We start from the raw sequence: 72,089 nt of genomic DNA, 5'->3' as shown, positions 1-72,089 counted from the left end.
AAATAATAATACACCTGTGCAAGACATTCATACTAATTCAAAATTAATAGCTATGAAAAATCCTTATAAACATAATTACAATTCTCTGACAATCTAAAACATACATACCAAAGTACTTACAAACTACTAACATCAAACCCATAAATACATTACCAAATCCTATGTCAAAATATTTTCAAAAATACAAAACCAAATATTTTGATGCTAAACATTTAATCCATCAATCATTTACCAAAATCTTATGTCAAAATATTTCAAAAAACACAAAAATCAAATCTTCTGATGCAGCGCGAACTTTTTTCCACCATTGCCAATCTGTCACATGAAAAAAGAAAAAATAATATTAGATTGACAAAAGAAAAAAATATCTCGATATGAATTTCACAATTTTGATTTTAATTTTGTAACGGGAAGTCCAATCGGGTGCTGTTTGCTCATACAAGTTTGCTCATACAAGTTTATTTAGGCTTGAACAAGTTGCCCGTGCCAAGTTTCGGTGGTTTCAGTGGTCATTTTGCAATTTCGGCCCCCGAACGGGCTTTTTAAGTCTTGTGTTTTACATTTTTTCTTGTAATTTTCTAACCGGAAATCCAATCGACATCTCGTTTGTTCCTACAAGTCTATTTAGGTTTGAATAAGCTGGTCATGCCAAGTTTTGGTGGTTTCGGTGGTCATTTCACAATTTCGGCCCCTGAACAGGCCTTTTAAGTCTTGTGTTTTACAATTTTCCTTCTAATTTTCTAACCGGAGATCCAATAGAGGTCTCGTTTGTTCCTACAAGTCTATTTAGGCTTGAAAAGGCTGTCCGTGCCAAGTTCGGTGGTTTCGGTGGTCATTTCAAAATTTCGGTCCCCGAACGAGCCTTTTAAGTCTTGTGTTTTACATTTTTCCTTCTAATTTTTTAACGGAAATCCAATCGAGGTCCCGTTTGTTCCGACAAGTTTATTTAGGCTTGAACAAGCTGTCTGTGCCAAGTTTCGGTGGTTTTGGTGGTCATTTCGCAATTTCGGCCCCCGAACAGGCCTTTTAAGTCTTGTGTTTTACAATTTTCCTTCTGATTTTCTAACTGGAGATCCAATCGAGGTCCTGTTTGTTCCTACAAGTCTATTTAGGCTTGAATAAGCTATCCGTGCCAAGTTTCGGTGGTTTCAGTGGTCATTTCGCACTTTCGGCCCCCGAACAGGGAAAATTTTGACAGTCCAAGGCCATACAAAGAGAACTCAATCAACAAAGTAATTTATAGATAATGGCATTATTAGAGTGCAAATGCCAAAATGCTTTGTATACACAACGCCACGATATCACCACATAATCTACATGAAAGCATATTGAAAAGTATCCTAATCCCCCAACAAGAAGTCAAGAACATAACTAGGCAATGATAGATCAATAAAAACAAGTTCCGTCAGTCAGCTTACTTGTTCAACTATGCATAAAAGTATAAACACTCACTGGATCCTAATTTCCCAGCAAGAACACAATTAGACATTGATGGATCAATCAATATACATAACTTCAGTCAACATACTTGTTTAACTATGCATATCAATTTTGAGTCCCGTCTTTTCCTACAAGCCATTTATGCCTAGTTAGTCGTATGTGTTAAGTTTTGTTGACATCCAATGCCATTTGAACAATTTAGAATGTCAACTGATTTGGAAATTTTTTTTTCTAAAGGACAAGTTTTCACAAATAGAAATTAGGCTTTAGATTCAAAATTGGGAATCAATTTTGAGTCCTGCCATTTCCTACACGTCATTTGTGCCTAGTCAGTCGTGTGTGTCAAGTTTCGTTGACATTCGATGCTGTTTAACCATTTTAGGGTGCCAACCGGTTCAGAAAACAGAAGTTAAAAGTACTTCAGCTATTTTAATAACTTCTTCTAGGGTGATCATTACCTGCTTTAGTAGTGCATCTTCAAGTGCAACAGCATCACACTTGAAACAAGAATTAAATTAACTTGTACAGGATCAACCACCAAAAGGAAGGTATCAAACCATGAAAATGTCAATGATCTAGTCTCATGTTAGAAGTTCTGCTATCATTTGAAGATGAAATTTTGATTTGTCATCTTTCAGAATAGATGGATCAATTTCTATTCCTTTGGCAAATTCAATGTTACCTAGATGAAGAATTGCAGCCACAACTTTGAAAATTGCATCCTGAGATAAACAAAGAAGTTATTCCCAATTTTATTCTATTGAGCTAAAATGGATGCAGCAGAAATATTTTTGGATTCAAGGCAATACATGTTCTTGCTGACTGACTCCAACAATATCCATGGCTCTCCTAGTGGCGAGATAATCATGAGCATCACTTACACCAATAAGTTCATAGCAATTTGATTTGATTCAAATAGCGAAACATTTTAGGACTTCCTAACTTAAATTTCTTAAGTTCCTGATGAGATCCTCCTGATAAGATTTGGAAACTATTAAAATGATGTATTGACTATAAATTTAAGAGACCTTCATCAAGGAATCTGAAATATGAAAGAACATCAGGCAAAAAACCTACCTCTAGTGGTATTGCACAAAGAAGGTAAAAGCAATGATAGTTGTGTTCTGTGTTTGAAATTTGGCAAACACGAGATCTCTCAAGAAGGTAAGTTCTAATGGTTGCTCCTGAAATTTTTCCATGCTTATCAAATTGAAGCTCAACAAATTTACCAAAGCGGCTGTACCAATAATTAAAATCAAGTTAGCATCATTAAGAACAACATTTTGAAAAATGCACCATTTTTCTATGTATGTGAAAGAGTGTAGGTTCATATAATGACTAAGAGATTTCACCTAGAATTGTTATTTCAAACAGTTTTTGCATTGCCAAATGCTTCAAGAACTGGATTTGACTGCATTTGATAGACGAGTATATCAATTACAAATCCACAAAAGATATCCATAAAGAAACCATAAATTTTCTGCAAATCACATCATGCATATGAATATTAAGAAGTTAAAGACGATTTTAGAAACACAAAATCTCAAGTTGGCAGGTTTGCATCCTGCATCATCTGCTTTCAGAATTATTTCCAGAAAGAAATCCGAGTACATTAAAAGATTCCACGCAATGCATGTCTGATGTTGAGGAAACAAACTAATTCCATCCAACATCCTCCACCTAATAAGCAAGATTCTGAATTTGCCAATTCTCTCCTTATGTATTACCCCTTTCATACTATGAGGAAATTTCTATTAAGAAGAATAGCAGATAGAGGATTGCAAAAAGTAAAGGAAATGCATCATGAAAGTTCATTAGTCGTTGGCTTTGTGGGGTACAGAATTTCCAATGTCATATTTTCTTGAAAAGGGCCTCTCAAAGCCACATAACAGTCCAGACTGAAATGTGACAAATTCCTCATATAATCTAAGCGAGGGCAATGTGAAGACCAGATCAGTTCCTGAAATAATACTTATTTTAGAAGTGTTCATTTATTTATCTCTTGTAGAGCTTGGATCTCATTATTTTGCTATAGGCTTAGGCTATGATGTTGATTGACCCTCTAGCTCACACGGATGGCATTATGGCAATATGGCTCCTTGTACATATGTTTTCTCCTTTTACTAATGTAAGTCCATCTATCAAAAATGCTAATTGAAATGTGGACAAAAACAAAATGAATAATACAACTCTAAATTCTATTAATTTGACGTTAATTTTGAAGTAAGAAATGTATGTAAGCCATGATAATCACAAGTGCACCTCCAACGGAAGCATGATGTCAATACAAAGGACATTGATAATATTTTGTGTTGCATTTGGTGTCCACATTCAGAGTACCATCACACCTATTTTGAAGATGGCCATAACATGGCATCAATTCTATGTATCTGTCTTGGATATATAGCCCCTGTTGCAGAATTCGCACTTCAAACGGTAGCCTCAAGGACTTTACATGATCCTTACCAGCACTAGCCCAATTGACGAGTTAAACAATAATAAAGCATGAAACTAGAGTTAGATCATGCATCTTACTTCTAGAACTTGTTGCTAGAGTTAAATCATCCCTCATGTGATCATCATACATATGAGGAAGTCTTTGGAATGGATTAATGGCGATAAGAATAATTCCAGAATAAGTCTGTGATAATGTCAGATTAGGAGATAATATTATGACAGAGCCGCCCATAGCTGCATTAATTCATTGCTTTCTCTCACCAACATGAACATTAAATAACTAATGATATAAACTAATGATAATATCAGATTAGGACATAAAAATCCTCTTCGCACCTGAATTACACCTTCTAATATGAAGAAACATTTTCCACTGGTAACAAAAATAAAGCAACATACATGATTTGATTACATATGTTATGGAGGAGCATTGAATTCAAGCAAAGCTGCAGGACCACCAGTTAGTTTAGACTTGTTTTCTCAAATTTCCAATCAAAACAGAAATTCCCAAACTTAAAAAAAAAATTGATAAAATTAAAGTCTAAAATTTGATCAGCAAAAAATTTTTTGGAACTAGGTTATGGAGGCAGAACTATGAACTTCAGTTTCCAAAAATGCATCACTTGATGCAATAACTAATGTCCAGTTGATGTAATATTTTTGCCGTCTTCTCATTATGGGTATGGATCTCAACTTCCTATCCGTTAATATTTGACACTTGTCCATCAACCCAAGCTTCATCTGGATCTTCAACCCAAACATGAGAACCTACAATGATATTCACTGGAGTGCCCTACATGTGAAATTCAAAAGATTATCAAAGCTTAAGAGCTCAAATTTGTACGGAGGGAAAATAAAATTCTAATAGCAAAAAAAACATAGAAGATTCTGTATATGCAACCAAGTTCCATTTGGTATACTTTTAATCATTGATTCCAATCAGGGCTTGCATTTCAGTGCTAACCTAGTTGGGATGGATTTGCTTTGATAGGATGCTTATTCATCCATAAAACTTCTTTTTTGCTGATAATATATATATATATATATCAATGATTTGCTTAAATGTAATTAATATGGGATTGCATTTACCACTATCCAAGAGGCCAACAATGACTTCTTTGCCATATCTGGCTTTGAACCAGAAGTCATCTTTCTTCAATTTGTTTGACTTCTCTCCCTCTTCTAAACCTACAAATTCCCATGATCTTATAGTCTGCAAAGAGTACTTTCCTGGCTTACTTCAAAACACAGACACCATTTCCTCCTATTCTGTCAAAAACCCATTCTTAACGATGAGAAAACATTCCTCACAGATAAAGAGTTTCAAAAAGAACCCATTAATTTATTAGATTTGTAACTATTGTTTACCAGATAGTTTTGATGCTTCATGGCGAGTGAGCACTGCTGTGAAGCCATTGATACTGTTCTTGTAATTGTAAAGAAGAGAAGACTTAGTTTCTTCCTCGGATTCTTTCATAAAGAACAGATAAGAATGGTGAGTTTCTTCAATCTCATTAAATGTTTTCTTTCCTCTGTGTTCTTCAAAGTACACTCTATAGACCTGTTTATAACCATACAAGTTACAACTTTTTGTTCTGTATCATACTTTTAATTTTACACTATATAGACCTGTTCCTCTTTCCTCCGTATCATACTTTTAATTTTATTTTTGTTCTTTCTGTATTCAATTGTTATATACATAGTTTCTAACTTAAACAACATCCATCCCCTATATATATATATATATATAAATTAATTCAATTACATCACAAATTAACCATAAATCCTTAATATTTATTCTTAACTTCAAACTTTTTTAACTTAATTTTCATTTAATTATATTTTACAGATACATACATACATACATACATACATACATACATACATACATACATACACTGTAAAAAAAACACAATCTGAAATGGAGGTAAGGAGACAAAGCAATCGAACATTATAATGTGTAAACACACCTACAATAACCAAGGAATCAAACACATTTTACGGTATTGAATTAACGAAGAAGTCAAACACGTTTACAACAATAAAGCGAGCAATCGAGGGAGACGGAGCAGTCCAACAATGAAGCAATCGAGCAAAAGAGAGACGGTGACAATGGAAAGAAAATGGGCGACAGTTGCAAAATCAGTCCCATAAATTCAAAATATCAAAGAGAGAGAATGTCGTTGGTTGCGATCGGCGCTGTGAGAAAGGCAGACAAAGAAGAAGAAGAGGAGGAGGAGGAGGCACCGTTTGAGGAAATGCCGTCGGCGGCGCGATAAAGCGAGAGGAAGAGAGACAAAGAAGAAAAAGAAGAGGAGGAGGCGATGTGAGAGAGTGAGAGGGAGATGGAGAGGGAGAGAGAGACATACCTCTGTGTTTTCTGTGCGCCGCTTGAGGGAGAGAATGAGATGAACAAAAATTATGTTGGGTGTTGCTTAGGTCTTATTTGTTTATTCACCAAAAGGGTCGGTCATGTCTTAAAAAAAAAAAAAGGGAAAAAATGCAAAACGACGTAGTTTCGACTTCTAATTTATTGGCGACGAAAATCTTTCGGTCGCCATAAGTATCATTCACCTCTTCCGCAACTATTTTATTTCTGTCACCAAAAATTACAAATCGACGACCAAACTTTTCGTCGCTATATATTAATTTGGTCGCGAAAATATTTTTGGCGCTCCCGCGCAGAAATTTAAGTTGGCGCCAAACCTTTTGGCGACAAAAAATCTCAACTCGTCACCAATAGTTTATTTTTTGGCGACCAACAAGTATATTGTTGCCGATTATATACAATTGGTGACTAATTTCAGTTTGGTTGCTAAAAAACGTTACCAAAATTGTTTTTTGTTGTAGTGAATGGGTGTTTTGGTAGTTCAGTGGAAGGCTGTTCTGCTACTCATTTTGGTGGTCTTTTTGTTGTGTTATTGTTTAATGTGGTGCTTTACTGTTTGTGTTGTGTTCTTTTTCCATTTGGTTGGTTTCTTACCAACTTTTGATGGTGTGCTAGCAAGTAATCGTGCATGCATCTCGGTGCCGATCTAGTTGGGATCGTTTTGTTTCGTTATGGCGCTCTTTGCACTCATCGTCCCTTTATTGATGTAATATTTTGATATTTATCAATAAAGGTTTCTTTCTTTTGCCAATAAAAAATAAATAAAAATAAATAAAAAAAGAAGAAACTATTGAATCATGACAATCTCCAGATAATGCTGGAACCAAGGAGAGCCAATTCCGTAAAGATACAAGCTCCTCTTTTTTCCCAAGGTCGTAGAGTTCTTCTAAAAACTCCATTGCCTTCAATGTCAGCAGCCCACCTACCCAAGAAAGAGTTAACTGATTCCATTATGTTAGAGGTGAGTTTGAACAATAGAGGGAAATCCTCTTTAACCTTATATCTTTCATGGATGCACCTATATTGATCTACCTACTAATGTTGCCACTTCAATATGATAAAATTTTCTACAAACCTTAAATGGTCTTGCATGTGAAGGAAAATAAATTTAGAAGAAATTGCTGGAGCAATGGGAAAAAAATTGTACTACAAATGAAATTTTTTGTTGGTGCAACTCTGACACAGTAAGAGTTGTACCAAGCACATGAATGTATTTGCACCATGTATACAGCAGAGTTACACCTCTTGAAAATGCAATTTTTTCCTCGCTGCTCCACTGAAATGCAATTTCCCCATAAATATACACGATATTTGCTTATGTTATGATTAACACTTCCAGCACTGATATAAATTTTCTTAATAAGTGCTATTAATAAGTTTAAAATTATGAAGTATACATGATTAGACTAGAGGAAGAAGGAAGGTGTTGATAAGGATGGACCGATGGAGGGGCAATGGTGGTTGGATTCCGGTAGTGAGGCATCGGAATGGAGGTGGATCAAAACGCAGTGAGTCAAGCTTTGGACTCTTTTCGATTTTTGTGGACAACCTACCTCAATCAATGGATGTTAGATCCCTGTTCAAACTCTTCACTAAGTTTGGTATCGTGAAGGATGCTTATATACCTTTCAAAAGAAGGGTAGCGACAAACTCAAGATTTGGGTTTGTGAGGTACGGTTGCTCTGTTGCAGCTGACATTGCTATCCAAAAAGCTAATGGGCTGTTGGTAGATGATAGAGAGCTAGAAGTTAAAAAAGCCACTCATGAAAGGGGTTCACGGGCGGAACACAGTAAAAGGAGATCGCAACCCATGAGCAGATTTTCAGGCACAGGCAATATCAGGGGCCATCCGTCAGGTGCAGGGCAAAAATCATACGCAGAGGCTCTAAAAGGAAAAAATCCTGTGGTAGCTGGAACTGTAAGCACGACCATAAAAGTTGATGAAGTTGGTCATGGTTGGCTTTATGAGAGTGCAATAATCAGGCTCAAGAATGAATATTCCTTGCGTGACATTAGGACAGTTTTGAAGGAGAAAGGGCTGGATCAGGTGCTAGTCAGAAAGGGAGGCGGGCGTGATGTAATTTTAACCTTCAATTCCCAAGTGGAGTTGAACTCTAAAATCTGCAACATCAAGGAATGGTTCAAGGACTATAGCCAGTCGGTAGGGGTATGGAAGCCAGATTTTCACTATGAACCAGAGAGGTGCCTGTGGTTGAGGTGTTATGGTGTGCCACTAAATTTTTGGAACCGAAACACTTTCAACAACATTGGAAATTTGTGGGGTACTGTCCTCAGTTTGGATGGAGACACTACTCATCAAAGGTCCTTCTCTTATGCCAAAATCAGATTGGCTACACCATATATGGAGCCTATTAACAAAACTATTTTCTTAGAGTGCAAGGGTCAACTCTACCCCATCCTTGTGTGCGAAGACCATATTGCAGACATCAATATCTTGAAGCATAATGGCGAAGTTTGCAGCTCCATTGAGAGCTACAGTAGTAAAGAGGAAGAAAACATCTATGAGAAGAATAGCAGGGAGAAAAACGAAGATGATGAGGTGGCAGCACAGTGTGGCAAGCCTATAGCTGAGCTGGCATGTGACAATATGGCAGATGAAGTTGTGGTAGCACCATGTGGCAAGCCTATAGCTGAGCTGGCATGTGACCATATGGGAGCACTGGCGCATGAGCCTTCAGCTTGTCACAACAGAGAAAAAGGAAGCACAGTAGTTGAGGAGACACAGAGGGATGGTAGCTGCTGCAGAGAGGAAGGAGCGTGTGTAGAGGTAATGATGCAAGAGAAGTCAGAGCTAAGGCCAAATCGCAATGATGACAATCAGAGGTGTGTAGAGCAAGTTTCTACATCTGGTTTCAACAATAGTCTAAATGGATCTAAAGAGGGCTCCCAGATTGGCATTAATCTTGAGGTGGATCTGTCACAATTGATTTGTAATAACGTAATTCCTGGTTCTTCACTTAGGCCCATTGATCAGCCCAATGAACATTGTGTTTTAAGGCCTGGTAACATTGGGATCATGGCCTCTCATAAGGTTTCTCCTGGGCCTTTAATTAATGTTGGCCCAAATAGCAAGGACATTTTGAGCCACATTCACACCGATCATTTTAGGCCTTCAGCTAACAGCTCTATTTCTCTGCGGAATGCGAAGAATAGAAGGAAAAAAAAAAAGGCACAGTTCGAAGGGTATTCCAAGTTTTCTAGACTCTATGGTCACAAAGTGGTTCACAAACCTAGCTCCAAATCTGTCATATACAGACCAGCAGCTGCTGCACTTGCTCATTCAGACTTGTCTGAGGTTGAATCAAGCCAAGATTATCTTCTCCGAGAAGCCACAGCCACTATCCAATTGGGGAAAACTCTTGATATCAATTTTAATGGGCAAGAAGATGTTGCACTTGCCAAGATTATTGAATTAGAGTTAAAAGATAAGGAGAGACTTATCAAAGATGGGAAAACAAAACAATAAGTTGTTGTGGAAGGGGGATTCTGAGTGTTTTATTTGTTTCATCATGAAGCTCTTATCTTGGAATATTAGGGGGTTAGGAAAGTCTGTGAAGAGAAGTAGAATCAAGAAGCTTTTAAAGGACAGAGCTATTGATATTGCTTTCTTTCAAGAAACAAAGACAGCTGTGGTCTCAGATCTTGTGGTTAGAGGGCTTTGGGGGAGCAAGAAAATGGAGTATATGCTGGTGGACTCCTTTGCATATGGGATCCAGATGTTTTTCAACTTGCTGATTGTTGCTGCACTAGGAGGTACATTTTGCTCTCTGGTCTTCTATATAACTCCTTTGATTGTGTTTTGGTAAATGTCTACGCTCCAAATGATGCTACCAACAGGTTCAAACTGTGGGAAAACCTGTCTAATCTCAAGGCTTCCTTCACAAAACCTTGGTGCTTGGGAGGAGACTTCAATGAAATCAGCCATATGGGAGAGAGGGTGGGATGTTCTAGAAGAGATAAAGGAATGAATGATTTTAATGAGTTTATTGGAACATGTGAGTTCAATGATCTACCTCTTTTGGGAAGGAAATATACTTGGTGCAATGCCCAGGAATCAGAGAAGTGGAGCCGGATTGATAGAGTGCTGCTCAGTCCTGAATGGTTGATTAATTTCAAATTGAAGCTTTGGGGGCTACCCAGGTTAGTTTCAGACCACTGCCCATTGTTGCTGATGGAGGATGAAAGAGATTGGGGCCCAAGGCCTTTCAGGTTCATTAATGCTTGGACCTTGCACCCCTCTTTCTCTAAGCTCCTTGCTAATTTCTGGAGCAATACCACTATTTCGGGCTGGGCTGGGTTCATAATTGTACAAAAACTGAAACTTCTAAAGCTAGTGCTAAAAAAGTGGAATAATGAGGTGTTTGGTAATATCAACACAAAGCTTAAGGAATCTGAAGAAGAATTGCATGCAATTGACGTAGTAGCTGAGGCTAGACCATTACTAGACACAGAAAAAGAAAGAAGAAGAGTGATTAGATGTGAAGTGTGGAAGCTTTTTAGAATGGTGGATTGGTTATGGTTACAAAAATCCAGATTAAATTGGACTTTGAATGGTGACAGAAACACAAGGTTTTTCCATGTCTCAGCTACCACTAGGCAGAGTAGAAACCTTCTCAACTCTATCTCAGTTGATGGGGTATCTTATGAGGATCCTAACAGGGTTAAGCTGGAGGTACTGCTCCACTTCAAGGGTCATTTTGCTGAATCTTGGGTATATAGGCCAGTGTTGGGGGGGGAGTTCAATTCTATTGAGCCAGGTCTTATTTCCCAGCATCTTGTTTCAGATTTCAAGGAGAATGAGGTTAAGGCGGCTATAATGGAATGCAATAACAATAAAGCTCCAGGCCCTGATGGGTTCAACCTGTTGTGTTATCAAAAATATTGGAAGATCATGAAGGAGGATATCATGCAATTCTTTAAAGATTTTCACTCCCATAGCAAGCTTGCGTATGGCATCAATAGTTCCTTCATTACTCTCATCCCCAAGCTGGAGAATCCTAATGGTATAACTGACTATAGACCTATTAGTCTTGTGGGCTCTCTATACAAAATATTGGCTAAAGTTCTAACGGGTAGACTGAAGGTAGTAATGCCCTCTATTATTGGTGAAACTCAGACTGCTTTTCTTGGAGGGCGAAATATATTAGATGGAGTATTCATTGCTAATGAAGTGGTAGACAGCTGGAAGAAGTCCAAGAAGTCGGGGCTAATTTTAAAGTTGGATTTTGAGAAAGCATTTGATTCGGTTAACTGGGAATTTTTATTTTCCATGCTTTCTAGTTTTGGATTTGGGTCTAAATGGATCTCTTGGATGAAAGTTTGTGTCTCTTCACCTCGGTTATCCATTCTTGTAAATGGATCACCAACTAAGGAGTTTTCACCCCAAAAAGGTCTTAGGCAGGGTGACCCACTCTCACCATTCCTCTTCAATATAGCAGCGGAAGGGCTCAACATTCTTCTCAACAGAGCACTGAATCTCGGCACTCTCAAAGGAGTGAAGCTTGGGACTAATGAGGTTCTCTTATCCCATCTCCAATTTGCAGATGATTCAATTCTTTTTTGTGAAGCAGAGAGGGATCAGTTGGTAGTTATCAAACGAATTCTTAGATGTTTTGAAACTCTATCGGGCCTTAGAATCAACTATCATAAAAGCGTTGTGTGCGGGATTGGTGTGTCGGATGACCTTTTGCTGTCTTTTGCAAATCTCCTTAATTGTAAGGTGCATAAACTCCCAATGAAATTTTTGGGACTACCATTAGGAGCCAATCCAGGTAGGAAATCAATGTGGAAACCTGTTCTTCACAAAATCAAAGTCAAGCTTGCAGGGTGGAAGAGGAAATTACTATCTTTCGCAGGTAGACTAACCTTGATAAAGTCTGTTCTATCCAGCCTCCCTACGTACTACCTCTCTCTATTTAAGATGCCTGGGGGAGTTGCGAAAGAAATTGAGAAGATTCAAGCTATGTTCCTGTGGGGTGGCAATGATCTAAAGAGGAAAGTTCATCTAGTGAAATGGGTGGATATAACAAAGCCTGTCAATCAAGGGGGTCTAGGTATAAGAAGGATTCGAGATGTGAATACCTGTTTACTTCTCAAATGGTGGTGGAAGTTTGGGAATCAAGTCAATGCGCTATGGAGAAGGGCTATCTGTAGCAAATATAAAATCAATGAAAACTGTTGGTATCCTCCTCACGAACCCCATTATAAACACTCTAGATTGTGGACCGATATCATTTCCATTGGGGCCTCTAGCAGGAATATCTTCAACTTCTATTTGGCTAATTGTCTAATTAAAGTGGGGAATGGGTCTAGAATCTTATTTTGGCATGACAAATGGTGTGGAGGGCTCTGTTTTAAATCTGAATTCCCTCTTCTTTACAACCTTACTACTGAAAAGGAAGGATCCCTTCATTATTTCTACCACAGAAAATCCAGCTCAGATAATTGGAATTTTCAGTACAGAAGAGAGCTTTATGATTGGGAATTACTTGAAGAAATTCGACTTGTTATTGTCTTATCCTCTTCTCCCCCTCTGTGTTTAGACATGGTGGATTGTCTTGTTTGGGCCAATGGTTCTTTCTCTGTATCTGCTCTTTACTCCTTCAGCAGCTCCCAGCATGGCCCTCTTCTACAAATTTGTAAATTTATCTGGTATAATGCACTTCCCCCCAAAGTTCTCTTTTTTGGTTGGCTAGCTTGGAAAAACAGATTAAAGACAGCAGAGCTTCTGCACAGATTAGGCATATTAAGCAGCAGTGCATCCACCCTCTGCCCATTTTGCAGCTCTGAAATTGAAACTGCTGTCCATATTTTGCTACACTGCCCTTTCTCTTGGTGTATCTGGTCATCAGTGATTCAGGACTGGGGATTTAATTGGTGCATTCAAGGTTCAGTAGAAGGTCTTCTCTACTGGTGGATGGGTGGAAAATTAAAGAGGCTCGAGAAGAAAATCTGGAGAGCAATACCCTTAGTGGTTCTGTGGTCTCTCTGGAAACATAGGAACGAGTGTGTCTTTTCTTTGTCTCAGCCCAATTCCTTCGGTCTATATGATCTCATCAAAACCAGAACTGTTCTTTGGCTTAAAGCTACTTCAAAGGACTTTCCTCTCTCAGTTGATGATTATTTGTTCAAATGGAATCAGATCAGATGCTGAATCAGTTGGTGCAAATCAGGTGTGCAAATTAGGCAGCAGGGTTATGTTGTTATGGATTGCCTTCAGATATGCTTCAAACCTTTGTAGGCTGCTGGTGGGGAAAATAATGCTTGGTGAATAGTCTGATACATGTATTGTGGATCAAGATGAACCTGTCCTGGTTTGGTGTTTGGGCTGTCAAGATGTGGATCAAGGTTTCTTCAATGGCAGTGGCTTCTCCAGTGTAATTTGCATTAGGATTGGCCCAGTGGTCTGCTGCTGGTCTGCTTCTCTGTCCTGCTCTCCATTTCCAGATCTGGTCTTTGTGATTCTGCTGTCTTGTGCTTCGGGCTGTTTGTTTGTGAGAGAAGTCATCGCTAGGAGCTTCCTATCATGTTGATCATAGAGAATTAGTTTTCAGCTTAGCTGGTGAAGTTTGCAGCTGGTGTCCCTTTTTCTTTGTTTTTGGTTTCTTTCTTCCTTGTTGGTTTCTCACCAACTCGGGGGTGCTAGCAAATGATAGTTCGAGTTTTTTGGTGCCAACCTAGTTGGGATCATTCAGCTCGTTGTGATGCTCCTGCACTGCCCTTCTCTTTATTGGTGTACTGTTTTGTACCTTGTGCTATTTTACATCAATAAAGCTTCTTTTTGCTGATCAAAAAAAAAAAAACACTTCCAGCACTGCCCATAATTTTTATCAATTCAATAAGCTTGCATAAGTTATGTATAATAGATTTTCCAAATATGACTGCAGCTTCGCCAACTTGTCTTTTGGATGTGTGAATTTTTAGAAAATCATTTGACGCCATTGATGGGCGAAATAAATAGTTTTCTCCACTGCTGTCTGTAACACAGCAACAACACCCTTGAAAATTCACCATTTTCTCCACAGAATTTTGTTTTGAGACTCGGTGAAGTTAGGTACACGAGTTAGGTTTTGTTAGGTACTAATTTCACTTGAAACTGATTAGTATAGAGGGAGGAACAACCGTTTTTCCAAACTACAACATAATCAAACTTGCTTTCTTGAAATAACTAATTTTCCAATTTTTGTAGGCTTTGTTAGCCTTCAAGTCCTTGAAACAAATGTTTTTAACTCATTTATCTAACACAGGATTCCAAAATCATGAGTTTTTGACATTGTTTGATATCTCTTTTTATTTTTGAAACACAGACAACTTGCACAAGAAATTGCAAAATCCATTTTTGAAGTAGTGTAAGTGTTCAATGTTTTTCCTTGGTACTCATTTACTCATATGTACATCGAGTCATTTTAAGATGATTTCTAAAATTATTCATGATAACTCTATGAATGTAACAAATGTAATGAGTTACCTCATCATTTATTTGACGATATTTACTCCATGAAATTGTTTGCCTATGAATTATGTAACTGGGATTGAACCGGAAGGGACAATGAGGCACGCGTAATGACTTGTTATTGGATGTAATTTGACAAGTGTTTAGGGTGAGCCCTGGATGCAGTGGTATGCAAGAGTTTCTTGAACCGTAATATAGCACGGGAGGTATTTTAGCTCTTATCTATAATGGGGATTATAAGGTTGGGTGTACATATGGCACATCAGGAAGAGTATTCCTAAAAGACTGTTCGCATGGGGCAAATCATTGATGTTGTGACTAGAGCGCGTAACTCTGTGCATAGACATCTTTGGTAGTTACTATGGTAACGTTTTTAAATATGACAAAGGGGGAGTCCAAATTTCTTGTTGTCAATATTTAATAGTTGGGTAAGACGGGCACTTCGCAGGGAGTAGCTTAGATTAATGTAGTTAAAGCCCATTAGGAAAATTGAAATTTAACAGTTTACTTGTAAAACAAAATGCTTCCGCAATGAACATGTTATTGTTATTGCTTTGAATATCTATCTATCCTGCACGCTTTACTTGTGATATGTTATCAGGTTGGGTATTTTTTTGTTTGTTGTATCCTATTAGACTTTGCAACTCGTGGAATTTCATGTTAGATTCCGAAAATGACGTTGAAGCCAAGGCTACGCCGGTGATGACCAGTCCCTCGAGCCATACTAATTTAGAGCCCAAGCAAACCTATCTCGTAGTATTTAGTTGTTCTTTTTTTTTTTTTTTTTTTTTTTATCAGGTAGTATTTAGCTGTTCGAACTTCGGAGAATGTAATATAATTAACGCTTTATCTGCTTTTCATGAAAAGATAATATTTTATTTTAATTATTGAATGAAGTCTTTGAAATAAATTATATTATGGCTCACCCGTAATCTTAATTATCATAGTTTATGGTTAAATTCATATAAGGAGTTTTTATTGATAAGTCTAATTTAGAAGTGTTTTAACTCAAGAAGTCCATGAAGGAATTTTTTAACCCATTTAGTCCCATGTATGTATAGTTTTATTCCATAAAGTCCATTTTCTTGATTTACACTATTTTCTTGGACACTTATGCCCTTATATTTAATTTTAATACCCTTATAAATATTTTTTCAACGATTAGCAATTTAATGATGTGAACATTTATATTTTAAAATTCATATTTATAGGAATGTAAATTGGCCCGTGGGCGGCTCGAAACCCGCCCGCGAGCCAGGGCGGGCCCGGCCCGTTGACAATGTGAATATTCACATTGACATGTTAAAATTCACATTAATAGGAGTGTAAAATTGGCTCCCGTCCCGTGGCGACGCGAAACCCGCCCGCGGCCCATGGGCGGCCCGGGGCGGGCCCGGTTCGACCCGTTGACAATATGAATATTCACATTGACATGTTAACATTCAAATTGATAAGAGTATAAAATTGGGCCGTGGCCCATGGGCGGCCAAAAGCTCGCCCGCAGCTTGGGGCGGGCCCGGCCCGGCCCGTTGACAATGTGAATATTCACATTGACATGTTAACATTCACATTGATAGGAATGTAAAATTAGCCCGCGCCTCGTAACTGCCCGAAACCCGCCCACGGCCCGTGGGCGGGCCCGGCTCGGCCTGTTGACAATGTGAATGTTCACATTGACATGTTAACATTCACATTGATAAGAGTATAAAACTAGACAGCAGCCCAGGGCGGGCCCGACTCGGCCCGGCCCGGCCCGTTGACAATGTAAATATTCACATTGACATGTTAACATTCACATTAATATGAGTGTAAAATTGGCCCCCGTCCCGTGGCGGCGCGAAACCCGCCCGCTGCCCATGGGCGGCCCGGGGCGGGCCCGGTCTGGCCCGTTGGCAATGTGAATATTCACATTAACATGTTAACATTCACATTGATAAGAGTATAAAATTGACCCGCGGCCCATGGACGGCCAAAAGACCGCCCGTTGCCCGGGACGGGCCCGGCCCGGCCTGTTGACAATGTGAATATTCACATTGACATGTTAACATTCACATTGATAAGAGTGTAAAATTGGCCCGCAGCCCGTGGGCGGCCCGAAACCCGACCGCAGCCCGAGGCGGGCTTGGCCCGACCCGTGACAATGTGAATATTCACATTGACATGTTAACATGCACATTGATAGGAGTGTAAAATTAGACCGCGCCCTGTGGCTGCCTGAAACCCGTCCACGGCCCGTGGGTGGCCCGAGACTGGCCCGGCCCGGCCTGTTGACAATGTGAATATTCACATTGACATGTTAACATTCACATTGATAAGAGTGTGCAATTGACTCGTGACCCGTGGGTAGCTCGTAGCCCGACCTCGGGCCGGGGCGGGCCCGTCCCGTTGGTAATGTGAATATTCACATTGACATGTTAACATTCACATTGATAGGAGTGTAAAATTGACCCGCAGCCCGTGGGCGGCCCGAAGCCCGATCGCAGCCCGAGGCGGGCTTGGCCCGACCCGTGACAATGTGAATATTCACATTGACATGTTAACATTAACATTGATAGGAGTATAAAACTTGTCCGTTGCCCGAAACTCGCCCGCGGCCCGGGGTAGGCCCGGACCCAAACCCGGGCCACCCCAAGCCACCCACGGGCTTTGGGCTGCCCATGGGACGCGAGTCAATTTTACACTCTTATCAATGTGAATGTTAACATGTCAATGTGAATATTCACATTGTTAATAGGCCGGGCCGGGCCTGCCTCGGGCTGCCCACGGGCTGTGGGCGTGTTTCGGGCAGCCACGGGGCACGGGCTAATGTTACACTCTTATCAATGTGAATGTTAACATGTCAATGTGAATATTCACGTTGTCAACGGGCCGGGCCCGCGTCGGCCCGGGGCCTGGCTTCGGGCTGCCCTCGGGTCACGGGCTAATTTTACACTCTTATCAATGTTAATGTTAATATGTCAATGTGAATATTCACATTGTCAACGAGCCGGGCCGGGCCCGCCCTAGTCAGCGGGTGGGTTTTGGGCCGCCCACGGGCCACGGGCCAATTTTATACTCCTATCAATGTGAATGTTAATATGTCAATGTGAATATTCACATTGTCAACGGGCCGGATCGGGCTCGCCTCGGGCCGCCCATGGGACGCGAGTCAATTTTACACTCTTATCAATGTGAATGTTAATATGTCAATGTGAATATTCACATTGTCAACAGGCCGGGTCGGGCCCGCCCCGAGCCGCCCACGGGCCGTGGGCATGTTTCGGGCAGCCACGGGGCGCGGGCTAATTTTATACTCTTATCAATGTGAATATTAACATGTCAATGTGAATATTTACATTATCAACGGGTCGGGCCGGGCCCGCCCAGGGCAGCCCACGAGCCGCAGGCGGGTTTCGGGCCAGCCACAGGCCGCGGGCTTATTTTACACTCCTATCAATGTGAATGTTAACATATCAATGTGAATATTCACATTGTCAACGGGCCAGGCCGGGCCCACTCCGACCCGGGCCTGGGGCCCGGGCTTCGGGCTGCCCACGGGTCATGGGCCAATTTTACACTCTTGTCAATGTTAATGTTAATGTTAATATATCAATGTAAATATTCATATTGCGAACGGGCCCGCCCCGGGCGATGGGCTGGTTTCGGGCCGCCCACGGGCCGTAGGCTAATTTTACACTCCTATCAATGTGAATGTTAACTTGTTAATGTGAATATTTATATTATCAACGGGCCGGGTCGAGCCTATTTTTTTGGCTTGTGGGCCGGCACAGCCCGACTCGAATTTTTTCGGGCACCCACGAGGATCGACATGAGCCGGACCCCTACACATTGACGATATAAACATTTATATTGACGGTGTGAACATTCACATTAAGGGTATTTTGGTAATTATGTCACCCATAGGACTTATTGAAACATAAGAAAATAATGTGAACTAAATGGAACATAAGTAGATGAAAATGGTATTCTGGTATTCTTATCTCAAATTGGACCTAATGGAATAGTCAAAAAGAATATGAATTGGATGAAATAAAGCTCCTAGAAAATAGATTTATCAAAAGCTCCCTTGATATAATGTTGTCCTCGAGAATTGGAGTGTCACTAAAATTATATGAGAAGTTTAGATCTTGTAAACTAAAATGGTAAAGTAATTTATAAAGTATGCAAATGATTGGTTCACATTGCTCCTCAAATAGGAATACGATCTTTATATACATAGCTATATTCTTTATTTATTTTTGGGTAAATTACAAATAAATCCTCTAAGGTTTGCTTAACATACGAATTGCCCCCTGTGATTTGGAAAATTATAAATACTTCCCTGTCAGAATTTTTGATTTAACAGAATTAATTGAAAAAGTGAAATTTCTAACTGTTCACCCATACAATAATAAAATTATATGAATTATTAATTGAAATAAAATTTTAACATTATTAAAAACTATTAATCAACTTGATGATTTATTAATAAAGGGACTTATTTCTTATAAAATTAGAAACCTTAGGGAGCATAATGTAATTTCTAGAATCACATGAGGTAATTTGTAATTTAAATAAATCTCAGGAGGTGTGTTTGTAATTTACCCTTTATTTTAAGAATTTATTATTTTGAAATTTCACAATATTCATTACCGAATCATTACTCTCTTGTTTTATTACCATGAATAAAACAGAGACAAATGATTTTTTTTTATTTTATAAATTTGATATATTATTGGAGAAGTGACATAGACCAATCACATGCATATTTTACAAAGTACGTCGCAAATTAACTAAAGGAGATTTGAACACAATAAGGGTGCTTGTTTACAAATAAAATAAATGTGGTCGAACAATTTGTCATGTAATACCATATTAATTGTTGGAACATATATATACATTCATCACACTAGATCCCAACTCAAGATTTTAATCATATTGATCCGTGTCATGTTCCATTTGAAACGGTTTCTATCATTAGAATTCGATGTATGTAGCACCGCTTATTCTACGAACTCATGCCAATAGCCCCTCTATAATTTTCCCTCCATTTAGGGCCCTCATCAACTTTTGGCATATCAAATAATCTATCAATTTTCATATAATCAATGTTTTGCAGATCCACAATCTTTTCTTCTTAAACCAACAAAAAAACAAAATCAAGAAAGAAACAAGAAAAAGTCATATTACCGATCAATCTTTACATAAACACGTCTGTGAACCATGCATTGCATGTACGCATGCAATGCATGATTTGTAAGCGTGAAAATCCTTTCATTGTTACTCCATTCCAAATCCTCATTTGAATTCATTCATATCATACCCCTTAATTTCAATGGGCCGTAGCATCGTCATTACTATATCCGTTGCTATTATTTCTCTCGTTGCCTTGCTCTTAACCTTCTTCATAGGTCATCACCACCCAGGCAAACCATCGGAGCAACCAGCCAAATCACAATCAACCACCCACCGTGCCCCTGTATCCTTCCACCAAGCATGCAAAGCAACAAGACACCCGCGAACATGTGAAGCCTCGTTGACTCCACCACCCAATCATGCCTCTTCAAAAACAGAAGATGACCCCATTAGAATGCTCCAATGTGCCACCCGGGTCTCCGCCACAAACCTCCACAGCGCCCAAATCATGATCATCAATATCATAGATAAGGCCCCAAACAATCAGAACCTCTCCAAGGTGGTGAAAACCTGCACAGAAGTGCTCCGTAATGCTGAGTACCGCATGTCATTGACGGTTGATGCTTTGCCACGTGGGGAGATAAAAAATGCAAGGGCTTGGATGAGTGCAGCGTTGGTTTACGAAACTGGGTGCATGTCTGGGTTGAATAAGACCACTAATGCATTTCCATGGGTTAACACAACGGTGTCATATTTGGAATCTCTAGTCAATTTAACCAGTGATGCATTGAGCATGATGGTATCCTATGATGTTTTTGGTAATGAGACCCAGTTATGGAACCCACCTCGAACTGAACGAGATGGGTTTTGGGAAGACATTGGCAGGTCAGATTCAAGTGGTGGGTTTGACTTGGGGTTTAAGGGTGGGTTTCCATCAGGTTTGATGACAAATGTGACAGTGTGCAAAGGCATGGCAAAAGGAGAAGTGTGTGACTATATGACAGTGCAGGAAGCAGTGAACGCGACACCTGATAATGAGGGTGCTCAAAGATTTGTGATTTGGATCAAGGAAGGAGTTTATAATGAGACAATTCGGGTTCCGTTACAGAAGAAGAATGTGGTATTTTTGGGTGATGGCATGGGTAAAACTATCATTACAGGGTCATTGAATGTGGGGCAACCTGGGATGACCACCTATGATTCAGCTACAGTTGGTAAAAGCCTAATCATTTTTCTTTTTGTTTTCGTTAAGTGTCTTTTGGGAAAGTTATATTTAAATGGAAATAATTCAAGATAATTATATTTCAATGGAGGTATAAATAAAGTTTTGTTCGATGCAAGTAAAAATTGTGACATGAGAAAGTTGTCACTTGATCCAACTTATACTTTCATGGAAGTACAATTATTTTGAATTAGTCCCATTTAAATGCACTTCCTTCTTCTTCTTTTTTTCCGTCCTTCACAAAATGCAAAACTCGAGTTTAGTGGGGAAGAAATGTACCCAAAAAAAGATCATCAATATATGGACCCATGTTGGCATAAGAAACACATAACATAAAAGTTAATTGCGTGCCATTGAATGATGATAATAGGCTTGCTTCATGTTTTGATGAGAATTTTCCAAAAATATGAAAGAACTCATTTAGAAAGGATAGAAATGTTTCCAATCAAGCAAAATGTCCTCCAATCAAGAAGCAATCATAGATATATGCTATGTAAGCTCGTAATCTTATGGTAGCATGCTTGACATGAAAATATATCAAAGACACATGCATGATGAAAAGAAGAAAGAAAACTTTCATAGTACTCCTCCACGTCGAGCCAAAACTAAAACGATTAGAAACAAAAAGGAAAATGCATTGATCTTAGATGCATAAATCAACTAATGCAAGAAATCTCATAGAAATGCAACATATAGGCAAGGTTGCCACTAGAATATCATGTGATTCATGTCCAATGGCGACTCTAAAAAAATTTGTGGGTGGTGTCATTCAAATTTTTTATGATATTGTCTTTATTTTTTTAATTTCATTTTTTATGTTTTCATAAATAAAAATAATGAAAAGTTCAAAAACATTCATCATCTCATAACTTTTTCATTTAAAAAAATAAAAAATTTCAAGAAAATAATTATTAAGAAGAGTTTTGTTAGGTTTTTATTCTTGGCAATAACGTTTAACAAAACTCCTTTCATTTGTAATTGTATTCAATCTTTTATTTCAGTAAAGCTTTGAGTTTTAGATACAAATTCAATCTGAATTGCGCCTTGCAGAGATGTTTCAGAAGTTAATTCTTTCATGTTTGCTACTTCGCTGACTATGTCAGGGATCAAGCTGCCCGGTTAGCTCGTGGGGGTCCAAGGGACAGTGCCCCTTGGCGGGTCTAGGAAAGCACCCAGGCAGGGTCGAGGGGCAGCGCCCCCGAAGCAAAATGCAAAAATGCATTCGCAGTTGCTTGCCTGCTCGAGCGGCCGTTTGTGCGTTCGAGCGGAGAACGTTTGGTTTTAGAGGTTTGACCTATCTGCAAAAGTATTGGAACTTAGGATTTTACGCTCAAGCAAACTTTCCTGCACTAGAGCGAGGTCCGCTCGAGCGGCCATTCTTGCGCTCGAGCGAAGATCGCAGATCTATTTTCTACAAATATGCGGTTTAGTCAGATTTTAGGGTTACGAATTCCAGATCTTCTTCTTGGATATTAGGGTTTATATCTAAAGCTTCTTTACTAGCTTCTTTGATGTTTGTTTGAGTTTAAATCTGGTTTGAAACGTATCCATCAAAAGATTATTTGTTTCGTTCAATACAAAAGAGAATGTTGTTCTTCGGTGGATTTTGTGAAATTTGGGCTTGAATCTTTGGTGGAATCCAGAGTGGCTCATTGTCGTAAATTCAACATCGACGTTGTGGGTTCAGTGTTGGGCAAGGCAATTCCGAGGTGAAAACAAGGCTAGAAGAAGCACATAGGGGTCGATTTGATTCGAGCATAGATTCACTAGGTAATTGAGAGCACACTTATGTAATTCCTTTATGTCTTCTTAGTGGATTATTTTGTGGCTTTGTCCCGTGGTTTTTTTATCACAATTGGAGGAGCTCCAATTGTGATTTTTTCATGTAAAATCGTTGTGTCGATTTGCCTTGATTGTTTAATTGGGATTGTTATTTACTGCTTAAAATTGATAAATAATCACAAATCAATATCTCGAGAATTTTAGATTTTTCAAGTTCGTCAAGCAAGATTTCTCTATTGGTGTCCACTTTTTCCATTTCTTGAAAAAAATAAAAATAAATTCTCAAATCATAAATAAAAGTGAATTTTAATATTGTTTTGTCAAAATGACATATAAATACATACACTTTTACAATAATCACTTATTGTTATTCTCTTGTACTATTTATGAAAACACCAATACAAAATTGATGAGTTTTACTATATAATTTAATACACACCTCAAAAAGAGTAAACCATATACCCACATCTTTTGCGATTTTAGTTATGATTTCTTATTATATTAGTTATGATTTAATTATAATATATTATTATTGTTATTTTAATATATTAGTTATAATATATTAAGATGTCTTTGGTTTGTTTTGATTATGACTCTTTATAATATTAGTTATAATTTAATTATGGTATATTATGATTATTATTTTGATTATGATTGAAAAATATCTTTGGTTGTGCTTGAAGTATGTATGGTTATGACATATTTTAATGTTGATTATGCTTTAGTTATAATATATTATGATTATTATTTTGATGACTTAAATAGTGTTTGATTATGATTCATATGATCTTTTTAATTAAAACCAAAAGTAATTTAATTATGATACTCAATAAAATCAAAATTAGAAAATGTCATAGATTTCCGTAGCGGTAGCTGTATATATATATATATATTTAGAAGAGTGCTTAATCTTGGGAGTCTACAGAGTACAGATTTAGGACTAAGATAAAGGGCTAGGAAAATGATTAGTCTGGAGGTTAGACAGAATAGGGGGAATGGCGTAGTAGTGCAAGCTTTTCAACGGTTAGTCTAGTGGTTGACAATTCGGGTTTAGAAGTTTGCTCTGGTTAAGTTTTAGATTCAAATTCTCTAATTAACAAATACATATTTTAGGATCATGAAATACATGGCGTAAGCCTTATTTTAAAAGATTTATTTGAACTGTAGAAATTTGATTTGATACGCATAAATTAATCTAGAATATCTTAAAATAAAAAAAATAAAGGGCAAATTACATATACACCCCTCCAGGTTTGGTTAAATTACAGATACCCCCTGAGGTTTCGGAAATTACATCCCGCCCCCTGAGGTTTGTATTTTCATAACAATTTACCCCCTGAGGTTTATATTTCATAACAAATTACCCCCTAATTTCTTATGCAAATATAGCATTCAGGGGGGAATTCGTAATTTCTCAAACCTCAGGGGGTATCTGTAATTTTGTCAAACCTGGAGGGGTGTATATGTAATTTGCCCAAAAATAAATAAAAAACTGCCCCCTTTTCATTGATTAGAAACAATAGTGATTTGAGCAGGTACTCAATGATCATTCATTGACTTTTTTCACAGTATAAGTCTCTTTCCGTGATAAATATTTTTCAAAGGTTTAGGTGAACCCTTTATCATCAACATAGCGTCGCCCCTAATCATGTCAAGGCATAGAAATCATCCAGCACCACAACAATCTTGGCAACATTATCTAAAAAATAATAATATTAGAAATCATAAAAAAAAAAAATATCATAAAAATAATTATAAAAAAAAATTTACCGTTAAATTATATATATAATAAAACATCACACATTAATCGAATGATAAAAAATTTTCACGAAACATTGCATGATATTTTTTTTTCATAATCCCTACTATTATTCTTGAAAAAATCGACAAACTAGGCCTAGATGCATGCACTAGGCTATTAACATACTAGAAAATGTTAACATCAGTGGTGATTTTGCTGGTATTTGGTCAGCTGTGGACTGTTGTTCTGTGTATCTATTGGTCTCTTACCAACAGGTACTTGATTTGGTGCTACCATGTGATTGTGCGAGTTGCTTAGTGCCAATCTAGTGGGGATTGAACTGTCTCGCTATGATAGTCTTTGCATCATCCCCCTCCCCTTTGTTGGTGTTTTTTTCTTCCTTGTAAGGTTCTCTCATCATCAATAAAGTTTTCTTTGTTGTTGATAAAAAAAAACATACTAGAAAATGCAAGAAAGAAAGGAAACTAGAGGGTAGAGATAGAAATAGCTTAGATCTATTCCAAAAACACAGAGACTGGCATGGATCTATCCCAAATATGATCAAATGCATGACAATAGAATTTATAGTATAATCAACAAGAAACAATAGATCTAACAGTTATCAAATATATATGACATGTTTAGATACTAAGAAAAGAAAGTAAAGAATCAATTTCAGTTTGGAGGTTTCAAACTAAGAGCAAAGGAGAGTGATGCACAAGTTTGAGAGTCTCAACGAGTCATCTCTAATGGAGGTCCAAGATCCCGCTTTGAAATGGTGGATATGGTAGCTTTGTTGAAGAAGATGAGAGTCTTTAAGTATATTTTGACAATTTTTTGGTGCAATATGAGTCCTCTCTTCTTCTCAAGTTTTTTTTTCCTTTTGTTGAGGGGGGGGGGGAAAGGGAAGATATATAGACTAAGGGGGTGATATATATTTTTTTTGATCGGCAAAGAAAAATTTCATTAAAAAATGAAATTTACAGGTACACGAAAATAAAACGCACTGAGAGAGATTCGAAGAGTAAAAATTCACTCTCCTACTACTGCTACTCGCAATCTTACAACCAACCCCTTAGCCTCACAATTTTATATTTTAAAAACAACTAAAAATAAATAAATAAAAAAACAAAATAAAAAAACCAAACTCTTGAGCCCCCACCTACATCACAGCTAGACACCCCAGCTACACACCCCACGACTGACTCAAATCTGATACACTCTTGAGCCCCACGCCTGACCCGAAGCACTCTGCACCACTCAACCTCCATTGCCGGACACTCAACCACCCGTCGAGAACCACCCGACAACAGCCTCTTCTTACTTCACCATCGAGAACCACCCGTGACCGAACCTACTTTGCTTCACCTCCGAACATCGCCAGCCTCTTCTTGCTTCACTCTCCTCTTCTACAGCTACTGCAGCCACCTCTTTGTTTGCCCAGCGCCAAACTCCTCATAACTGAACATAATCACCAACCACCAAAGAAGCGGAAATCACCCCTCAAACTTCCAGTCGCACAGGAGCGCTCGAATGGAGAACCTAAACAGCTCTGAATCCTCCACCCCTCAAACTCCCGCTCGCAAAGAAGTGCCCGAATGAAGTTCCTGGACCAACCCACCCATGTTCAACGCACCCAACCTAAACCGAGACCCATGGCTGCAGTAGAACACCAGGCTGAATCACCACTTCCACCGAAAACGAGCAACCTACACAAACCGAGTATCCTACACAAAAACGATAAACCCAAAACAGCAACCTAAACAAATCTAGAGATTAGATCTGGAAAGGAGAAAGAGGAAAACTAAAGGGGGCTCAAGTTATTTGGGAGAAAACCCAAGAGCACAAGAAGAAAAGATAGGCCAGCCAACCGCCATGGCCTAAGGCGGCGGCCGACTGGCCAACGGTGAGGCCCGAGGTGGAGGTTTTTTAGAAAGAAAGTTTTTTGAAAAACACCTACAATTGAGTCTCTGTTTTTCCACTCGTTGCAAAACACTAAGGGGGTGATATATAGTCATCAGGTGTGTGTATATATTAGATATACATGCATTTGGAATATTTTAGCCTCTAGGGGACCACTATGAGAAACAATTATCAACCGGAAATTACTTGTGGCTACATATAACAACCTTCCGCCGCATGTTCTTGGAAGACCTAGAACTTGTGGCTGCGAGTTTTATTGGGTTGTTGGTCTATTTGCCCAAGTAATTCATCTTTTTCACAATTCGATTCAATTCTTGATTTGTTTTGAAAGAAATTCGATTTTTGACTTTTGAAAGAAAAATTTGGGCCGTGTTTGGAAGGGTTTTGAAACTTTAATTTCACCCTTTAGTTTGCACATGACGTTTGTTTGCAGTTTTCAAAAATTAATTCCATGCTTACTTTTGAAAACTTGGTCGAAGGTGGAAAATTTTGGGCTAACCGGTTGTCCCACCTGTCATTCGGCTGGTTGACCAGAATAGTGCAATTTTTTTTTTTTTTTTGCAATTGACACATGTTAATTTTTATATATTCAACAAAAAATATTTTCTAAATTTTTAAAAAATTTTATGAGTTTTAATAGAATTTTGAGTTATATGTTTGGTTATGAGTTGTAAGTTTTTATATCAAATATCATATGTCACATCAAAAATTTTCTACTCAATTCAAAACTCTTTTCAAAACTCATTCACCAAACAAAATTTTCACACTCAAATCATAATTCCAAAACTCACAAACTCAAAATACAATTCTTATTCTCAAATCATATTTAGAAAGTTCTACCAAACGTTACCTTGAATTAGTAGAACATGTGAAGTGACAATTTCTTGAAAATACTCTTGAAAAAAAGTTCCTCTAGGTCTTGAAAGCGTTTTGGCTAAAAAGAGGGTTATGTTTGGTTTCAGGATTTCACCACTTTCGAGTTTCTTTTGAGAAGACATTATCATATATTTCTTCTTTCATCGTCAAGGAGCATTGATGGTACCTAAATTTTAGGGCCAGTCAAAATAGAGTGTCTATACCAAAGCTATCTTGTGTATCCAAATAAATAAATAAATAAACAAAATTTCATTCATAGATTAGGTTAATTTTGAGATAAAAGGATTTTTTTTTTTTTCAAAGAAAATAAGATCCACATGCAAGAAGAGACCACCATTCTCTTAGTGAATTTTCAAGGGCTCTACCCAAAGGGCTAGACCCGTTGGTTTACTAGTTACCAAAAATTGAACAACATATTGAATTGAGGCCCAATCTTCCTCTGGATCATCTTCTCAAGTGAGTTCTCTATTTTTAGAGTAAAACTTTAGTGTAACAATGATACATGTCATTATCATCCAATAATAAAACACTACATAAATGGTGAACCACACTTTCTACCATCCAACTCAACATGCACATATGAATAGCGAGGTACATTACATTTACTTAGTAATTCATGATTGGATGATGATACTACGTGTCAATGATGATGTGCTGTCACTGTTGTGATGAATTTTTTTCTTCTATTTACCATGTGATAAGAGCATCTCTATTAGTATAGTATTTTCTTTGCTATTGTAGTATATTAAAAAGGCACTTTATATGAATTTATCATAAGTTTCTCCATTAGTATGTAGTATTTACTATGCAAAAATAGAACAAATGCACCAACAAAGTATTATTTTTCTATGCTATTTGCCTTTTTATTTGTTACCTAACAACTGTCATTCACTAGTTATTTGAAAATTGACTCCTTTTTTTTCTTTTTTTCTTTTTTTAATAAAAGATGTGTAAAAAGTAAAAAAAAGTGATGTGACAATTGATAACTCCCCAAACGGGGCCTAAATTTAGTCAAAGTTCTAAAATAAATAGAAGTTGCACTAAAAATAAAACAAGTGTGCTATTATTTTGGCATAATTATCATTTTTACATTATTGATGATAAGTTTTTAGTGGAGGCTTCATGTTAGAGATGCCCATGACTATAATCATATTATCATTTTCTTTATACTTCATTTCCTTTCAGATTTTTTGCTACCCTTTCTTTTCTTTCTTCTAGTCTAGTTTCCCTATCTTGAGGATCACATATTTGCTTGCTAAATTTCTCCAACAAATTGCAAAACATAAACTCATCAAATCATATGCAACATTGCTCTTTCTATGCAATTTCATTTTGGTTTTCTTCCGTTAAGATTTTTAGTTTTTGGAGAATCAACACCAATTTCAATTAGATTTTAATTAAAATTCAAAGATATAGGAGTGTCAAAATGATAGGAGTAGACTGGGGGATAGAGTTAAGGGTTGTTGCATGAGTTATTTTCGTTTTGTTATAGATTAACAATGCTAGGATGAAAGTGATGAATTCAAGTTCAATTATAATGCAAAAGATAGGTGTGTTCGTTGGTGTTTAATGTTGTTCTATGCATGATGCTATTGCAGGAGTGCTTGGTGATGGATTCATGGCGAAGGACCTAACAATTGAGAACACGGCGGGTCCCAATGCCCACCAAGCAGTGGCATTCCGATCAGACAGTGACCTATCCATCATAGAAAATTGTGAATTTATAGGAAACCAAGACACTGTATGTGCCAACACACTTCGACAATTTTATAAGTCCTGTCGCATCCAAGGCAATGTGGACTTCATTTTCGGATTTTCAACTTCAATCTTCCAAGATTGCCTCATCCTAGTCTCTCCCCGCCCCCAAGTCTTCCCTCAAAACAATGTCATAACAGCTCATGGAAGGTTCGACCCTGCCCAATCAACCGGCTTTGTGTTCTTGAATTGCACAGTTAATGGTACTAATGAATACATGATGACATTTTATAACAAAAGGAATCCTAGTCCTAAGGAGGTTTGCAAGAACTTCTTGGGGAGACCATGGAAGGAGTATTCAAGGACAATTTTTATTCAATGTAACTTGGGGGATCTCATTGCACCCACAGGATGGATGCCTTGGGATGGAAACTTTGCTTTATCAACCCTATATTATGGGGAATTTGACAACTTCGGCCACGGATCCAATTTGTCTTTTAGAGAAAAATGGAGTAGCACAATTCCAGCCAATCATGTCCAAACATATTCAGTGCAAAATTTTATACAAGGTGCTAAGTGGATCCCAACATCTTCAACCTCATCTTACTCATAATGAGTCATGGCCCATAGGGCAACATGGGGCTATACTATACAATGGAATCCTATTCTCTTTTATTGCAGCTTTTGTATCACCATAAATTCTTTCAATCCAAATTATATCATCAAATGATTTTATTTGTCTGTCTTTTTTTTGTGTGTGTGTGTGTGTGTGTGAGAGAGATATTAATTTATTTATAATGACGTGCAGAAAACGATACCTTTTTCTAAACTAATGTGGCTCAAATTAGATATCAATGGGTTTTTAGGGGTGTTAGAGTGAATTGGGGTTAGTTCTAGTGCATTAAATTCCGAATTAGAGATGGCAAATTGGGAGTTTCCGATCATTCTCGATTACATCATAAAGTGATGTTCCTCAAGTGGGGCGAAGAATTGTAGTTAGTTAAAATGTGTGTCTACACGTACGACCTACCACTTATTTTAACCTATATTGTTAACAACTTAAAAAAAATGTTACATATAATCTTTTTATATTTTATTTTATTACTCGATGATGCAAGTGAGTAGATCTTATATGTATATGTGTGTATGGGATGCGATGGGATGGGATGGGGTGGGGTGGGGGGATTACATTGCTTTGTGTCTCCATGTGAAAAAATGAGATAAAAATTAATTATTAATTGTTATCAATTTTAACACTTTTCTTTTCTATTTATCAAATCAAAAAAGAAATTTAGATTAATTACACAAACCTTCCTTGAGGTTATTGATAATTGTAAGAACCTTTATAATTTTTAAAATTACTTTACTCTTCCTTTTTTTCATTGACAACTTACATAAACTTTTGTTGTGTAATCTAACTGGCAAAGGTGATAACAAAAGGGGATTTCTTTTTAAAGTCCCTGATATTAAGATTTTATAGCATAGCATAAAGGACATCCAATATTTTTATAATGTTTAAGATCCCTTAATATCGATCTAGAGAAAATTCGATCCAGAGAAAATTTTACATATCTCCGACACCAAAATTCTTTGGATACATCACAATTTTTTCTTTTTTTTTTACATATCACAGAAAACATTTCTCTGGACACATCACAGAGAAAATTTTACACATCTCCAACACCAAATTTCTCTGGACACATCACAGAGAAAATTTTACACATCATTAACACCAAATTTCTCTGGACACATCACAGAGAAAATTTTACACATCTCCAACACCAAATTTCTCTGGACACATCACAGAGAAAATTTTACACATCATTAACACCAAATTTCTCTGGACACATTACAAAAAATTTTTTACACATCTCTAGTACCAAATTTCTCTAGACACATTACAGAGAAAATTTTACACATCACTAACACCAAATTTCTCTAGACACATCATAGAGAAAATTTTACACATCTCCAGCACCAAATTTCTCTAGATACATCACAGAGAAAATTTTACACATCACTAACACCAAATTTCTCTAGACACATCACAGAGAAAATTTTGACACATCTCTAGTACCAAATTTCTCTAGACACATCACAGAGAAAATTTTACACATCACCAGCACCAAATTTCTCTGGACACATCATAGAGAAAATTTTACACATCTCCAGTACCAAATTTCTCTAGACACATCACAGAGAAAATTTTACACATCACCAACACCAAATTTCTCTAGATACATCACAGAGAAAATTTTACACATCTCAAACACCAAATTTCTCTAGATACATCACAGAGAAAATTTTACACATCTTTAACACCAAATTTCTCCAGACACAAGAAGTGAGGGTATAACCTAAGGAGGTCTCTAGTCTATCCCAAAACTTAACAACAATCAAAAAACAACCCCAGGAAATTAAGATACTTTACTTTGCACCCTATTTACTGATCATATCCTTGTACCTTCTAATAGAGTCCAGCCTCGGCAATTTCAACTGTTGCCTAAACCTGTTGATGAAATCATCAACCCTTGCATCAACCTGTTCATCTTTTACAGTCTCCGTCGAGACGTTACCCTTCTTCACCGTCGCTGGACGGTGAACCTCCATGATTTTGTCCTCCTTGAAGTGCGCGAAAGTCAACTTGGTACTCGCTGAAAGCTTCTCCAGCAACTTGCCGGAGGCAGGGTTGGTGTTGGACTTGGTTTTGTTCACGTGATAATGATAGACCTCATCTAGACTCCTTGAATCATCTTTTGAGAATATGGGTTTGTTGAGAATTTTGATAGGTCTCTAATTTGGGAGATTCTGAATTTAGGTTTGGGTTTGGATTTGGATTGAAGTCTTGAAGTGAGGTTTGGATTTAGAGAGAGAAAGAGAGATAAAATAGGGAAGGTAGAGAGAGAGATGAGGTTTAAGGGGTGTTTGGGAACCAAAAGTTGAGGCTAAAATAGCCTCAAATACAAAAAAAAAAACCAAAAAGCCACACTAACCCATTAAATTTTTTTTTTTTATAAAAAAAAATAAAAATATATAGCTCTAATATAGCATCAGCCTATACTGTCAACATGACAGTATAGGGACAACCCTATCATTTTGAAGTAAATGACAATTTGGCCCCTTTAAACCTATTTTGGAAAAAATGAAGTTAGGGACAAATTTGTCATTTCAGTTTCAAACATCATTTCAAATACATTTTTTAATACACAGCTCAAACAAAAATTCATTCTATCTTCCCAAATACAAAAACTAAAATAGCATACTAAAATAGTCAAAAAGTCAAAAAAGTCTCTAAAATAGCAACTTCCCAAACACCCATTGAGAGAGCCAAATTTCTCTGTGATTTATGGGTGTTGGGTTGAGGAACCTTAGACAACACAAAATAATATTATTGATTTCTTTCATTACTAAAAATGGGATAGAGACTGTAAACTAATTTTATCATAACAAAAGTTGGTTTATGTTAGCAAATGTTAGTAACTAAGGCCAAGTTTGGGAAGACTAAAAAAGTACACTTTTTGTCTTTTTGGACTAAAAAATTGAGGTTGAAAATATGGATGTTTGGGTTAACTTTTTGACTTTTTATTGAAAAATGTGTAATAAAAAATTGTAAAAATTGATTTGTAGGAAAAAATTTGAATTGGGAGTTGTGCAGCCGTAATTGTTGACTTTTGGTGAATAGTGTTAACTTTTTAACTTTTTGAGTAACTTTTTGAGTAACTTTTTGACTTTTTTTAAAGTCCCCAAACTTGGCCTAAATATTAGGTTTCCTTTGAGAATTAATTTTTAAATTTTTTACAAAAAAAACCAAGAAAAAATAAAATAAAAAGAACAACCCAATATATTTGCAATTGTTTCATAACCACCAAACACCCCAACCTAATCCAATATATCCTTTCAAACAAACAACCGACTCCCAATATATCCATACAACCAAACAAACCCATTCCATTCATTTGTCATTACAAGAAACGCCCCCATCTTGTTCTTATCTTTCCTCTACTCAATCATTCCCTGCCCTTACTCCACCGGCGACACGGTGACACCACTTCCTCATCCTTTTATGCACCGGTAGCGTGCATCACCCATGTTATGCCTGCCCACTCTTCATCTATCCCTCCTTAACTCTCTCTCTCTCTCTCTCTCTCTCTCTCTTATACCCATCATGGATTTAAACATCTTTTTTCTTTGTTTCTTCACTGCCCCAATTTTATTTTGCCCCAATCTTACAGTAATTACAGAGTACTGTTTAAGTGTGGCATATCCTCAAACACCTCATACCCATCTATACCCATAAACATTGTCAACATACCAGAAAATTTTAAGACCATCCACACCCCCCCTCTTTTCTCTTCAGACCCAGCAAAGAGATGAAAAAAAGAAAGAAAAAAAAAGGATTTGAATATATATTCAGGTGGGTTTCACACTTGCAGAGGGTGGCGGTGGTGGCTCTTTCAGTGTGTAAGTGCAAATGGAAGGAAGTGAGAGATATTTGAGTGGTAATGGTATGCTTTAAATTGACCCTGAACATCTCTTGATATGCTTTAAATTTCAGCCTGCTTGTGTGAATTGCATATATAATTGAAGATAAATATGTATGTATGTATATATATACACAAATACACATTTATTTATATAATTTTTTTTTTTGAAACCTATGAGTGTATATAATTGAAATCACTGTGCTGTTACTGTATGGTGAATTCTATGTATAATGAAGATAAATATGTATGTATATGCATGTGGTCTTTGGCTATTACCTATTGTCGTGTTGGTTGTGATTCAAGAGCTCTTTGGTTATACCTTACTTGTTGTTTGTTACTAACTAATTTTTTTTTATTTTAGTTATGACTCCTATGAGGGTGAGTTTTGAGGGTGTGTATCATAGCATTATCCATCTATATATGATTGAAGTAACACTGTTGTTTGTTGTTAGTGTATTTTGGTGGTGGTACAGGAATGTTAGTGTAACACAGCTGTTTGTTAGAGAGAGATAAAGGAAAAAGAGAAAAGGATGGGTACAGGGATGATTTTGTTTGGTTCTAAAGATAAATAATGGAGGTGAAAAGTTTGGTTTTTAATTTAAGGCTGTTTGGTTATAAGAAAGGAGATCAAAATAAAAGAGTGAAAATGTAAAATTATTTTTTCTGTCAATTTCTGTCACCCATCAACTCTGACAAGGGAGGTTAGTGTAATTTCAAAAACCATAAGGGAGGTTACGGTATTTGTCAAAAACCTCATAGGTCCATGTAATTAGCCTAAAAATTTAAATGTATAAGTGTTAAAGGAGGAGAGTTAGTATAACTTGCATACAAAAAACTAAGTGGACAAGTGAGAAAGGTAGAGAAATAGAGGATACTGGTTTTAAACTATATTATAGTGGCAAGGATAGACACAGGAATGAGATATGAATAATAGTTGCCAAGAGTCTTGTAGAAAATGTAGTTGCGGTCGTTAGAAAATGTGAAAGGATTATATTAGTTAAGCTAGTTATTGGAAAGAATATAGTGAATGCTATTAGCGCATACGTCTCCAAAGTAGGATTAGGTGATCAGACTAAAAGAGATTTTTGGGACCAAATGGATGAGGTATTACAAGAGATACCTATAGGAGAGAACCTAGTTATAGGTGGTGATTTCAACGGCCATGTAGGAATAGATAAACTAAGATATGAGAGGGTGCATGGTGGGTATGATTTTGGTGATAGAAATGAGACAGAAGAGAGTATTTTAGATTTTGCGTTGGCTTTTGACTTGATGGTGGCCAATACTATGTATAAGAAGAGAGAGGAGCATTTGCTAACCTTTAAGAGTAGGTCAATTAGAAGCCAAATAGATTACTTTCTAGTAAGAAAAGAACACCATCTAAAATGCAGTGATTGTAAGGTGATTCCTGGAGAGAGTCTGATGTCTCAACATAGGATTTTGGTACTAGATTTATACCTTAAAAGGGCGATACCAAGTTAGAAAGGATAGTTGGCGTCGTAGGACGAGATGGTGGGACCTAAAAGGAGATAAATTAGAAATATTTAATAATAGAATGGATAAAGAAGGTATTTGGGACTTAGAAGATGATGCAAACACAAACACTATGTGGAACTTGATGGCCAATTGTATGAAGAGAATCTTAAGAGAAGTTTTTGGAGAGTCGAAAGGAAAAGGACCCAACTCTAGGGAAACTTGGTGGTGGAAGGAAGAGGTTCAAGCGGTAGTAAAGATGAAAAAAATGTACTTTAAAAAGTGGCAGAATGATAGAATTGAGAGAAACCTTAAGAGTTACAGATTGACTAATAAGAATGTCAAAAAGGTAATGAGAGAGACTAAGTTGAAAGTCTATGATGACTTATATACTAGATTAGATAGTAAGTAAGGAAAGAAGATGATATATAAACTTGCAAGATAAGAGAGATGAAAAAACGAGACTTTAATTAGGCTAAGGCCTCGTTTGGGGACTGACTATTTTAGCCAAAAAGCCAAAAAGCTAACTAAAACTAGTCACATCACCTCTCTACTTTTCTGCACATCTTTTCGTAAAAAGCTAAAAAGTTACTAAAATAGCCTGTTCCCAAACGAGGCCTAAGTGTATCAAGAGTGAGGACTTCAAGGTGATGGTCAAGGATGAAGAGATTAAGGAGAGGTGGAAGAACTATTTTGAGAAATTATTAAATGATGAACATGGAGGTAGGTCAAAAGGGAAGGAAGTAAGCAGTAATAAGAAAAACTAGGACTATAGGTTCTATTGTAGGATTAAGAACTTTGAAGTGAAGATTGCACTTAAGAAGATGGAATTGAATAAGGTTTTAAGACCCGATGATATCCCTTTTGAAACTTGGACATCTTTGGATAAGAAGGGGGTGGCTTGGTTTTTTTTATTTTTATTTTTATTTATTTTTTATTTTTTGGAACTAAGGGGGTGGCTTGGTTGACTAGATTATTTAGTAAGATTTTGCTGACTAGGAAAATGTCAGAGTAGTGGAGGAAGAGTATCTTAGTGCCAATCTATAAGAATAAAGGAGATGGCCAGAACTGCAACAACTATAGAGGAATTAAGCTAATGTGTCATATAGAGAGAGTAATGGAACATCGCTTGCAAGATATAACAAAGGTGTTAGAGAATCAATTTGGGTTTATGCCTAGTAGGCAACAATGGAAGCGATCTATCTTTTGAGGAGAGTAATAAAAAAGTATAGAGAAAAGAAAAGAGATATTTATATGATTTTTATTGATCTTGAGAAAACATATGATAAAGTGCCTTGGGATATAATCTGGTGGGTGTTAGAGAAGAAATGGGTGACAAGAGGTTACATTGATGTGATTAAAGATATGTATGAAGGTGTGGTGACCATTATTAGATCACCGGTTGGAGAGACAAATGAATTTTCAATTACTGTAGGGCTGCATCAAGGATCAACCTTCAGTCCTTATCTTTTTGCTTTAGTTATAGATGAATTGATGAGAAATATTCAGGATGATGTGCCATGATGTATGCTTTTTGTGGATGATATCGTGTTAGTGGATGATACTAGAGAATGAGTTAATACTAAGTTGGAGACTTGGAGAGAAGCACTTGAATATAAAGAAATTAGGATAAGCAGAACTAAGACTGAGTACATGGAGTGTTATTTTAGTAACAGTAACAATGGAAGTAGAGGAGAAGTGAAGATTGAGGACCAAGGATTACTTAAGAGTGAACATTTTCGTTATTTACGATTGACTATCACAACGGTTGGAGAGATTGGAGCAGATGTGGTCTATAGAATTAAGGTGGGGTGGCTTAAGTGGAGGAGTGCGTCTGCGGTGTTGTGTGATAAATAGGTACCCACTAGACTAAAAGAAAAATTTTATAGAATGACTATTAGACCAGCAATATTGTATAGGATGAAATGTTGGGCAATTAAAAAACAACATGTAGATAAGATGAGTGCTGCTGAGATGAGGATACTTAGGTGGATGTGTGACAAGATTAGAAAAGATAGACTTAGGAATGAGTATATCCGAGAATTGATAGTATCGATAGAATATAAGTTGAAGGAGAATATATTGAGATGGTTTGGTCATATATAATGAAGACCAATAGGGGTAGTAGTGAAGAGATGCAATATATTGACGGTAGATGGAAGTGTTAAGGGAAGGGCAGACCAAGATTGACATTGGTTAGTGTAGTAAATAGAGATATGACTCTCCTTAATTTGACTTACAATATGGCCTTGGATAAAGTTGAATGGAGAAGAAAGATTCATGTAGCCGACCCAATTTGATGGGACTTAAGGCTTAGTTTGGTTTGGTTTAGTGTAAAGGGAGGATTGCACTCACTACTATTCCAATTTAAGGCCTTATTTTGCGTAGTGGGGTGAGAAAGCTTTGCATAACCAATCTATGCAAGGCCTCATATAGATGTTTGTTTTGATAGATTCAAAGCTTGTATCTATGCTTTGAAAATAAATAGGGGATACTTTTTTTTGTTTTTCTCTTTTTTATGATTATGATAAATTCAAAGCCTGCGTCACTTCTGCGAAAACAAGGCTAGTTTTGCCATGAAAATGAAAATAGGGCTTTCTTTGTATTGTTCTCTAGGTTTTTCACTAGTTATTACAGGTTGCCAGACTTTATGTTCAATGGCAAATATTCATCCAAACAATCCAATGGTTTAAATTAATTTTCATGTATTTTTGGGCATCACAATTAAACCCCAAAGTTGAGAGAATTTCAGGCTTCACACTCAAAATGGCGGACTCTTTTCACTTGTTTGAATGTTCAGGGCAAAACAATCTAGGGTTTTCTCTCTCAGGATCTCCATGGCAGTTTTTCTTTGATTGCATGTAACTTCGCACCCTAAATTGTTTCTTTTCGATTCTATGTGATTATTCTGTTGCATACACTCACATACATGCAAACAACAAGGGTTTAATTTCATTTATTTTCATTGGCTTTTGCTCAATTAAGGAGTGATGATGTTTTTGAACTTTTAAATTAAGGCTTTTTTTCTTTTTGTTTGATTGATTGTAATTGGATGATTTATTTTATTCAATATATGCTTTGACTTTGAACTAGTGTCTGAAGAAAGCCCTAATTCTTCCATCATGAACAATATTTTGTGAAATTTTCATAGTGCTAAGTAATACTCTGTGGCACAGTTTGATTAGCAGGATTAATGGTGAGGGGACAGTGTAGTATTGGTTATCCAATTGGATTAGTTGAATAAATAATCCCCTCTTATGCACATTTGTTTTGCAATGGATATGGAAACATAAAATCCCAATTATATGTTTGTTTTGCATTATTAGTCGTAAGATTAAAAAATGGGCCAATTTTGTTAGATAAAATGTTCGTTGGAATCTAATCCAAATAACAAAAATTGCAATCAAACATTGGAATGTGATAATCCCAATCCTACGCGCTATAATTAGCCAAATCAAATAGGCCTTGCAGATTCAAAACTAACTTAATTTTTCTCAGTATTTTTGTTTACGCATGGGAACTCAATTTTTGAAGGGTTGCACAAGACATTGTATTTTTGGTACCACAAAATATGTTTTGATTTTGCATATGATTTAGTTATAACTAATTTGGAGTGGCTAGGGTGCCCTTGACTGCCATATAACCCTATAGTAGATATTGTTGACTTTGTGGTTGGCTATAAAGCACGGGTACTTTGAAAATGTTGCTGTGCTCGTATTGGATACTTACTGGGTACTGGTACGCATATCAATAGGATTACTGCATACATACCGGGTACTCGAAATACATATTGAGTACTTTTTATACATTCTTTGGCACTTGGGTACATTGTTGGTTACTTCGTGGGTACATGATGGGTACATTGGGGATACACCAAGCTATGACACATTGGTGGGGATACGTTTAATTAGCAGAGAGTTTTGATTTACTTGAAATTGTAAATCCTTTACTTGATGTGCTAGAAATGAGATTTATTATTTGATGATGAAGTTGATGGAAGTTAAATTAAAGTTTCAAGTTTTCAAATTTTGCAATGAAATTTTGTTTTGTAATTTTTCCTATTTAATGCATTAAAATAGCTTATTGATTTTGCTTTGGAATTGGTATTTTGAATTAGGATTTCTTTTTTGGTTTTGTAATATCTCCTTTTAGCATTGGTATTAAAACTTTGATTTGTAGGTTGAATCTCAACCTATAAATTATAAAAAATAAAACATGTATTAAGGTACCCCAGGCATACCTGTATCCTATTTTTTTAGGTCTTGCCTTATCGGCATGCCCGTAACGTATCAGTACTAGTATCCGTACCGCACCTGTGCTTCATAGGTGGTCGGGCAATGTAATATCCCATAGTTTTGTAAATAATAAATTTAATAATTTTAACCAGTATTTCGTGTTAACAATGATTACTTTGTTAAATGGTCATAAATGTGCACATTTTGCCGGTATGCTTTTGGAAAAGAATTGAAATTCTCTTTTGCACGTATTTGGCATGGTATATTTGCAACATTTAAACTGGCCGGCTCAAATTTGACTTGATGGTGTGATAGTATATGTTAGCTAGTTTAGTGGGTTTTATGGTCACATTGATCCTTGTGTAAATAAGAGAAAATCATAAGGGCATTTTAGTAATTCTGATGGTAACCTTTGCACTTAAATAGTGGCTAGGGTTATTTTATGTATCCTCTTATGTTGAGAAATTGCAGAGAGATTGAGGGAGATCGGGGGCAGTGGTTTTGTGAGCTTGAGAGAGAGAGAGAGAGAGAGAGAGAGAGAGAGAGAGAGAGAGAGAACTGGTTTTTGACTTTGACGGTGGAGCCACCAGCAGCGATCATGGAGGCGCAGCCATGGGAAATGAAGAGCAGTGGCAGTGCATGAGAAAATAGGTCAATAGCTGTAGTGAGAGAAGCTCTCCGGTGACCTTTTGGGCTTTTGACGGTTCCCTGCATATCCATAGGTAGGGTGAAGGAATCAACCCAAACCCCTTTTCTTGGCACATATACATATGATTTTGGTATATATATATATATGTGTGTGTGTGTGTGTGTGTGTCTATAGATTGTATCAATTATTGTGTCTATATATGGTTTACAAACTTGAAATGACTTCAATAAGACAATCATGAATGGATTCGTTTATAACGAGAGAGATTTATTGCTGAGTGGGAGAGATAGGGTGTTCGGTGCTGTGAGTTTCCCTAGTTAACTTTCTTTCTATTTTATTGTGTTGTAGTGTTGTTATAGTTCACATTACTTGGGCATTTTTTTTATATAACTAGAGAGAGAAATTTATATGACCTTATTTCATTTTAGGGAAATTCTATGGTGTGTACCATATGCACCGTGTTATGTATTTTTGTGGTGTATGTTATGCATTATTGTAGTAAATATTATATAATTTTCTGGTAGAGTTATGATAATTTGTGGTTCAAAATGCAATTATGCATTTTTATAGCAATGTTATGCCTTTTTGTGGTAATGCTACACATTTGTGGCTAGAAAATGTTTGGATAAACAAATGTGGAATATTACCACAAAAATTTATGACATTAACTTCATTTTTGTACCACAAATTGTTATAGCTCTACCCAGAAAATACGTAAATATATACCACAAAAATACGTCACATGTACCACAAAATGCATAACAAGGTTGCATATGATACACACCCGTACCATGGCATGACCCTTCATTTTAACTTTAATTCATCTAGTTAGTAAATTATGGATGTGCCAAGTAAGCCACGTGATAATGAGATAGTATGCCTTACGTGGAGATGATAGTCATTACTTTGTTTGTTTTATTATTTATGTTTTTGGTATAGATGGATAATTGCATTAAAGAAGTCTTGTAGGTTGTATAGTGCTTAATGGGGTAATTATTTAATAGTTCTGGAGCACCAAGGGGCATTGTTTACATGGTGCTCCAAACCAATCACGTAGCGGTAAATTTTATTAGCAAGACATGGTGGCTCACCTTTATTAGGTAGTTGATAATAAAGGTAGTTACGAGATAAAAGATGACATACTTGGTATGTGTTGCGATTTTTTGTTTGTTGGGAGTAACCATGTAGGCAATGCCTAATGCTTCTCTAGGAGTATTTATTGTTTTATGCTCAATGGGTACATTATTTAATTGTTACAGCTCCATGTGACAAAGTCCTTTTTGATTAACCATTTAAATTCATTTACTTTTGCCTAGTTCTCCCAACAATAAAATCGTTTGTTAGATAATGGCCAAAATTAATTCTTTTAGGGAAAAAAACCTGAATCTGTTGCATGCCTTGTTACTTTTATTTACTTATTTTTATGTCACCCTAATTGTAGTTACCTACTTCACTTAACGGAAGTCCATATATCAACAATAATGTCATGATTTTATAGCACTATGAAATATTGTAATTTTTTAGAAAATGAACAAAGCATGAAATGGGGGATTTAATTAATAAAAAGAAAACATGAAACTTGAAGGGTAAGGAGTTGTCCAACTATCACCATCCCATCCCGTCCCAAATAGGATAATGCGGTGACCAGCTAGTAGTCCTTGACTACCAAAGGCCTAACTAGACAAAACAAGAATTGGGGCTTGTTAAGTTGAAGCTTTACATTCATTAGTTAGTTGAGTTCATTTAGAGCGCATAAGTATAGTTAGTTGAGTTCATTTAGAGCGCATAAGTAGATATGAAATGAAATACAAGAACTTTCATTACTTCTTGAGATTTACATTGTGTACATAGTTTACAAAATGAGTACAAACATCACAAGCTAATATGTACAAGGCTTATTCTATCTATTAAAACTTGACTTAGATTACATTACAAAAGGACAAAGTGATGCATGAGACACTATTAGCTATTATACAAGTGCAAAACTTCATACAAAATCTCTCTCTTCCTCAATCTTTCTCTTCTTCATCACCATTCCAAGGATGCCATCTAATACATTGATACAAGAGTATAGGATACTCATTCATGTTGACATAATGACGAGTATTTTAAAGCATGATATATAATTGCGTTTCAAACAAGTTTTTAAACATAACTTTACAATAATATTACTCACAATGGCTCTTAAGAATGGGATAGTTCGCAAAATTCCAGCCTACACAAGTGAAAATGCAACCATCAGTGAAATGCAACTCAAGGCAATGTATTACTACTCTTTTCGGGTCTAATTCAAGTGTACTAGCTTAGATACAACTTCTTGTCTTAAACTATATACTTTTAAGTCGGTTTTCAAGTCATTTTAGGTTTATTCCATTCTTGGGTGTGCGAAACGAGGCTCGATGCATCAATGTGTCAAAAAGAAGCAAGATTGGGCAATTGCCCTGTGGGCCGCATGTGTGGATCCATGCAGCCTTCTCAAGAGCTGGCCACACGTGTGGGATGGTGGGCTGCACATGCGGGGGTCTATGCCGCACGTGAGCATTCGTGCAAGCTAATTTGGCTAGGGCTGTTTTCGAGTTCCAAACTTGTTTTTCACCTATTTTCTTTAACTCAAGGCTCTACTTGTACAAAAATGATATGGAAAACATGATACAAGTTTTGTACACAAAAGTTTTGGACTCAACCACTTAAAGGGTTGGTTTTCATTCGTTATTTCTTTATCCCGTCTTCTTTTCCATTTTCCTTCAATCTCTTCTAATTCAATCCTATCCAAATCTAGGTTTAACAAGAAGTTCTCTACATATGATAGTATTGTCATGAAATAAGGGTGAGATCCTTACCTTTAGATGGTTTTTACTTGAATTTAGGACAAGATTTGAAGCTTCTATCTTTTCTCTTCTTCTTCCTCCTTATTCTCTCTTTCTTTCTGTCTTCCTTCTTTCTCCTCTCTTCTTTCTCTCAAGAACTCCAGAAGATTTTCTCTTTCTTTTTCCCTTATTTTCTTGTTTTTATTTGGTGGAGAGACGCTTGTCTCTCCAAGGCTTGTCATCCACTGGGAGGTGCTTGCTTCATCTCCTAGCTTCACCTACTAGCTTCCCTGATCTTCTTCATTAGTTCAATTAATTGAGTTTAGCTCTAATTAATCAAGGTTAGTCTCTAATTGTCATTAGTTTAATTAATTTCTAAATTGGTGTTGTTTGTGTCGAGAGCAGGGGAGACAAGTAACCATCTCGTCGTTGATTGTGATGCTGCGAATGAATTATGGAGTTTGATCTTGTCTATTTTTGGTGTACAATAGGTGAATCCATAAGCTTTGCTCCATTTTTATGAGAGTTGGTCAGGAGGATGTGAAAAGAAGAGGTTTAAGAAGGTATAGATGGCGACTTCTCTATGCTTGATGTGGTGTACGTAGAGGGAGAGGAATCATCTCACTTTTGAACAAGTGGAGATTAATGTACATATGCTTAAGAGTAACTTTACTAAATGCTTTCATTTTTAGTTTAGAAAAACTTTTGTGAATTGTCTTTTACTTGTATGGATTTTATTGAGGACTTTATTTTGGGTTAAGGCTTTATTATATCATGTGTACTTCATGTACAAAGATTAATCTCTTTTGGCATTTGTGAATAATACTTTGCTTATAGAAAATAAAATATTTCTTAAAATAATTAGAAAGCCAAATTCCAAAAACCAGAAATTACCCTACTTTGGCTGATTATTCCAATTTTTTTGTCTTTTGGTTGTTTTTTTGACCAATTCAAATTAGGCTACTTAGTCTGAATGCCATACTCAAACCGGACCTATTTTATAGTTTGTGTTAAGTGGCTGCCCCTAGGGCATAGACTGACATGCCTTCTAACACTTGGCATCCCAAACTTTTACCTTGGGTTTTGCAATAACGTAATTGCCTGCTAACAGTTGTAGGCCTTATCTCGACTTTGGAGATTGAAATATTATCATGGATGTGAATTTTGCTAAATATTTTTGATACATTTGGACATAACTGCAGATTTTAAACAAAGAAGAGAGTAGAAAGGTAGAAAGTGATCTAATTCGAATGAGAATTTTTTTTATTTTATATATATATATATATTTTAAGTTTTTCCTTTTTTCTCCAGATTATACTACATTTGACTTGGGGGAAGGCGTGCTGCTCAGTGTGGAAGAAGGATGAGCAGGAGTGGCAGAACATGTGTTTCAAAGTGGGATCAGCCTCGACTTTTCCCAGGAGATACAGAATATGGTATTTGGCTTCAGAATGTAGGGGAGTCTGTTCATAATAAAGAATCACAATCTGGGAGGGATTGCCCAGAGCTTGCTGGTAGTACCAATCCAGAATTGTACCGTGTTGAATGCAATAACGAAGATGAAATATTGGAGTGGTATGGAGAAGGATGTTACATGACAAAAATGTCTCCTGGTCTTGATCACTGGAGGCAACAAAAATACAGTCACTTCCCTAGAAATGGTCGGGGCAGATCAGACAGGTACGATTCACTACTACTTCCCATACCCATGCTGTATAACTCTTCAAGCTATGGTGATGACCTCACTTATGCTTGACTTGTTTATGTGGCTCATGCGATTGATCTTTATGGTACTGTAAGTCTGAACTGAAGAACTATTTGCTAATAAATCAAATAGAGTAGCTTTATCTAATAAGACATAATCCATTGGGATATTAACTAATGTTCCTCATGTCGGAATTAATTAGAATGATAATGTTTCCTTTTTTCTTCTCCTGACACTGATGTATACTGCTTCCCTGGTGAAATTTATCCTTGATTTTCCCAACTTATTCATGAGTAGTTTGCAAATTCTGTATTACCTTGGCAGCAAAATTCCATCTCTTTTGTCTTCTGATGATTGAAAAGTGGTTTCTGGTTGTAATTTGCAGGAGCCGGAGCAGGAGTCCTCCACATGGTTTTAAGAGAGAATTAGGATTGGATGGAAGTACTGCAGCCCGGACTTGTAGAGATTTTGTTGCTGGTAGATGCAGGAGAGGTGATCGTTGTTCGTATCTTCACCAGGATCGCAGAGATCATGAAGATAGATGTCCTGAAGGTGGTCTAGCAAAGAGCTGGGAAAGTAGCCACTGGAGGAGTGGAGCTTCTAAATATTCCACTTCTAATGATGGCAGGGAGTACTTACAGAGTGTGGGAAGATCTAATAATCTTTGTAGTGATTTTATCAAGGGTAGATGCCGTACGGGGGCATATTCCAAATATGCGCATAATAGTGTTGCTTCTGATACAGGGTCTCTGAAGGATGTGTTTATAGGAAAGGAAAATGACAGGAGTGGGCATGGTAGGGAGCATGAACCCCATAGGAGTAGTGATATCCCTTGCAAATTTTTTACTGCAGGAAATTGCCATAAAGGGACGTTTTGCAGATTTTCTCATCATGGCCAGACTGTCAATCCCTATGACAGGTCAAGGGATGATTGGAGGAAGAGGAGCAAGAATTTAGATACAGTGGAACAACCAGAAGAACATCTAAGGTGGAGCGACACGACTGTGCCGGATAATGCAAAGTTGCTCGAGTGGAATGAGGATGGAAATGGAAATGTTGGTGCTCATGAACAAGGATTTCCTGCATATTCTAGGGATGATAGATGGGTACGTAGTTTTAACATTGAGAACAGATCATACGGTCACCCAATAAACAATGGTAAAGCAGTAGATGGCAATGATCGGGAGTATCTCCAGCCAAAGGCAGAAACTGCTGCTGCTGGAACGAGTGGCTTTCAATCAAATGGTGCTGAAAATTGGTATAGTGATATGGAGCTTTCTTCCCCATGGAATTATGGGCAATCTTCTGGCCATGTTGTGAAAGAAGAGAGTTGTCACATTAGCCAGACCTCACATTGTCTATCTCTTAAGGAAACATCTTCACGCTCATATGAACAGGATATGACTGGGGAGATGTTAGGTCAGAAACATCAAGATCCTGCAGCTATGCTACCGCTGATATCTGAAAATGTTCGTTTCTATTCAAAGCCCAGTTCAAGGGAGGAGGATGCTGGTTATGTGTTTTCTCTTGAGCTTAGAAAAGAAACTAGTGATTGTGCCATGTCAAGCATTGATCAAAAATTTTCTGCAGATGTTCTGCCAGGACAAAGTGTGGATCAGAATGACCGTAGTTCTAGTGCAGTTATTGACCCTCTCTCAAGGTTTAGTGCAGTTGGACAGAATCAACAGACTTTCTCTCTGCATGCTCCAAGAGGAGAAAGTATTACCAATGTGCAAACTCAACCACTGTTCCAGGAGGACAAATCACTTAGCAAACCTAATGCTGGAGAGGGAAACCGACCTGAACTCAGTTCTGAAATCCCTCCAGCACAAAACATAGTAAACAGGCAGCAGCCTTCACAATTTATCAATTTTTCAGCTTTGGCTCAGTTATATGGAGACATGAAGCAACGTTCTCATCTAGGTGCTGTTCCCAATCCCACAAAATTAATGGGATTTGTGTCTTCATCCCTTTCCAATTCTGCACGACCTGTTCGTCCGATTGCTGCAGCATCCAGCAATCCAAATCTAGTCATTAGATCTGAGACACAGTATAATCCTCTTAGTGATAACATTGTGTTGATTAAAAATCATCCCGATAATCCACTTGCAGGATTGTTACCAAATCCTGTTGAAGGAATTGTGGGTGAGAAACAAGAAGTACCTTCAAGAGACTTATTCAGTTCTCTTACTGGCGGACCAAGTGGTGGTGATCAATATAAGGTTGGTAAATCGGAGGTTGAATTAGATCGAGAGTGTCACCAATTGGATCAGCTAAATCCAGTCGCTAATTGTGATGGTGAAGGAAACAATGAAACGACAGCTGAGGAAAGCAAGAAAGCACAGGGAAATGGACCGTTGGAGAAGATGAATAAAGATGGTAGGGCTGATGAGGTCAAGAAAAATAATGATTCAAAGGGCATCTGGGTATTTAAATTTGCGCTCGTGGAGTTTGTTAAGGAGATGCTGAAACCAAAGTGGAAGGAAGGTCAAATCAGCAAAGAGTCTCACAAGACTATATTGAAGAAAGTGGTTGATAAAGTTATTGGAAGCATCCAAGGGGCTTATATTCCGGATTCACAAGAGAAAATTGACAATTATCTCTCATCTTCAAAACAAAAGCTCACCCAACTTGTAGAGGTCAGAGCTAATACCTTTTGCCTTTGTAGTCGCATAATACTTTCAGTGGCATGTTATTTTGATAAAAATATATTTTCCCTATAATGATAGAGTATGTGAATTTGCACTAACTAGAATGGCTCACTGGGCTTTTTCATGGTTTATATCTATCCGCATTTTTTGCTCAGACTTGTTTATTTCGTATTTTTCTTGTTTTTGGCTCACCCACTTGGTGGCTTCAATTTTACATGATTTTACATTTTTCCAAAAGGCCCATGTAGGAAACCTTAAGTACTTCGGATTAATGCTTGTTTGTTAAGTATTTTATTGTCTTTTAATTATTTTCTTTTTGTATTTGCGTTCACACATTTGAATTTCTTTTACATATTGACTCCATGGGAATTGTTTGCTTTATGTTATTATTGTTAATCGCAACATAAAAGTTTATGCTCCATTATTGTTAGGTCATTAATTAGATTGAGAAAAGAAAGAAACCTTATTATGGACTGTTAGGTGTTTAAATTGATATTATGAGATTCCAATCTCTCTCTCTCTCTCTCTCTCTCTTTCTTTGATAACCGGGTGTCTAGGCTAGCTTACGCGCACCTCGACCAATCCTGGGGCCTTGAAGTTAATGACCGGGCAAACCTTCACTAGCCCCGGTATGGGATGTTTGGCCTTCGTGGGATTCGACTTGCGACCTTTCGGGTGGTAAACCCTTTGGTTGCTTTCTTCTTTCACTAAGCCAAACCCCTTGGGGCTCTCTCTCTCTCTCTCTCTCTGGGTGGGTTGTTCTTTCTGGCAATTTATTGTATTATTATTTTTTTGATGTTGCTTTATTCATTTGATTTTATATTTGAAAAGGAAATCCATGTAGATGTCTGTGAATGGCTTTTAAACAAGGATGGAAATTTTATGGCTAGTGTTCTCATACCTAGGCTTTAGCATGACAATGCCAATTGTTGACTCTTGATACAAGATTATTGTAATTAGAAATCTTGTTGGATGTACACTTTCTTCACATTAGCTACCTCTCTATGATAGATGTTGACCTCATCTTTTGTTGCCATAGCCTTTTTAATTCTTATAAATCCTCCTGAAGTATAGTATCCTATGGTGTTAATTGAAACAGTTTTGTATAAAAGTCAAAATTTCCCTCATCCTTAATTTTACTTGTTTATATTTTTACAAGAGGTTTTCTATGTATCACCTAAATATTTCACCAAAACTCTCACTTTCTACGTGCCTTCTTATGTGGCATGATGGGTTTCACCATTTATTAATGCAATGGACCCCACATATACACATGCCATTAATTGTATAAATACGCGTAGGAGGTGAAGTAAATGCGTGATAAAAATAGCATTCCTCTTTTAATAATTATGGTGCAAGTATTTGGGTCCTAATGGGGATTTGAAAGTTGCATTTCTCCCTTGGGGGGTGAGAGCATATTAACATACGGTAACTCTTCCTCTTTTGATTCAATACATCTAGTATGATCCAAGTTTCCACCCCTCAAGTTAAGTTTGTACAAGTCCTTGTATTTGTCATATGACATTTCATATGGATTGTAGCCTTAAATTTCTACACCGGTACAAGTTAGCTGGTTGAAATCCTGCCTTTTACTTGTCTTTAAGAGTTGTGAAAGAAAACAGGATAAGAAAAACGAAAGACAGGTTGAATGGTTAGTTTAATTACTTGGGAAATGAAACCTCCAATGAAAACACACCAAGGTGCTAGGAAATTACTTAGCATACCATCTCATTATTTACTTGCCTATTATATAGGCATTAATACAACAGTAAGTCCCAACAAAATAGGAAAATTCCTAACAGATAGTTTGACCTAACTTAAATCATCTACAATAAGGAGATAAGACAGCCCACGTAAATAACTAAAAATTAGGAAAAGAATCAGCATATCTAAATAGAAATTATCCAGATCTCCTAATAACAAGAGAATGAATCAACTCCTCTGCAAGGGTGATGCCTGGAAACTGTTCCTTATTTATCTTTTGATCTTCCAATCTTGCATCAGCATGAGACAAGCCCTTCCAATGAATCAAACGTCATGCGTACCCTTCCATATTCGGCGATGAAGAATAGCTTGCGGTATTGGAAAATTCTTTTCTTCTTTCATACTCACCAAAGGCACTGAGGTTGGACAATAACATTAATGCATGGAACACTGGGTGGATTTGTGAACTTACTACAAAATCTAATTTATAAGCTATCGCTCCTATCCTCTGTAGAATCTTTTATGGTTTATAATACGTAGCAGACAACTTGAAGTTCCTTCTTATGGTCACAGGAAATTGCCTATGTGGTTTTTTTGTAATACACCATATCCCTACATTGCTGTTTTTGAATGGCCAAAACAAAGGGCTAAGATTTCCTTGTCATAGGTAGATAATAAAAGATGTCACCCCTGTATAACTGTGGAAAGCTATAGGCCACTATTGCATCAAAACTGAAAAATCTGTGTGTGAAGCATGTCTGCTTTAGGGTTTTTTCAAACGCTTCATCTGATTGTGGGCTCTATTTAAAAGAATCCTTATTCAGCATGTGAGAGCCGATTATCTTCCCATAATTTTGAATGAATTTTTGGTAATAGCAAGTTGATTGAGGTTTTGTCCAAGTCAGCATGGTTTCAATTTTATCTAGATCCAAAGCTACTCCAGTACATGAAATAACATGTGATGGATGGTGCAGCCCTAGATTGGTTGGGAAGCCCATTACCGAATTTGGAAACACGAGGTGAGACCTGTAGGTCCGAATACTTTTTAGTCCCATAAATGTAATTGGTAGTTTATTATTAGTTAGATTAATTAAATAATATTAGCCTAGTTTCCTAATTAAGTTAGGGTTTTGTGGACTATATATTTGGCTTTTGACATTGTAATATTTAGCTTTGGAATTAATAAGATATTGATAGCTCATTTGGGAATTGACTTTTTTAGTGTCTTGTTAGCTTTTTACAAAAAGACGTGTAAAAAAGTAGAGAGAATGGGTTGACTCTTTGTATTGGCTTTTTGGCTAAAATCTTCACTAGCAAAAAAGCTGTGACTGTTTGTGTTTCCCTCCCTTTTCTTCTATTTCATTCTCCATCTTTTGGTATTAGATCACGAACTCTGATCCTTGTCTCCTTTCTCTCCCTCCTTTTGGGATGCCGATGTGAGATATTATGTAATAGCTTAATTAGTCTATAAGGTTAGTTTAGTCATAACACATGCAATTAGCACTTTAGGGTTTCTATGCTTTGCCTATTTAATCTTGTGTTAGGTCTTTATGAATTATCAATTCAATATAGAGATACACAACGTTCTCTTGGTTACCTCCATTTACATGGTATTAGAGCCACTACCTAGGACCTAGAATACCCCATCACAACACAGCCGCAGGGTTGTTGTTACTCAATCACAGGTCATTATAGGTTCTCTCTCTTTTCGCAGACCATCGCAGACCCTTTCTCTCTCATCGCAACACATCATCGGCGGTCCTTGCTTCATTTACATCGCATCTCCCTCTGGTGCTCCTATTCGTGGCGGATCACTTTCACGACCTGTTGCAAGGACTTTGTGCTCTCTCTGGCCTCGACAGCAGTTCGTGACCCCTTTTCTTCATGGTTTTGTTCCGTTCGTGCTGTTTCTTCAGTTCATCTCATCAGTGCAGCAGTTAGCCTCTTTCTCTTTACTTTGTGGCTTGTCTTAGGTACAAAAAGATTGAAATTGTTTGTTTTATGTGAGTATTTTGCTCTCTGATTGGGTTGGACTACTGCTGCATGTTTTGGACTGGTCTGTTCAATTAAGTATCAATATGAATTTTTTGAAGTATACTACGACAAAAAAGTTTGGGATTATCTCAAAAGTATGTATCTTGAATCTAATTTTGCAAAACAATATGAGCTTGAGATGTGCATTTGCAGTTCTACATAGTGTGATAAGTCAATTCAGGAGTTCTATAGCGAAATGACCACCAACTGGGATCAATTGGTTCTCATGGAACCCTCTACTTTGCAGTCCCTTGATAGCTATTTGAAGTGTAGAGAGAAACAATGTCTTGTCTAGTTTTTTATGGCTCTTTGTGATCAGTTTGAGCCACTTCTTGGGGCTATTCTTCGTTGGAGCCTGTTGCCCTCTGTGGATGGTGTTGTTCGGGAACTCATTGCTGAAGAAACTAGATTCAAAGTTGCCCATGTTGCTTCTCCATCTCAATCTATCTTTGCTACCCCTCCACTATTACTTACTCTTACCTCTCAGTTGGTTTAGGTCACTGGCAAGCCTAAACCTCGTGTTGCTATGGATGAGTGTAATTTCTATCATCAAAAGGGACATTGGAAGTGTGCATGTCCTAAGCTCTTGCAACCCAAAAGCCAATTTGTCTCACTCATCCTCCCGCCCACCACTATAGTTATCTCTCTTTAGCAATTCTAGTCGTTCTTGTCTCTAGTTTCACTCCTTCTCTGGCCATGCATTCCATGTTCGAGCAGTTTCAGTCATCCATGTTGGCCAACCAGGGTCAATCTTCTCAAGCCTCTTCTATGACCACCACTCAGTTAGGTTTGCCGTATTCTTTCACCTCAAGTGCTCTCTCTCCTACATAAATCTTTGACTTTGGGTGTTCTCACCATATGACTCCCAATGTCTCCTTTCTTCGTCATTGTATTTTGCCACCTACACCTATTACTATTGCTATTGCTAATGGTTGCCCTATGTCTATTAGTTCTATTGGTTCTGTCTCTTCTCCAATCACAAAAGGAAAATAAGATTAAATGGGAAAACTTGTGTTTATAACAAAGGGTGTTACATTATTAGAGAAGGTTTACAAGAAATTGAAATGAAAAATTAAGATTGGGAAGGACTGACTTAGCTAGACGAAATTTTTGCTAGTGACTATTCAAGCTCTTCTTGTTAGATCTCAGCTCATCCACGTTTGACCCCAGCTCACTCACTTAATCTCCCCGAGTTGCCCTCTGAGGTTGTTGCCCTTAACGTTAAGCTCAACTTCCTATAGGCCCAATTTTTTTTCTGAACATAAATTACCCCACTTCTTTCAACTTTTTTGGCAGTTGCTTGAGCTCCTCTATATAACTTAAATGAAGGGTAATTTCATGTAGAACAGGCTCAAGTTAGTCCACCTTGAGTAGGCTTTACTTCAAGTCATCCAACAACTTCTTAGCTTCGACAAAATTTGCTCCATAAGCTATCGTCTTGCTCGATGATGATCTAGGATCGCCATAAGGGTACTGAAGGCCTCAAACATGTGGCGTGTAAACCAAGTGCTAACTGAGCCTATGTCAATAATTGTATTAGGTCGTCACTCGTATATGGCCAAGAGCATAACTCATAACTCACATCTCAGCGTTTGAAACATTGAAGGATTTAGACCTACTTTCCTGGCTATCAACGTGCTTAAGGAGCAGAGCCCCACCTTCCAATGGAGTTATCATCATGGTTGGGCAAAGGTGGAACATAAGGTTGTTTCCCTTCAAATATAGTAGCTTCCGAGAGCATTCGACGAGCTTCTACTTGGGGCTAAGGAGCGCTTGAATCAATATTAGACAGGGAAGCTTTAATTGAGACCTGACTCATTAGAAGCTATATCATACCTACCTATGTGTTGCTTGACATGCCTAGAAAGAGACGTAATATACCTACCCTCTAATCTCATATGGTACACCCCTCTGGTCTGTAGATGTTGTAGAGTTGACCATGCTTTCCTTCATTTTTTCTAGTGAAGAGGGCCATGCCACTTGTGCGCAACTGAGCTGGCTCCCCTTTAGCTCACCACCCTATATGAAGGAGATCTCCATGCAAGCTTGAAAGATCATCATGACCATCTCCGACTAGACCTTCATTTTTTTCTAGTGAAGAGGGCCATGCCACACGTGCACAACTGAGCTACCTGCCCTTTGGCTCGCCATCCTATATGAAAGAGATCTCCGTGCAGGCTTGAAAGATCATCATGACCGCCTCTGACTAGACCTTCATTTTTTTCCTACTAAAGACGGCCATGCCACCTATGCGCAATTGAGCTGACTCCTTTTTGGTTCGCCACCCTATATGAAGGATGTTAGAATATATAGTGATATATGTTATTTTTTGTGATGAGTGAGGGTACTATGGTCATTTTGTATTCTCTATATTTGTTGATGTTTTAGGTTTATGAAAGGAACCAAGAAACATACGTTTAATAATATATACAGTCTTCTCTTTCCTTCTCTCTTTTTCTCTCCAGCCTTAATCAAAGTTTTCCATACTTTTACACTTCAACTTGGTATCAAAGCTTCGATTCAACCTTATCAAAGTGTTCTTCAATCACTCGCGATTCCTTTGAGGTGACAACGATGTGCTGATGTCATCTTTCGTACGATGACGTCAGCATGATGTCAAAGACTGTACGGACAAGGTGACTCCTTCTTGGTTGTCTTCCTCTTCTGATCTCAATGGTGATTTTTTGAGACCATCTAATGTGAGTTTTCTATTTTTGAAATATTTTTGATTTAATGGTGTCATATTTCTAATTTGCGATAAAACTCCTTACCTAGAGTTTTTTGCTTGTTGAAACCTCTTCCTTGGGAGCCGAAATAGCCCTAGGAGGCTTTCTTTGAGATTGTTTTTGCTTCGTGTTGCTGCTAGGTCAATTTTTGGTGATTTCTGGTGGATTTGCCTTGTTCGGCACCCCTATTTTGGCCTTGGCTGATCATTTTGGCTCTTTCTTTGAGCTATTTGGCTGCTTGCTAGTAACTGTTGGTTGGTAATTTCCTTACTCTACTCTGTTCCTATTAGTTAATTGTCCTTGTGTTTTGTTCTTTTCCCTTTGCATCTGTTAGTTGTTCTCATTATCATGGTTGAGCCAAAACATGATGTGAAATCTTCCATAACTAAGGATGATGAGTTCCCCAAGTCTATTACCACTAAGAAATTGAATGGTTTGAATTATCTAGTTTGGGCTCATGCCGTTAAGACTTTCTTGCGTGGCAAGAAGTCGCGTTTTCTTACTGACCCTCCACCTACTGAGGATGATAAAGGTTAGGATGATTGGTTGATTGAGGATTCCTGTGTTATGGGATGGCTTTGGCATAGTTTGGAGCCTAATGTTGCTACTACCGTTGAATTTTGTGACACCTCTAAGGCCATTTGGGACTCCCTTGCTGAGTCATTTTCTAATCAGAGTAATGTCTCTTGAGTTTATGAGTTGTATGAACAGATTTTTTCTACCTGCCAGTCTAGCCGTCCTCTTCTTGACTATTATAGTGGCCTGAAGACTTTGTGGGATCAATTGTTGCAGCATCGACCTTTACTACTGATTTGGCTCAACAAAAGAAGTATTGGGAGGAGTTTATGATGACATCCTCACTTATAGGCTTAGATTCTGATCTACGGGGTTTCAAAGATTAGATTCTCTCCAGTGAGACTTTACCTTCTGCTGCTAATGCCTATTCTTGATTGTTGCGTTCTTCTTTGGGACAAGCTTCTTCCACATCTGAATCTTCTCAGCCCTTGTCCTCTTTTGCCTTGATCTCTAGCAGTAGTGACCGAGGGCTCATCGAGGTAATTTTCTTGGCAGCACTAGTTCTCGTAGATCCCATACTGGTTCACAACTATACTGGTTCACGTGGTTCTCGTGGTGGTCATTATTCTCATGGTTCTAGCGGCGGTAGTGGCCGTGGTATTGGTGCTGTATCTCGTGGTGATTGGAAATGTACTCATTGTGATGTCTTGGGTCATTCTGAACCTTGGTGTTAGTAGAAGTATGGTAAACCTGATCATGTGAATCAGGTTATGGATGCTTCATCCTCTCAATCGACTTCAGTTCTCTCTGGACCAGGCACTTCCGCAGTTGATTCTCATGATGCACTCACCACCTAGATTAGCGAGCTTACGGAGATAAGTCAATTCTCTTCGTACCACTTTTCCTTCATCTTCTACTGCCACATTAGCTAGCTCAGGTAATATTGCATGCATGGCTTAATCCCCTCAACCTTGGCTTTTAGACTCCGGCACTAGTTCTAATATTTCTGGTAATTCCTCTCTTTTTCATACTCTTTGTCCTGTTACCCGCAATATTATACTCGCTGATGGATCCTCCCGACCTGTTAGTGGCCAGGGCACTTTGCAGCCCACTCCATCTCTCTCCTTACCCTCTAGCCTTTATGTCTCGTCCTTTCCTTTTAATTTGCTTTCTGTTAGTCAGTTAACTAAAGTTCTACAATGTTTAGTAACCTTTTCTCCCTCTTCTTGTGTTTTATAGGACCTCCAGACTAAGAAGATGATTGGTTCGGGGCATGAGAAGGATGACTTATATTTTTTGGACACTACTGGTTCTCCTCCTTCTAGTTCTGTTGTTTTGAGTGCTACCGTGTCTCCCTTGCAATGGCATTTCCGTCTGGGTCATCTATCCTTGGCCAAGCTTATGTTAGCTATTCTGGGTTTAAGCCATTTGTCTCAGCTTGAATGTGAAGCATGTCAGCTCGGCAAACATCACCATAGTTCTTTTTCTAGTCGTAGTATTAGTCGTGTGTTAGCATCTTTTGATTTAGTCCATCTTTTGATTTAGTCGTGTGTTAGACATACGGGGTCCTTCTCTCACTCCTACTGTGAATGATTTTTTTTTATTGTTATTTTTATGGATGATTATTCTCAGATGACTTGGTTGTTTTTATTACGGCAGCGTTCTGACTTGCCTCAAATAATTTCTAAGTTTTATAATGAAATTTTTACATAGTTTGCGAAACGCATTAAGATATTTCGGTCTAATAATGCTTTAGAATATGTGCAATCTATTGTGAGTGTTTTTTGTGATGCTCGTGGTGTTATCCATCAAACTAGTTGTGCTCATACATCCAGCAAAATGTTGTTGTTGAGCATAAACACCGACATTTGCTAGATGTTGTCTAGAGTTTGATGTTTAACATGCATGTTCCTAAACCATTTTGGGGTGATGCTGTGTTGACCGCATGTTTCCTTATTAACCGCATGCCCTCTGTTGTTTTACATAATCAGTGTCCTTTCTCTCAATTATACCCTAATTGTTCTCCGTTTCCTTTTCCTCTTCCTCGTGTTTTTGGTTGTGTGGGCTTTGTCCATGTCTTTGATCCGGGGCTGGATAAATTATCTCCCCATGCTCGCAAATGTATTTTTGTTGGCTATTCCTGTACACAGAAAGGTTATCGGTGTTATCATCCTGAGTCTCGTCGGTTCTTTATTAGTGCCGATGTTACCTTTTTTGAGTCCACCTCTTTTTTCTCGTTATCTGGTCAGTAGCTGTTAGAGGATATTATCTCTTGTCGTGAGGGGGAGACATCCGTTCCAACTCTTACTCTTCCGGTGCCCTTTGTTCCCCCGTTATCTTCCGTCGGTTTGGATTCTTCACCGTTATCTCCTCTACAGGTTTATCAGCAGTCCATGCCCATCGCATGGTTTCTTATGGCCCGACTACTTCATCTTCTGTGTCCGACGTTCATGCCCCTCCTTTAAAATTGGGTAGAAAATATTTTAAAATTGAGTTCTGTCAGTATTTGGCTGATTTGGGTACCATTCACCAAATTTCCTGTACTGATACACCCACCCAAAATGGCCGAGTTGAGCATAAACACATTCATCTCCTTGAGATAGCTAGTTCTCTTCTTCTTTGCCTCTTTTTTGACTCCGTTTTGGGGTGAGGAAGTTCTTACTGTTGCTTTTCTTCTCAATCGTATGTCTACTCTCCTTTTCTCTGGTTGGTCTCCTTATAAAGCTTTGTTTTCTTAACTTCCTAATTACTCCCTCCTTCGTGTGTTTGGGTTTTCTTGTTTTGTCCTTTTTTCCCATAAAGATAGGACCGAACTTAGTGCCTGATCTATCCTGTGTGTCTTTTTGGATTATAGTCTTACTCAGAAAGGCTATCGCTGTTTAGTAATGATAGCCTAGGAAGCACGGATACAGATATGGTGATATGAGGATGTGGATATGGCGATATGTCAAAACTTGAAAAAGTATGATATGGGTACAGTGGGGATACATTCATAAAAAATATTATTTTAACAATTTTTAGTAATGCAATATGCATAAAAATAAAACCTAAAGCAAAAGACAACTTGATAAAGAAGAAAGAGTCCTATAAAACTAAGAGTCTTCAAGGTCAATAGCTTCAACTTATTCTTTTGAGGATGTCGATTTTTAGCACGGATACAGATATGGTGATATGAGGATGTGGATATGGCGATATGTCAAAACTTGAAAAAATATGATATGGGTACAGCGGGGATACATTCGTAAAAAATATTATTTTAACAATTTTTAGTAATGCAATATGCATAAAAATAAAACCTAAAGCAAAAGACAACTTGATAAAGAAGAAAGATTCCTATAAAACTAAGAGTCTTCATGGTTTGACTTGGGTAGAGAATATTTTAAAATTGAGTTCTGTCAGTATTTGGCTGATTTGGGTACCATTCACCAAATTTCCTGTACTGATACACCCATCCAAAATGGCCGAGTTGAGCATAAACACATTCATCTCCTTGAGATAGCTAGTTCTCTTCTTCTTTGCCTCTTTTTTGACTCCGTTTTGGGGTGAGGAAGTTCTTACTGTTGCTTTTCTTCTCAATCGTATGTCTACTCTCCTTTTCTCTGGTTGGTCTCCTTATGAAGCTTTGTTTTCTTAACTTCCTAATTACTCCCTCCTTCGTGTGTTTGGGTTTTCTTGTTTTGTCCTTTTTTCCCATAAAGATAGGACCGAACTTAGTGCCTGATCTATCCTGTGTGTCTTTTTGGATTACAGTCATACTCAGAAAGGCTATCGCTATTATAACCCTGTTTCTTATCGCTTTTATCTCTCTCACCATGTTTACTTTTTCGAACGTTTGTCTTACTTTGAATTTCCTCCTATCACTGCTCCGGTTTTCAAAAAGAATTTGGTTCACATTGATCTATTTCCGTCTGAGGTCCCACCTGATGAGGACATCTCTACTGTTCCCTATGAGTTTGTTCCCTCCTCTCCTCCTACCTAGGAAGCACGGATACAGATACGGGATACGGATACGATACGATACGGATACGGCGATACGACAAAATTTGAAAAACTAAGATACGGGTACGGCGGGGATACGTTCGTAAAAAATATTATTTTAACAATTTTTAGTAATGCAATATGCATAAAAATAAAACCTAAAGCAAAAGACAACTTGATAAAGAAGAAAGATTCCTATAAAACTAAGAGTCTTCAAGGTCAATAGCTTCAACTTATTCTTTTCATCAGTAAATATTACAAGACCTTAGCTAAAGCCAAAAAACCATTCTTGAATAAAAATTTCAGCAAATATACTTTTTTAAGTCATCAATGATAGCCTAGGAAGCACGGATACAGATATGGTGATATGAGGATGTGGATATGGCGATATGTCAAAACTTGAAAAAGTATGATATGGGTACAGCGGGAATACATTCGTAATTTTTTTTTTTTATAATTTTAATAATGTAATATGCATGAAAATAAAACTTAAAATAAATTAATAAATAAAGAGAGGAATTCCTATTAACCTAAAAGTGCTCAAACATTCATAAAACATCCAAAACTAAAAGCAAAAGCAAATGCAAATTAAACATCATCCTTACATGCCAACATCAAAAAAAGAATGAGAGCAGAGAGAAGAAACGTGAGAGAGTGAGAGAGAGAGAGAAGTGAGAGAGACAACAAGGATACATCAATTTGACAAATTCTATTACTTTAACTCTCACTATATTCTTCTTATCAAATAACTAAACAAAATATTATAAGTAATATGTAACTTCGAGTATTCGATACTTCAAAATTAAGTATCCGATACTTCAAAATTAAGTATCCGATACTTCAAAATTAATAAAAAATTAATTAAGAAGTATCTGATACTTTTAAGAAGTATCCGATACGTATCCGCGAGTATCCGAGGAGTATCAATATCCGATAAGTATCCGATACGGATACGTCACCCTTTTTGAAGTATCCGTGCTTCATAGCCTCCTACCAACCCTTCTGCTAAGTCTCTTTCTGTTGCTCCCCATGAGTCTATTCCCTCTTCTCCTCATTTTCCCTCTCCTCCTCCGTTGTTAGTCTATTCTCGTTGGAAGGCTCTCCCTCCACCGGTTGTCTCTACCCCTACTGCTGATCCTCCTGCTTCTGATGACTCTGATCTTGCTAATCGTAAGTATCCCCTTTGCAACCGTAAACAGGTAGTTAAACTTGGTTTGAAAACATATTTTTTTTCTTCATACTGTACCTTTTGTCTGCTAGTCACTCTTTTTTAGAACCCTAGTCTTATAAGGAGGTTCGTCAGGATTTTAATTAGGTTTAACATGTATGTTCCTAAACCATTTTGGGGTGATGCTGTGTTGACCGCATGTTTCCTTATTAACCGCATGCCCTCTGTTGTTTTACACAATCAGTGTCCTTTCTCTCAATTATACCCTAATTGTTCTCCGTTTTCTTTTCCTCTTCCTCGTGTTTTTGGTTGTGTGGGCTTTGTCCATGTCTTTGATCCGGGGCTGGATAAATTATCTCCCCATGCTCGCAAATGTATTTTTGTTGGCTATTCCCGTACATAGAAAGGTTATCGGTGTTATCATCCTGAGTCTTGTCGGTTCTTTATTAGTGCCGATGTTACCTTTTTTGAGTCCACCTCTTTTTTCTCGTTATCTGGTCAGTAGCTGTTAGAGGATATTATCTCTTGTCGTGAGGGGGAGACATCCGTTCCAACTCCTACTCTTCCGGTGCCCTTTGTTCCCCCGTCATCTTCCGTCGGTTTGGATTCTTCTCCGTTATCTCCTCTACAGGTTTATCAGCAGTCCAAGCCCATCGCATGGTTTCTTATGGCCCGACTACTTCATCTTCTGTGTCCGAGGTTCCTGCCCCTCCTTTACTTGTGCCATCTGATGATGATTTACCTATTTCATTGCGTTGAGGTAAATGTACTTGTATTCAACATCCTATTTCTAATTTTGTTTCTTATGCTCGCTTGCCCCTAGTTTTCACTCCTTTGCATATAGGTTGTCTTTTCTTTCTATTCCATCTTTTTATGAGTAGGTTATGTCGATGTCGGGTTGGAACCATGCTATGGATCAGGAGATGAGTGCTCTTCATCAGAATCAGACTTAGGAACTTACACCTCTTCCTTCTGGGAAACCTGTTGTTGGTTGTCGGTGAATTTATGCTGTTAAGTATCTTTCTGATGGTACTGTTGAGCGGCTTAAAGCCCGTCTCGTGGCCAAAGGTTATACTCAAACCTATGGCATTGATTATCTGGAGACCTTATCCCCTGTCGCTCGCCTTAATTTTGTTCAGATTCTCTTTTTTGTTGCCATTAGTCAGTCTTGGCTTTTATATCGGCTTGATATAAGGAATGCCTTTCTTCATGGCGATCTCAACGAGGAGGTCTATATGGATCCGCTCGCTGGCTATGTTGTTCCTGGTCATGAGCATATGGTTTGTCAGTTATGGAAGGCTTTGTGTGGTCTCAAAAAATCTCCTCGTGCTTGGTTTGATCGCTTTAGTACCGTTGTGCTTGCATATGGGTTCCGCCGTTCCACTTCTAATCACTCTGTTTTTGTTTGCCACTCATCTACTGAGGTTATTGTTCTCATTGTTTATGTGGATGACATCATCATCTTTGGCAGTGACTTCACTGGTATTGCTGATCTGAAGCTTTATTTGGGTGGGTAAGCAATTTCACACAAAGAACTTGGGTAATCTGCGGTATTTTCTTGGGATTGAGATTGTTCACTCCTCTTGGGGTTTTCTTGTTTCTTTCTTTCTCAACGTATGTTCTTGATCTTCTTGCTGAAACTGGTCTCCTAGGCACTCGTCCCACTGATACTCCTATGGACTCCTCAGTTAAACTTGATGGCGAGACTGGAGAGTTGTTTCCTAATATTGGTCGGTATCGTCATTTAGTTGGGAAGTTGATTTATCTTACCGTCACTCGTTTGGATATCACTTATGTTGTGAGTGGTGTTAGCCAATTTGTGCGTGCTCCTCGTGAACCCCATTTTGATGTTGTGTGTCGAATCTTGCGTTATCTCAAACGTGCTCTAGGTTGCGGTTTACTTTATCGTCCTTCTTTCTTGACTGTCATTGGCTTTAGTGATGCTGATTGGACCGGGAGTCAGAATGACCGTCATTCTACATCTGGATATTGCACCTTTGTTGGAGGTAACCTTGTTACTTGGCGTAGCAAGAAACAACCAATTGTTGCTCGAGTATCGTGCTATGGCGCATATCGCCTCTGAGATGTTATGGGTTTATTATCTTCTACAGGATTTTGGTATTCGTGTTCCTACTCCTATGAGCATGAGCTATGATAATTAAGCTGCTATTTTCATTGCCAATAATCCTGTGTTTTATGAGCGTACGAAGCATATTGAAGTTGACTGTCATTTTATACGGGACTAGTTGCGTTAGCAACTTGAGACACCATATGTTCGCTCTGCTGATCAATTGGGTGATGTCTTCACCAAACCACTTGCTCGTTCTTCGTTTCAGCATCTCTTTGCCAAGCTGGGCATGTTCAATCTCTATGCTCTAGTTTGAGGGAGAGTGTTAGAATATATAGTGATATATGTTATTTTTTGTGTTGAGTGAGAATACTATTTTATTCTCTGTTTTTGCTGATGTTTTAGGTTTATGAAAGGAACCAAGAAACGTACGTTTAATAATATATACAGTTTTCTCCTTCTTCCTTCTCTCTCTTTTTCTCTCTAGCCCTAATCGAAGTTTTCCATAATTTTACACTTCAATTAAGGAGATCTCCGTGCAAGCCTGAAAGATCATCATGACCATCTCCGACTAGACCTACATTTTTTTCTAGTGAAGAGGGCCATGCCACCTGTGCGCAACTGAGCCGGCTCCCCTTTAGCTTGCCACCTTATATGAAGGAGATCTCCGTGCAGGCCTGAAAGATCATCATGACCATCTCCGACTAGACCTTGATTTTTAGTTTAAAATTGCCCTCTCTCACTGCTAGGGCTGTCCTTGGTTACATCTCCTCTTCTACCTCTGGTGTTCTCCTGCCATATTAGTGCCTGCCATTTCTCCATAAGGAACTTCTCTATTAGCCTATCGCCTCTCCATTCACACACATTCTAGTGGTAATAAATAGAAATCAAATATCTAGACCCCTTGCATTTTTAATACTTGTACTTACCATTGAGCTGTTGCACTCTAGTGGAAATTAACGGCTGAGAATGTTGTGCTTGTGGGACTCTCATGGCGTATAGTGGTTGCAAGACGACGTCTTCTTTTTCTCATTGCATTTGTTCCCATTGGAGGTTGTTAACGTCATTATTTTCTGGTGCTAACAAGCCTTGTAAGATTGCTTCCTCACCTCCCACATTTAATTACATATGGAATATAGAAAAATCCTGTACAATGGGTCCCAAAATGCTCAATTACTGTGCCCCTGGAAGAACATCATATAGCCTTCAAGTGGTAATAAATAGTAATCAGTCAATACCAGGACTCCTTGCAATTTTAATTGGACCGAAGCACATTTACCTGGACTAATTTGCCTTTATCCAGAAGTTACCACTACTGTGAGTTGGCATAAGAAATGGGTTGCAAATCCAATTCCTTCACCACCCTTTCACTTGCAAAGTCATGAGTGCTTCTGGAATCAACAATCACAGTGAGTGCCATGTAACCCAAGCAGGCTGCCTTTAACATGGATTGTCTCAGCTGCCCTGCATTCCCACATTAGCATGCAGAGAAATTTCCGGTGTTTCTTTTGGATGCTCTTCACAGCCACCATCTACTGCCATCTCCTTGTCTTCATCACTTCCTTCCAATTATGCTTGAATCAAGAACAATTTTTTTGCAGAATTGCCCTTGGCCAAACGTTTCAATGCTTCTAAATCAAATACCTATTATTCTTTGATGATTTAGCTCCTTCCTACTCATCTTCTTCACTGAAATCTGGGACAGATTTGTTGGAATAGTGGTGTGAGATTGGGAACCATATTTTGGAACAATTGGAGTGGTCTTCATTCATACTAGTGAGTGTGAGAATATTCATGTATCTATGTATATATGGTAGTATATATTGTGTATATACTCTGTTGCGATTCACCTAGTTTGCAATCGCGTCTCCTTTGGTTTGTATTCACCAAAATCATGATCTCTCTCTTTCTCTCTCTCTCTCTCTCTCTATGTCTTTGGTTCACGAGCTTTCAAGCCTTGTTTCTCTAGGCTGACTTTCGTCTCTGGTTTGTTGTGACCTCTCTGGCTTGCCGTCATTGACTCCTACCTCTCTCCTTGGTTCATGACCCATTTAGTCCCTTTGTTTCAGTGCTTCGACTCATCGTGGCCCGTCATTTCTCTCTAGTGACATCAACCTCTGCTTCGCAACTTGTCTTCTGGTTCATGGCTCATCTCCTACTTTGCGACTTCTGCATCGCGTTTGTGGGAGATCTCTGATTCTGCTTTGATCATATTTCACTCATAGGTATATGACCCATTTGATAGTAGTTTTGGATTACTACAATTTGACCTAACTAGTTTTTGGTTTATTATAGTTGGACCCATAGTTATCTATTTATTACACTTGATTCGTTAGTTATTTATTGTTTTGTTCGTTACAATGTTGGATGATAAGATTGCTAGGCCCAAAAATAGTCCCTTGGCTTCAGATAAGTGTGCATTTTGCCATCAGAGGGGCCATTGGAAGTACCAATATCCCAAAAAGGAATGTTCATTTGCTCCGCAGTCTCAGCCACATTTCTGAGCTCTTACGTAGAGTACTTTTTAGACTCCAGCCATTTATATTGCATTTGCTTCGTCTCTTGAACCTAACTTGGTTTCCTTGAGTGCTCAGATTGGTCAACTTCAACATGTACTGTCTATCTCCCAGCCATTCTTGTCTGCCTCCGTTGTTTTCTCTCTTTATTTAGGTTTGCTTGGGTCTTTTTCAGGTGTCTCTTCATTTGTCTGGCTTTTTGACTCTGGTGCCTTTTATCATATGACTCCTCATCTCTTCTTACTTTAAAATTGTACTCTTCCACCCTTTTCTATTACTGTTAATGCCTGCTAATGGGTCTGATATGTTTGTTATATCTGTTAGGTCTGTCGTACCGTCTGCTATGTCTGTCATTATTCCATCTGGCCTTTATGTTACTCAGTTATCTGTCAATTTGTTATCTATCAATCAGCTTGATGCCTTCGGTTTTGATGTTATCTTCTTTTCTTCTCTCTGTTTTGTGCAGGATCGGATGTCCAAATAGCATATTGGGATCGGTCGTAGAGTTGGAGACCTCTATGTGGTGGAGAGCTTGCATTTGCCTATGACTACCTCTCTGATTGCTTTCTTCTTTTTTTAGTTAGATTCTCTGTCGAGTCTTTTTTATTTGTGGCATTCTAGATTAAGACATTTGTCTACTGATCGTTTACGGTCTTTAACTCAATCAGGTTTATTTATTGGGTAAAGTTTCTTCTAGTCAACTTAGTGATTGTCGGGGGTATAAACTTGCCAAAATGACAGTCCTACTTTTCGTAAAAGTACTTCTATATATGATAGACCATTTTCTTTAGTTCATACTGATGTCTGGGTGCCTTTCTCCTATTCTCACCAAAGCGGTTCTCCATACTATGCGTCATTTGTTGATTACTACACCCGTTACACTTGGGATTATTTTATGACTCATAAGTCTGACTTCTACCTGATATGCTGTACTTTTTAGTCTATGATCACTACACAGTTTGAGTCTATTATTAAATTGTTACGGTTTGACTTGGGTAGAGAATATTTTAAAATTGAGTTTTGTCAGTATTTGGCCGATTTGGGTACCATTCACCAAATTTCCTGTACTGATACACCCACCCAAAATGGGCGAGTTGAGCACAAACACATTCATCTCCTTGAGATAGCTAGTTCTCTTCTTCTTTGCCTCTTTTTTGACTCCGTTTTGGGGTGAGGAAGTTCTTACTGTTGCTTTTCTTCTCAATTGTATGTCTACTCTCCTTTTCTCTAGTCGGTCTCCTTATGAAGCTTTGTTTTCTTAACTTCTTAATTACTCCCTCCTTCGTGTGTTTGGGTTTTCTTGTTTTGTCCTTTTTTCCCATAAAGATAGGACCGAACTTAGTGCCTGATCTATCCTGTGTGTCTTTTTGGATTACAGTCTTACTTAGAAAGGCTATTGCTATTATAACCCTGTTTCTTATCGCTTTTATCTCTCTCACCATGTTTACTTTTTTGAACGTCTGTCTTACTTTGAATTTCCTCCTATCACTGCTCCGGTTTCCAAAAAGAATTTGGTTCACATTGATCTATTTCCGTCTGAGGTCCCACCTGATGAGGACATCTCTACTGTTCCCTATGAGTTTGTTCCCTCCTCTCCTCCTACCAACCCTTCTACTAAGTCTCTTTCTGCTGTTCCCCATGAGTCTATTCCCTCTTCTCCTCCTTTTCCCTCTTCTCCTCCGTTGTTAGTCTATTCTCGTTGGAAGGCTCTCCCTCCACCAGTTGTCTCTGCCCTACTGTTGATCCTCCTGCTTCTGATGACTCTGATCTTGCTAATCGTAAGTATCCCCTTTGCAACCGTAAACAGGTAGTTAAACTTGGTTTGAAAACATATTTTTCTTCTTCATATTGTACCTTTTGTCTGCTATTCACTCTTTTTTAGAACCCTAGTCTTATAAGGAGGTTCGTCGGGATTTTAATTAGGTTCGAGCTATAGAGGATGAGGTGTTTGCATTACAGAAAACTGCTAATTGGGAGCTGGTTCATTTTCCTGGAAAGAATCTGGTTGGTTGCAAATGGGTCTATAAAGTGAAGACTCATTCTGATGGTTCTCTCAAGCGCTACAAAACTCGCGTGGTTGCTAAAGTTTCTCACAGGAGTATGATATTGATTATGAGTAGACTTTTGTCCCTGTTGTCAAGAGGACTATTGTCCGTACTTTGATTTATGTTGTTACTGTTCGTCATTGGCCTTTTTATTAGATGAATGTTAAGAATGCTTTTCTTAATGATCATCTCACTGAGGAGGTCTACATGCATCCTTCCCCTGGTCTTCCTCATTTTTCTAGACTTGTGTGTCGTGTTCACCATGCTCTTTATGAGTTGAAGCAATCTACTCATGCTTGGTATGACTGTTTTCAAACAACAGTTACTTAGTTTGGGTTTCACCCTCTCTATTACATTGCGGTATAAGATTAGGAGGCATACCTTGATTCAGTTCCAGTGATTCTAGTGAATGTGCACAAGACCATAGTCATCTACCCTCATGAATAATATCAATAGCTCTTACTTCCCCACCCTTCGCCATCTACCTATATTATGTTTGACATGAAGCCTCACAATATTTCTAGCTTCAACTACTTTCACCATGCTTAACTTCTACACTAGTTTCCACTTTTACCAAATTTTTCTTTTAAGCCTTTCCTTTGTTTGACACCCCTAGGAGACCGCATTAGAACTTTGTAATAGGCTTCCCCCCCCTTTTTTTTTGCACTTTTTCTTTGATGAGGGGCCAATTCCTTATTCCAATTCCATATACTTTTGACACAAAACTTAAGAGTACTTTTGTCAATCAAAAAAAATAAAAAATAAAAATTAAGGGTACTTTGGAATGTTGTGAGCCAAGAATAGATTGCTTAATCTTTGAAAATTCCCCCTATTGATGACATCTATTTTTTTAATAAGAAATAACTTTTGAAGCTCTTGTAAATATTTTGTCATTGCACTGGATCAAAAGTCTTTTGCTTACTGTTGAAGCTCTCGGTATTTGCAGGCATATCTTGAGAAATATCAGAAGACCTAGTTGTAACATATAACTGGTAGTGCCTTTTCGTTTCCTAAACCTTTTGTGCGTGCACGCACGCTCATTGATACAACAAGACTTAAGTTATTATGTTTTGCGTGTTCAAGTTTTTGTAGCCCCGTACTTCAACCTTTTCTGTATGTAATGTAATGTAGTGGATGGAAGGTCAGGTGGGCCTTAATTTCCTTGCAAATGTGTGTTTGGTATCATTTGCATTTTCTGTTTTATTTATTTATTTTCTACTTGTTTTATTTGGAAAAATTTATTTGGTGAACTAAAGCTGTTTCTGAAAACTGTTTTCCCTTTTTGTTTTTCTTCCTTTAAATATCCCACTTTTTAGGAAATACAGAAAAATAGTTTTTTGCGCAAAAATGCAAACTATATCAAGCGTTTTTGAACTTTTAATTGTTATTATTTGATTCGAGTTGCTGGGAAAATTGTTTGCTCATGAATAATTTAGTTTACCTTTTCTTTTGTTTCTTAATTTTTTTGGTAACGAAGAGCTTTTTTCCACACAAAAAAGGAAAAAGGTTGAACAACTGGAGGGGATTGTTGCCAAAAACATGGGGGCTTAAATAGTAAAGGGGTAAAAGACGGAAATTGTGATGCGAGCTGAAAATCCCCCATATTGTGTGTATATATATATATATATATTTGAGATTAGAGTGACGATAGTGTCGTGAATTAAAATGATATTTGTGATATGGGAGTGAGTGATTGCTAGTATGTTAGTTTATTTTGCAGAAGTGAATTCAAAGAGGCCTTATAGTAGGGCTTCAGCCTTGGTACCAAGGAGAATTTGCTGTCCAAGGGGAGCATTCTTTGGTTTTCTATTTTGGTCATTTTCGTATGGTATGATATGGACACACTGAACATTGTGATTTGATCAATGCTAGGGACTCTAAGGATGAGTTTGGAATATGAATTTGGATAGTGATTTGAAAATAGAAAGGAAAAATGATCGGTGAAATATGAATGAAATATATTTTTATTTTACTTGCATATTTAACACAATTTTGCTTTTTTGCTTTCTAAAGTTTTATTCAAATTTAAACTCCAAATACAGTCTAAATGAATTGTTCAATATTTTATACAATATTTACATAAGTATGGAACTCAGATCACATAAGTATCGTGTAAAATATTTAGTAATTCAAAGTCTCTCACATTTTTGTTGTAATTTGTTATTTGCTCACGCTTCGTCTTCTTGATGATAGCTCAACCAACACCCTGCTTCCTTCTTCCCACCCACCAACACTCTTTAATTGTGTAACATTGTGGTTTTTGTTTTTAAAATATTTATTTATTTATTTTGAAAAAAGTATGTGAAAAACATAAATGTTGAATATTTTCTTTAAATAAAAAAATAATAAATATATTCCCAGGTTACGCTCTACTCTCCATCGCATTCACCACCACAGATGGCTTACACCATAACAGTAATGTTCTGGGTTTCCAAAACGTATTTAATGAACCTGGGTTTGGACTATCTGTTCATGGATCCATGGGTTGACATGATTTACGGAGGTCTAGTTGTTTGTTGTTTCTGTTCCATCGAGATTGTAAGGATTCTATCAAACCTCATGCAACATTGTAAGGATTCTACAGAAATATTGAATAATTTCCTTGTGCGGCGGGGGTAGCTTCGCACCTGTGGCCACACATCCCGGCATGTGCGAGAAGAGTGGGAATTGAGTACTTATCAAAACAAAGTGATAATTATGGAAAACCACATGCTGCTCCACTTTTGTTGCATGTTTGTAAATTAGTGAATTTTGATCAACTACTTATCAAATATAAAGTGAAATCAGTGGCATTTTAAAGCCAACGCATAGCCCTATCATTTCCAAATGGTTTAACTGAAGAAGGATTTTTTTGGTATAAATGGGGCTAGTTAGTTAAAGTCGAGGTACCTGCTGTGTTCCAAACAACAATGAAAGTAAGTGGTTTTTGGCATATAAACATTGTGCGATCATTTTATAAAAAATCACAGATGCTAAAGATATATTCATGGAATTTCAGTGAAACAGATTTAGAAAAGGAGATCATTTGATTTTTGTATGAATTTTTAATGTCTCAAATTTAGCGCAGAAACCTTTAGGGTTTTTGAAATAAAATGCAAGTAAACCTTAAATCTTTTCCAATAGTACACTCCATTTTTTAATGCCTAATATACTCTCCTACAACACAAATGAACAACAAGATGTTGAGAACAAAGAAGAAGTGAAAGGTTTTAATATCCTACCTTGAAAAGTGTTAAAAGATTTGATGTCTATTTGTGCACTTTTAAATTAAAAACAGGGATCGATAGATCCAACTATAAGTTTAAATATGTAGATAGACAGGATAAAAATATGAGACCAAATAAGTCCAAATATAGAGACATGGATTAAACAAGTTTAAAATAGACATATGTGTTTCGTTTTAAAGCTTTTATGTCCATTTTAAGATCTATATAAAGTCTACCTATCCATTTTTATATTATTTTAATGCCTATATGTCCATTTGTAAGTTTATTAAAAGTTGACATATTTGTTTGTTTTTAAAGCGTATCTATTTATTTTCGAGGTCTATTTGTTCAATTTAAGGCATATTTAAAGCTTATTTGTCCATTTTAATGTCATTTTAAGGCCTATGTGTCCATTTTAAGTTAAAAATGCACCTATTTGTTTATTTTTAAAGGCTCTTTTGTCCATTTTTAAGTCAAAAAATGGGTACAAATAGGCATATCTATCCATTTTCAATGCCACTAAAAATTTAAACCTAAAACTACTCTAAAATGAAACTGAGTTGTGCGACAATGAATACAAAAATATTTGTTTGTGTTAAAATATCATTAGGTCATAACTTTGTGCTCGATCGTCTATTTTAGATGAATATTTTTTTAATGTACTTTTTCAAGTATCAATCTATTTGAAATTGCACAAGGCGGTTTTGTGCATTTATTTTTGTAAAATTCACAACAACAAAAAAACTGTATTTTCCCAATAAACAGATTTTTTTTTTCTTCAAATGTAATATTCAATATTAATATTGTTTTAAAGATCTCGAAATGAAGAATCCGAAACTATCAATTCTATTAAAAACATATTTATATTGTTTTAAAGTTATAGCATGTTAAACTTCTTTAGCACAAAATAAATATAGAGAACAAAAATGTTGAAACTTGTCGTTACCAAAAAATGTTTGGACTTACCGTATGTGTATCTTTATGACCAACAAAGATCAAAGCTTCGACCTCTCTGTCCCAAGCCACCTCATATGCTAACCAGTTAACCCTATTTTAATAGTCAAAGTGATAATGATATATAATATTTAAGAGTCTAATCTTTGAAATATAATACATGGGTTTGGGCCACGTAGGTTGGCACGTGTTCCTAATTAGCCCAATGTCTTGCTGACATGGCATATTGGGTCCACGTTTTGGATAATAGTTGGTTATTAGTCTAAAGTTAGAAGAATTAGATATTTTGCTGGCCAAATTGGAAAAACGTTAATACTTTAGGAAGATGAAATGTAATTTATCCATTTTGAGAATTTTGAGAATGTCAATATAAATTTAATTGTAATAAATCTCAAACACACAACACTAACAATCTAAATCATCTAACATGAACGAAAATGATTTAGATTGTAGTTTCACAATTGATAAATAAACACAAGAGATTTAACATGGAAAGACTACAATTGGAATACCTCCAATTGTGGTAAAAAAAAAAAGAAAAAAAAAGGCCACTAAACAATCCACTATGAAGATAATAAAATTGCACAAGAGTACAAACAATTTCCCAACTCACTCTAGGATCCTCTTCCACTCCTTGTGACGCTTTCATCAACGCCTTCGTCTCGGTATTGAATAGCACAGTGTTGAATCCACAACACTCACGTTGAATCTACAATTATGAGCAACTTTGAACTCCTTCAAAGCATTCAAGCTCAACACTTCGGAATCTATCAATGAACACTCTAAATGTTTGAATGCTAGCAAGCTCCTTGATATATACACATTAACCCAAACGAGATAACAGTCTCACAATGACATCAAGGAAAACAATAGAAAAGCTCCCTAGCAGATTGCTCAAGTGTTATTGAGGTTGCAAACACGGATGTGGGAGAGGCAAACCTAAAAACAGCATAAAATGCCTTTTATAGCGGTTTAGGTCGCACAGACCACTTGAGCGAAAGAATGGTTGCTTGAGCGGTGAGCCTAGAACGCGCGCACATAAGTGCCTTCGCTTCAGCCACCGAATGTGCGCTTAAGCGAAGAATCAGAGCTCACAGAAGTTTTGCAGAGGGCCTCAATTTCTAAGAGCAAGGCATCTTTGCTCAAGCGACTATTTTGTCACTCGAGCGATCCAAGAGCAAATAGAACAAGGAATTACAATTGAAAAGTGATTAACACAAGAATGCTTTGTCAAGCCATTAAATTGAAAGGTGTATACTGATCATTCAAATGTGACAATTAGCTTCCATAAATAATAACCAAAATCAAAATTTCTTAGTCTCAAAAACACTTGTGTTTGATTCATGAACTTGGATAGGAATTTAGAAAGAGAAAAAAAAAAGGTACGTGAAATATGAATGAAATATAATTATATTTCACACATATTTTTCCTTCCTTTCTTTCTTTTAAATCTCCACCCAAATTTATGAACTAAACACAGCCTTATGTTATGTTTGGATTTTGGATTAGGATATAAATTTTATGAAGAAAAAAAAGAGAGAAAATTTTTTCAATTTATTTTTCTTCCACAAAAGGCTATCCAAATCTATGATAAAAATATATCATTATGCTTAAGTGAATATCATTTTCATGTTTTTCATAATTTGAGTGGGTGAGGACAATTTGGGTTCTTTTCCATGATGCATATCTAGAATGGCAAGTATTTAGTACATCACATTCAAATGTAGAGGATATATATTAATTGAAAAAGCAAAGTGTCTGCTCTTTGATTCAAAATTTGCATAGAATTTCAATGCCCTAATAATTCGTACTACATATAGTCAAGATTGTTAAAATTGAAATTCTAACTAGGATGGTTGAGAGGGATTGGTAAGATCAGGATCGTAGTAGAAGTAGAATTATAGTGCGATTTTACATGATTTTGTGATTAAAATCGTAATTATTTTAATATTCTCTTGAATTTAAATGTTAATATAATATTGTTACTTTGTTAATGATATAGCTGTCTAGCTTTCTTGATTGATAATTGTATAGCTGGCTTTCTGCTTTCGGTGGAA

At 37.3% G+C, this 72,089-nt stretch overlaps 2 protein-coding genes and 1 long non-coding RNA gene across 13 annotated transcripts; 2 read left to right on the top strand and 1 right to left on the bottom strand.

Annotated features, from left to right (window-relative positions):
* Window positions 1-58: 58 nt before the first annotated feature.
* On the bottom strand, window positions 59-6,260 carry LOC114283610 (uncharacterized). Of its 5 annotated transcripts, XR_014339482.1 has the most exons (5): window positions 2,793-6,260; window positions 2,518-2,677; window positions 2,250-2,414; window positions 1,899-2,162; window positions 59-315 (listed from the first exon to the last, which is right to left on the bottom strand). It is a non-coding gene; the product is annotated as an uncharacterized LOC114283610 (long non-coding RNA). The 5 variants fall into 5 exon arrangements; XR_014339484.1 differs by lacking the exons at window positions 1,899-2,162; window positions 2,250-2,414 and having other exon boundaries at window positions 2,793-4,690; window positions 4,987-6,260; XR_014339486.1 differs by lacking the exons at window positions 1,899-2,162; window positions 2,250-2,414 and having other exon boundaries at window positions 2,793-5,166; window positions 5,266-6,260.
* A 14,053-nt stretch (window positions 6,261-20,313) lies between these two features.
* LOC114283589 (putative pectinesterase/pectinesterase inhibitor 64) lies at window positions 20,314-29,850 on the top strand. Its single transcript, XM_082886382.1, has 2 exons — window positions 20,314-21,088; window positions 29,017-29,850. The coding sequence occupies exons 1-2, from the start codon at window positions 20,329-20,331 to the stop codon at window positions 29,724-29,726; spliced, it is 1,470 nt and encodes a 489-aa protein (XP_082742508.1). The 5' UTR covers window positions 20,314-20,328; the 3' UTR covers window positions 29,727-29,850.
* A 3,213-nt stretch (window positions 29,851-33,063) lies between these two features.
* LOC114283608 (zinc finger CCCH domain-containing protein 55) lies at window positions 33,064-67,041 on the top strand. Of its 7 annotated transcripts, none has more exons than XM_028226470.2 (4): window positions 33,064-33,618; window positions 44,073-44,441; window positions 44,852-47,105; window positions 66,819-67,041. In XM_028226470.2, exons 2-4 carry the CDS (start codon window positions 44,125-44,127, stop codon window positions 66,846-66,848), a joined length of 2,601 nt encoding a protein of 866 aa, XP_028082271.2. In that variant the 5' UTR covers window positions 33,064-33,618; window positions 44,073-44,124; the 3' UTR covers window positions 66,849-67,041. The 7 variants fall into 7 exon arrangements, with proteins under 7 accessions (XP_028082271.2, XP_028082272.2, XP_028082266.2 ...); XM_028226471.2 differs by lacking the exon at window positions 66,819-67,041 and adding an exon at window positions 64,294-64,622; XM_082886351.1 differs by having other exon boundaries at window positions 33,104-33,612.
* Window positions 67,042-72,089: the final 5,048 nt, after the last annotated feature.

This window comes from Camellia sinensis, chromosome 1 (genome assembly GCF_055761805.1).
Source record: "Camellia sinensis isolate YWXY chromosome 1, ASM5576180v1, whole genome shotgun sequence".
NCBI classification, from domain to species: Eukaryota; Viridiplantae; Streptophyta; class Magnoliopsida; order Ericales; family Theaceae; genus Camellia; species Camellia sinensis.
Note: the sequence above shows the minus strand (reverse complement) of the source record. Positions and strands in the feature narration are given on the sequence as shown.

What these genes read in the sequence shown, in the direction of transcription:
- LOC114283589 (XM_082886382.1), top strand. Translation starts at nt 20,329, where the DNA reads ATGCTCCAATGTGCCACCCGGGTCTCCGCCACAAACCTCCACAGCGCC. An exon ending in CTATGATTCAGCTACAGTTG is followed by an intron (nt 21,089 to 29,016) that starts GTAAAAGCCTAA and finishes ATGCTATTGCAG; the next exon opens with GAGTGCTTGGTGATGGATTC.
- LOC114283608 (XM_028226465.2), top strand. Translation starts at nt 44,125, where the DNA reads ATGAGCAGGAGTGGCAGAACATGTGTTTCAAAGTGGGATCAGCCTCGA. An exon ending in GGTCGGGGCAGATCAGACAG is followed by an intron (nt 44,442 to 44,851) that starts GTACGATTCACT and finishes TGTAATTTGCAG; the next exon opens with GAGCCGGAGCAGGAGTCCTC.